The sequence below is a fragment of the Nicotiana tabacum genome, chromosome 18, assembly GCF_000715075.1.
Source record: "Nicotiana tabacum cultivar K326 chromosome 18, ASM71507v2, whole genome shotgun sequence".
Lineage (NCBI taxonomy): Eukaryota > Viridiplantae > Streptophyta > Magnoliopsida > Solanales > Solanaceae > Nicotiana > Nicotiana tabacum.
In genome coordinates, this window is record NC_134097.1 from 78774645 (window position 1) to 78846733 (window position 72089).

Sequence of the window (72089 nt, forward strand, 5' to 3'; positions counted from 1 at the left end):
AATAGATAAACATTTGTAGAAATTTTATATTACCATCAAGAATATTTTGGGAAATTAGGGATATATTCGCGTAACCTAATTACATTTTCTAAAGGCAGTTCGGATTATGCGTTCGTGCAACTTCGAGCAAACTTTTAATAAAGGGGGATTCTTCGGAGGATATTAAATTAATTTCATATAACCCGAGATGTGCAGTTCACTATTTAATCATACAAGAGTGACGAATGTTCTTAATTTTATTTTAAGCACAATTTCGAACATAAGTTTTTTTATAATAAAAATATAAAAAATATTATCAATCTTATTGTGTACACGTATGCGTGACACGATTCTTTACATTTATAAAAAATATATAATACGAATATACGTACGCGTGATTCGTTTTCAAGAAAGGTCTATAATTGTAAACAATCTAAACAAAAGCGGTAACAAAATCATGCAACAAGAAAAAAAAATGTATTTAGTAAATCGAGATAATTAAGCCAAGTATAAAAATGGTTAAGCGACCGTGCTAGAACCACGGAATTCGGGAATGCCTAACACCTTCTCCCGAATTAACAGAATTCCTTACTCGGATTTCTGGCTCGCAGAATGACAAACAGAGTCATATTTTCCTCGATTCGGGATTAAAACCGGTGACTTGGGACGCCATAAAATTCCCAAGTGGCGACTCTGAAATAAGCAAACAAATTCCGTTTCGATTGTCCTTTAATTGGAAAAAACTCCTGTACCCTCGCGGGGCGGAAAAAGGAGGTGTGACACTTATCATACAAGGAACCATGGAGGGTTTTGTCATGATAAATTAAACCTATTTTGATTTGACTACAAATGTACGGATTCCAATCTATGTATGGTATCGGTCCCTCCCTTACTCCCTCCCTTTAAGCCAGTCAAATAAGGGAAATCAATTGATCAAGATTTAGAACTATTGCTTAGGTGTAAATTCTCTATAGTGGTCAAAGCAGCTTGCTCCATTGTGACTGAGAAGGCAGAGCTGCTGAGGACATTAAACTCAAGCGAGCCAGGCGCATTGTTGTTACAACCAAGCAAAGATCAGTTGTTGAGCAACATGCTCTCTATCAAACACCCTACCAACTCTAACTGCCCCCATAAAAAGAGAGCGAGAGAATTATGCCTTTCTTATATCAAACTTGAAGTTCTAAGATTAATAGCAAAATTGTAAGTATTGAGCAACTTCTTTTTGACTGTTCTCTTGTCATGTCGGTCTCACAATCAAGTCTAGAGAAAAAAAAGACACACAGTTATATGAACCAAAATTTATATGCGATGTTCTTATGTATAACTCTTAATGCCCTTCACCATACAAAAACAACTAGCAGTCTGGTACACTAAGCTCCAATTATGCGTAGAGTCCAAGGAAGCACTGGACTATATTGGGTCTTATATGCGCAAACGACCATATAAAAACAAATCTAGCAAAATTGTAAGACATCCCTCCGATAAGATTTGACCACCCTCCAATAATTTAGTGGTAAACGAAAAAGTAATTACTATAATTTTTAGAGGTATCAAGTATCTGTTGGGAAAATAATATCCTGCTTAGGAATAATATCCACGATAAATAATAATAACACAAGAGAGTAACAAAGATACCAGATCTTTTAGTGGGATAAAATATAATACCCGAGCGGATCAATATTACCACTATAATATTACAACTTAGTAGTGTCAAGAGACTACTATAAATTCGAAAACATAACACTCTTTATTTTAAATACCCCACAACAATATTACTCACACTCACTATTTATTTCACATACCACGATCTTTGGATTACTCTCTCTAACTTCTGTTACTTCTCTATGCTTTTTGGTGTGTTTGAAGAAGTGAGAAAGCTCCTCCATTTATAGGAGCAAAATACGTAGCCTCCAAGAATGCTACAGGAGATGTATTAATCTTCTTCACTTATTTCCAAACTTTGTCTCCAAGAAAGAGTTGCCAGAAAAGTTTTTATTTTATAGGCACATGCCTATTGTTGAATAGGATGGACCCCATAATCTCTCCCTTAATTTTGATTTTTCTTTATCATTCCAAATCTTGATCTCAATCTCTGAAATCTTCAAACTTGAGAGGCTTTGTAAAGATAACCGCAACTTGATCATGAAATTTCACATATTTGAGCTCGACTTCCTTCTTGGCAATGCATTCTATGATAAAGTGATACCTTGTATCTTTATCCTTCTTGTGCGAATTTGTTGTCAATAGAAATCTCTGTAGCTTCAATCTGTTGTAAATTGAGCTCCTTCAATAATCTTCTCAGCCAAATCGCATGACATGTACAGGATGTTGCTACTACATATTCAGCTTTTAGGTAACAAAGAATTCTTCTAACGACTTTCAAATGAGTTGAGGTAGGAGCTTCCATGAAACGGCTTACTACTCCAACCACAAAGAGTATATCTGATATGGTACAAGTCAAGTACCTCAAACTTCCCACAAAACTTTTAAAAAATGTGGGATCCACTTTTTCTCCTTCATCAAACTTGGACAATTTTGTCCCACTCTCCATCGGCGTGTTCACGGGGTTGCAATCGAGCATGTTGAACTTCTTCAATATCTCTTTTGTATAGCTTTCTTGAGAGATAAAAATTCCATCATCCATCTACTTCACTTCTAAGACCAAGTAGTATGACATGAGCTCTACGTCTGTCATCTCGAACTCACAGGATATATCTTTCTTAAAAGCTTCAAACAAACTTGAGTTATTACCCGTGAAGATAAGATCATCAACATAAAGACAAACAAGCAAGATATCTCCATTAGTATGAACTTTAAGATAAAGAGAATATTCATGGAGACAACGAGTAAACCCATTATCTTGAAAATACTTGTCGATGCAACTATTCCATGCCCGTGGGGCTTGCTTTAATCCATATAAAGCTTTCTTCAACCGTAACACTTTATCTTCATGATTTTTGACCACAAAGCTCAATGGTTGTTCAACATGGACTTCTTCTTCAAGTTATCCATTCAAAAAGGCTGACTTGTCATCTAATTGATGGATCTTCCACTTTATTTGTGCCGCCAGAGAGATCAGCAAACGAATCGTCTCCTTGCGGGCAACAGGTGCATAGATTTCTTCATTGTCAATGCCTTGCATTTGCTTGTAGCCTTTAGCCACAAGTCGTGCTTTGTATCTCTCTACTTCTCCATCAACATTCTTCTTTGTCTTGTATATACATGTCACTCCAATTGCTCGTTGTCCCTTGGGAAGAGTTGTTAACTTCTAAGTGTTGTTCTTCTCTATTGACTCGATCTCCTCCTCCATGGCTTGTCTCCACCTTTTGTTTGTAACAGCTTCATCAAAGTTCATTGGTTCACTATCAGCAAAGAGACAACATAAAAAATCAAAATTAGTAACTTCTTTTGTGTCCTCATAGAGCTCTTGAATACTTCTCGTTCTTTGCGACTGTTCATTTGAACTTTCTTGAGAAAAAGGATATGCAACATTGGTTGGAGAAGGAGGTGGAGTTGTATCCTGCATAGATTCCATGGTCTCTAGTTCTTCTTCATCACCAAAGTATGGAAGAATATCATATGAAGTTTCTTCCTGAGCTTCCCAATTCCATGCCAATTTTTCATCAAATTCAACATCGTGACTTACCACCACTTTGCCGCTACTTGGGTTATATAGCTTGTAGCTTTTTGAACTCGTATCATAGCCAACAAACACATGTTTGACACTTCGATCGTAAAGCTTCACTCTCCCTTGATGTGGTATATGAGCATAGGCTATGCTCCCAATAATTCTCAAGTGCTTAACACTTGGATTTATTCCACTCCATGCTTTTTGAGGGGTTTGATCTCTAACATTTCTTGTTGGAGACCTGTTGTTCAAATAAACTGCACAAGAAACAGCTTCGGCCCAAAATTCCTTGGGCATACTTTTAGCTTTCAACATACATCTAGCAATATTAAGAATCGATCGATTCTTTCTCTCTGCAACTCTATTTTGTTGGGGTGAATAAGGTACCGTTAGCGGGCGACGAATTCCATGAGACTGACAAAAGTTATTAAATTCTTTTAAAGTGAATTCGCCTTCTCTGTCGGACCTTAAAGCTTTTATTTCATAGTCACTTTCTTTTTCCACAATCACTTTAAAATTTTGCACATTAGCCTTCAAACACTTTGCATCAATTGTCTTAAGATTCAGAGAAAATAATCTATTATTTGCCATATTCACTTTAGCAATTAGAATCCCACTTGAATCTCTAAGCCAAAGATGCATATTTTTCATGCGAATATCATATCCCTTTTCAAGAAGTTGTCCCAAACTCAAAATATTACATTTTAATTTTGGGACATAATAAACATCTTAAATTAACTTGTGGTCACCATTTTTACAGGAGATCAGAATCGTACATATCCCTTCAATTTGAATCTTTGAGGTATCTCCAAACGACACACTACTTTTTACAGTTTTATTGATCTCCACAAACTTCTCTTTGCATACACACATATGATTGCTTGCTCCATTGTCCAAATACCACGAGCTACAATCATCCTTGTCTTCTTCCTTGAGTGCCAGCAACAACGTTGACTCATCTTCTTCTTTCTTGTTGTCAACAAGGTTAGCTTTTTCTTCAACGTTGCTACAACATTCCCAAGAGTAATGGCCAAATTTATGATAATTATAACACTCAATTTTCTATTTGTCATACCTTTGTCCATTATTTTCTTGGTAGTAACCACGTCATCTTCCTCCTCTTTGTTCACGACCACGACCTCTGAACATTTGGTGGATTTTAACTTCATTTGTTGAAGATGTCACTATTACTTCTTCCTCTTCCATGACAACCACAACCTCGTCCCCGTCCATTTCCTCGATTGGTCTTTTTACCTCCATAATCCTTGAAGGATGCCTGAGTTTTAAGAAGTTTTCTTGTCCCCTTTTGATCTTTTCTTCGTGGGCCTGTAAAGAACCCTCCAATTGCTCCATCATAATAAAGTCTAAATCTTTAGACTTCTCAATAGTACACACCACAAAATTAAATTTAGGTGTTAACGTGCGAAGGATCTTTTCTACCACACGGACATCTTCTATGTCCTCCCCGTATCTTGTTAATTGATTCACAATAGCCTTCACTTTTGAACAATAATCCGAAATGCATTTGGAACTTTCATTTTTAAAACTTCAAAATCAGCTCTTAGAGTTTGAAGTTTTACCTTCCTCATCTTGTCAACTCCTTGGAGAGAATTTTGTAAAATCTCCCAAGCTTCCTTTGAGGTGGTAGCATCTGCCACCTTCTCAAACATGGCATCATCCAAACATTGGTGGATGAGCGGGAGAGCTTGTTGATCCTTCTTCCTTGTCTTTGCCAAGACATCTTTTTCATTTTGAGGCAGTGCTTCCTCATTATCGGGTTTTACATACCCTCTGTCTACGATTTCCCACACATCCTGGGAGCCAAGGATGACTTTCATGCGTAGACACCATTTCTCATAATTATCTTTTATGAGACGGGGATACCGAAAATAAAGCAGACCATTATTTGCCATCGCTCTGATACCACGTTATTGGAAAAATAATATTCCGCCCAGGAATAATATCCACGATAAATAACAATAACATAAGAGAGTAACAAAGACACCAAATTTTTTAACAGGGTAAAATACAATACCCGAGCGGAGTAATATTATCACTATAATATTACAACTTAGTAGTGTCAAGAGACTACTACAACTTTGAAAGAAATAACACTCTTTATTTAAAATACCTCACTACAATATTACTACCACTCACTAGTTTATTTCACAGACTACGATCTGTGAATTACTCTCTCTAACTTCTGTTACTTCTCTATGCTTTTTGGTGTGTTTGAAGAAGTGAGAGAGCTCCTCCATTTATAGGAGCAAAATACGTAGCTTCCAAAAATGCTACAGGAAATGTATTAATCTCCTCCACTTATTTTCAAACTTTGGCTCCAAGAAAGAGTTTCCAGCAAAGGATTTATTTTATAGGCATTGTTGAATAGGATGGACCCCACAATATCTAGTTCTCTAATATATTAACCTTAAGGCATGCAGATAGACTGGATTATACTCAAGGTACCTAAAACAATGATATCTAAACAAAGAAGTTTTACAAAATTATAAGACATACCATAGATAATACTTCACCAATCCCTAATGTAGAGGTCCTAATTATCCGTTTTGGTAATATATTAACCTTCCGTCAAATATACCAATTTTGCGCTTAAGCTGTAAACAATGATATCAAACTGCTTAGATTTGACATAATAAGACTTTGAAATCAAATTATCTGGAAAGGATGTGCCAGATGACCTTGATATTTGTAACCTTTTCCCAAGAACTCATAAATATTCCATACTTAATACGTTTGGGACACAACTCAATCGATGATCAATCTAGACATACCAAATGGTGGATACTATTAGCAAATCACTCATGTCCCACCTAGCCCACAGTTTCTTTCATGTCATATTAGCAACCTTTAAGCTTAAAGTTAAACATAGTGAAGAAAGAAACAAAGATACAAACTCTTTCATACTTCTCAAGTCCAAATTCTAGGACAGTATAGACGTATGCAATTTATACTAGCACAAAAAAGCACAATTTGGCAATGAACTAGCAGCGTACTGCCAATTAATCATATCAAGGACCATCCAGGTTATCAAGATAGTTGCTCTTAGTTTTTTATTTGGCTGCAAAGTCAAGACTGATAATTTTAACTCGAGGCATATGGATAGAGAGAATTATACTTAAGGAGTATTTAAAACAATGGCATATGAGCAAAGAAAAGAAACAGGAATCTGTAACACTTCCCTCAGATAAACTTGTCCACTCTCTAATAATTTATAATATAGGCAAACAAGACATTTATAGTTTAATTATCAGAAAAATTAAAGATCTAGTTCTCTAATATACTAACCTAAAGTCAAGCCATGTGGAATTGTGGATACAGTAATTTGTGCTAAAGTACCAGTAATTGGTAGCACTTAAAAGCTAATTAGTACAACTTAACAAGTTAGAAGCCATTATCACATGGTGAAAACAATTTTATGCAGTATGAGCAGACACAAAGCAATCGATTCAGAATTCCTATTTTACCATTAAAGCACATTCGAAGACGACAAAGACGGTAACTTACAACTTGATTTGGCCGGCAAATAGAAAGGGGAGAGTAGAGTGTGTCAGCTGGTCTAAGAAGAAAGTGTAGCGCAATTTGAAATTGGGGCGAATTCAATTCTTCGAATATGAAGTCGGTTGCGCAATCAAAGGTCGCGTGCTTCATAAACTCGTTTTGTTATATTAAGTGATTTTTGTAAGGTTTAAAAAGTTAATACACAATTTAAACTAACATAATTATGAAAAGAATCTTATTGTAATGCATTGGTTATAATTAATTTATATTTATACTTGGTTATAATTAATTTATATTTATACTTGGTTATAATTAATTTATATTTATACTAACAACACCTACGAGATTGTTTGATTGGAGGGATTGGAAAAAAAAAAATACTCCTAAACTCCTCTACGAAAATAATAAAATCTTTTATTGGAGGAACTAAGTTAATAAATAATAATCCAAATAATAAAAACCCCTTCTTGTTTTTTTTTTACCTCTTTGGCTTGACTAATTCTTTCAATATAGACATAGAAGCATTTAACAAAGAATTCGTCCTTAAAGCAAGTATTCACGCCATAACAATTAGTGTATTATTCCCTCCGTCCTAATTTATTTGATACAATTGGGATATCGAGAGTCAAAGTTCTCAATTTTGACCGTAAAATTAGACATAAAATCTTTTAAGTTTTTTAAAATAAAATTTACATATTTAAAAACTACATAAAAAATACTATAAGTTACAATAAATAAATATTTAAAATATTTAAAAGACATAAAAAAATGTAGTAACAGAGAAACTCATTTGACTTTTGAATGAATTATATGACTTATTCGTCATATGACAATCCTTCATTGTTATTATTCACAGTAAGCGTGAAACAAAATTCCATATTAGTATTAGTTATCCCGTATTATATCAAGTATAAGTTAATACTGATACAAATTAAAACTGCATTAATTATATGAATAATGGAAATGACAACCAAACAAAAAAGATAATACCAAATTGTATTAGGATAATTTTGTTCGGTTAGTTAATTTTGGGGATGATATGGGAGAGGGAGAACGGAGTAGCTTTAAGAGTAAGCTACACGTACGGTTACTCGGCTTAAAATTAAAGTCAGCGTACATAATATGCAACTAACTACTCTTCTTCTCTATTTATATATACGATCATGTTTCCTCATTCCCATACGGCCATTGTCTTTTCCAACATTCCAATTTTAACTTTTAAGGAGAATATACCAGTGATCTTGCTCTTTGCTATATATCTCTGTTTCAAAACATGTCGATGTTTGCCTTTAAAAATAATACCGCACCATGTAAGTGAAATTTATTCTTTCTGCTCTTACGTTTGCTTGCTTTTGTTCCTCCTCTCTTTCTGTTGGTTCTAACTTCTAAGTTGAAAGTTTGTGTGGCTTCTCCATATCCTTGATGTTTGAGAACAAGAATAAGTTCTTAATTATATTGATAAACACTTACAGTATGATGTAAGTTCCCATTTGGCCATAGATTTTGCCTACAGGTTTTTCTAATTATTTTTTCACGCAACTTCAAAAATTCTTTTTCAAGTTTCAACCAAATCTATGTCCAAATGCTAGCCAAATTTCAGCAACTTTCGTCTTCAGCGGAGTAGAACATTCATGTGATTCCCCATGTTACTTATGGCGAATAATTGCTGGTATATTACTATATACACCAAACAAAAAGACCAGGATCAAATAACAAAAAAAGTTTTTCCAAATCCTAGTGTCTTCCTAAAAATTTGTCAAGAACAGTTAACTGCCATCACATTATATATATAGTCATAGGCAAATTCAGAATCTTCAGAATGAGAGTAATCTTATTATATGTATGTAATTTAAATGTTTTTGCTTATTTATACAAAAAACAATGGGTTGAACCCACAGAAATCGTCCTATATCCTCCTCTAATTATATATAGTAGTATGATTTCTCATAGTTGTCTTCTTCCTGTTTGTTTTATGTTTCGACTATGTCTTCTTCCTCTTTGTAGAGCAATTTCTTTGGTTACATAATTAATATAGTGATTGATTGTTTTCTCTCATGTTCTTTTGACAGCTTCAGGCCTCTTTAGCAGTAGCAACCTATTTGGTTCTACATCCGGAATTCAACAGAATGGGAATCCTTCTGTGCCATTTGGAGCAACATCATCAGCACTTGCTGCTTCTTTTGGAACCTCAACGCCTTCTTTCGGTGGTAAAAACTCGATTATTTCTTTTCTTTTTTGCACAGTGATTTTGGAATAGGTGATTGATTTCTCAACTTGAATATAAAGGACCAGATAGATAGATTATAAAAGTTTTAAAGCTTTGTGCAATCTTTCCTAGTCTAATTAGTTCCTTCTTAAAAATTTGTCAAGCATCAATCGTAACACTAATAGACTATTCATTCATCTTTTGTGGATTTAACTGCTATCACAATATATACATAGTCATAGGCGAATTTAGAATCTAAAGTCAGTGCTTTCAGAATGTAATCTTATTATACGTATCTAAATGTTTTTTGCATATGTATACATAGTTTGATCAAAAAAATTATGGGTTGAACCCCGTTCTATATCCGCCTCTAATTACATAGCATGATTGTCTTCATCCTGTATGTTTTATGCTTGGACTACTTTTTCTCCTGGTTGATTGTGATAGTTGTAGAACAACTTCCTTGGTTACATAATTAACATAGTGATCGACTGTTTTCTCTCTTTTGACAGCTTCAAGCCCGTCATTTAGCAGCATCAATCCTTTTGGTTCTACATCTGGAATTCAACAGATTAGGAGCTGTAATGGTAATCCTTCAGTCCCACAATGGTTTGGAAGTAGTGGAGCAACCTCATCCGCATCAGTACTTTCTCCCTTTGGAAGTTCAACGTCTTTTGGTGGTAAAAACATTAATATCACTCGATTATTTATGCATAATGATTTTGGAATAGGTATGATTTCTCTAAGAAAATCCCACAATCTGCTTATTGCTATGAAAATTTTCGCTTGCATAATCATATCCAAACCAAAAAGATTAGGTTCTGCAATTTTCTCAGAAAAAAAGTCACTTGTCACCATATCATCAACACGTTTTTTTTTTCCTCTTTGTGAAACTTTATGCAGTTAAATTGCGTCTCTAGCTTGATTACGGTGCATTATTATGTCTTAGGGCAGCCTGGTGCACAAAACATCAGGGTTCGGGGAAGAGCCGCACCCCAAAGGTGTGTGATGCTATGTTGCTTGGACTCTCCAAAATGGTGCCGCACCCGTGTCGGATCCTCCAAAAATACACTACTTTTGCAGGATCCAACACGCATCCAACGACATTTTTGGAGAGTCCGAGCAACATAGGCGTGATGTAGGCACCCTGCCCTGATGCAAGCATTAGTGGTTGATTCCACACCTCGAACCCATGACCTATAGGTCACATGGAGACAACTTGACCGTTGCTCCAAGGCTCCCCTTTCATTATTATGTCTTATCAACTGAATTTTCGATAGAACACTCCCCCATCTCTGTCCAAATCTATACACTCAGAAGAAAGACCACTTAGGCTATTTTGGATGTTTTTGCATGCGAATGAACTAAAGGCACCCTTTGACTATGCTTTTCCATGGCTTATCTACTAGTAAATGATATTCTCTGTCGCCTATGGCGCAGGTGAGGATTGATACAGATGCTATACTTAATACTGCCGATTTCATGAAAGCAGAGTTACCATATCTTCTTTGACAGAGCTGTGAGGTGGTTTACGGAATTGGTTGAAAAAATAAATCTGCTCCTTGAGAAAAGTAGCTATGCAATGAAGTGGCGTAGAGCGTACTCTTTTTCCAAATGTTAGTAATAACTGCAATATCTCAGTATGGTGGGTAATGTTCTTGCTTTACTATTTCCGGAGAAGTTATTCAACCAATCTCATGCCTGATACTGATGCTTGTAGTTGTCTTTAGTGATTAGAGAAATCAATTCAGTCTGTTTCTGGAACTGCAGGAACCACATCCTTTAATGCAACAAACAATGCTACAGCTTTTCAAACACAAGGCAAATCTCTGGGCTCGTCGTCCACTTTACCAACATTTGGAAAGAAATATGAAGGTAATAGCGTGGCCTATAAACCTCTGCTGTGGTCCAGAGATGCCAGTGTTTCAGACTCCTCAATATTTGGTTCCTACTCCTTCGGCCAGCCTGCAGTATCCACGTCAGGTGAGCAAAGGTTTACATTATAAGTATTTCTCATGTACTAGAGCAGATTATTCAACATTTGGGGGGAGAATTTTGTTTTGATATAAGATAAGATACCATTCAATGTGCATTACTACATGCTCCATATAGGTCTGAAGTCTATGTTGAATTTTTATTAAATATTTATCGATTTCTTGATCAAATTTGGAATTCAGGTAAAATAGTTACTACGCCATTGCTCAAGAGCTCTGATTTTGGAAAGTCAACTTTCGGTATTAATAAGAAAGGAAGTAGAATGGCATCATACACTGCAACTAAAGAGAAAGAGAGCAAGGAAAAGATTCAATCCATCTGTGGCATGCAGACTTATGAAGATAAAAGCCACGAAGAGTTGAGGTTTGAGGACTATCAGTTAGGTGATAAAGGTACGCTTAACTTGTTCTCTTTATCTTTAAATAACAAGCAATTCTACCTTATTTTATAGGTATATATTTCATGTGTGAATTTGCAGGTCAGACATGTGCTTCTATATTTGATGTTTCAGGCACATCTAAATTTGGTGTCATTGACAAATCCAGGCCTTTCACATCACCGGTATTTAACCCATCAACTGTTGATCAACCTTTTCATTCTCATTGTCCAAATCCATTTGCCTTGAAAAGACCAGGGATTGACTCACTACCAAATGAGAATTCTAGCACAACTTTATCTACCCTACTATTTCCAAAGTCACAGCAGTCAACTGTTTCCCATATATTCCCCACCAAAACATCATTCTTAAACTCTACTGGCTCAGATGTTTCATCTCCATTGACCAATTCAAGCCCTTTTGCACCTTTAAAAGCGGCTTCCACTTCTTCCACTAGCTCCATCTTTTCTCCGTCAAGTAATCCATGGGCTTTATCAACGTCTTCTGCTCTATCGTCTCCACCGTCTACTAGTTCTCCATATTTGGTCTCACCTTCCCCAGCCCATCATTTTGATCAGAATCGCTCTTTCTCTCCTTTCAACTTGCCCACCTTACCTACTGTATCACCGCCATCCCTTCTTCCAACTCCTGTCTCGACTACAGCACCAGCTCAATCATCCTGGCAGTTGCAGCCTACTTTACCAAGCCTTTTTAATGTTCCAAGCACACCATCCTCTTTGTTTCCCACATTCGTTCCACTTGCTCCTAGTCAAATTACTGTAAGTGATTCTCAACCTGTATGGAATTAGATATTATTTATATACCTGTGCCATTTGCTTTCTGTTGTAAATAAATTATATCCCACATTGTGGTGTCGGTGGAGAAAAGGAGAGGAAAAAAAAGTTTGGCCACTTCTGTTGTGGGTAGTGGAATAATTCTTTCTGGTGTTGTACGTTTAAGTTGATTTGCATCCACTGTTCTTTGTTCCTCTGCAGCCAGAAAAGACTCCTAATATTGAAGCAAAAATTTCACCGGCCATCTCTTCTCAGCCATTAACAGGTACTTACTTTTTCACATTGATAATATGTTGGATTAACAATCGATGTAAACTAATCCCCACCCTGGCTGCTGTTTCTTTCAGAAAATGGACAAGGAGTTGGTCATCCGGGTATCAATGTGCAACAGTGAGTAATCCAGCTTAGCTATCCTTCTGTTTTGTTCTCTTGTTAAAATGCCTACTTTTGGCTTTCAGAATTGCCTGTCATTATTTCTATTTCTGCTGCTTTAGTAAGTACTCTACAGTTGTTGTCTTAGCCGTTATTCATCTTCTTTTTCTCTTTTTCTTTTCCTTTGTGATCCTTGTATTACTTCTTGCTTGTGCACTAACTGATACCTTAACCTGTTTTCAGGTCTTACTCTCCAAGCATCACAGGATTGCAGCCATCACCAATTATGGTTCCTTCTGAAACACAACCCGCGGTCCAGGTATTCGTTGGACGCCCAGATTCGGCAACATCCGTGCAGTATGGAATATCAAGCTTACCTGTAAGTTTAATTAACCTACGGTTCTGGACGTCTTCATTGGTCTCAAAAAAAGCATCATACTTCTCAGTAGCAGTTATATGGTGTACTAGTATGCCTCTTTAAAATAACTTGTATGCCATTCATTCTATGCACATTCGCGATAAGATTCTTTTCACTTTTAGTATGTTGCATTCATTATTTTTTCCTACCAAGGTAGAAGTACCTCCCTAAGCATGATCGGGCCTCTAGATTCTGGGCTTTGGCTTTTCATTTGTTTAATTGCATCAAATAGGTGTGAATAAATGATTTCCGGTATTTCTGCATGCACAAAATAAGTGTCCAAGTTCCAATCACACCCTAATAAGTATCAGCTTTATTATGTTTTTATAGCCATGATTTTTGAAGTCATATTGTCTGTTTAAGGTGAAAATAAATGTTGTAGGTTCTTATGAACAATTCTCTTTGGTTGCAATTACAGGTTTCTGACAAAACTGCTCCGGTCAGACGAAGATCCTCGTTGATAATACGACATTCATCTATAAGTCGGCATAGGTTGCCACCTCAAAAATACAATCCTACTAGTGATAAACCAAAGGTGAGAAGTAGTATTGTTTTTCTGGAAAGAAATCTAGAGTGCAATAATAGATGCTTGCGTTGGGAAAAAAGCAAAGAGATCATATGCAAAATGCAAGTTATTGGTATTCAATTATCAGCTCAAAGTAAAATATTGGAAAATCTAACAGGACTATTAATTTCTGTTTATGCAGGTTCCCTTTTTTATGGATAAAGAAAACGCTTCTGGCATAGTAAGCAACAAAGATGTGATCATTTCAAGGGAAAATCCAAGGGATTGGGTTCGTCCTACCACTAGAGAATTTCCTTTGGGGTCTGATTTATGTAGATTGTCTCAACTGAAGCATGCATCCGCGGATGGTAAGCTTTCTTTATTAATGTACTTTTGCATGCCTTCCTTTCACCTCTTTTATTAGATATAGGAGCTGATAAAATCCAAAACATTTTCACCACTAAAATCAAAATCTATTTTTCACCAAGAGGCTATTAGATTGAGACGTTTAGCTTTAATTTCGAAACTATTGGTTCAGCTGGAGATGCGTATATCAATTATCATAGTTAGGAAAACGAGACATCACATGTAATGTTAGTTGATCTACCATTTTATGGCTGCTCCATTAAGATTACCTCTTTCCACAAGTTCAAAACTCGGAACCTCTAATAGTTCAAGTTAGCATCAAATAACTTCAAAGATTAGATTTTGTTATCTATTTTTGAGTTTATCTAAGATATATAAAGAAGTTGACTTGCTATTAGAGTTGCAATGGGAGTAAACGTAATTTACATGAAAAAGCAAGAGAAAAAGGGAAAATCGTTTGTATACAAATTTCAAGCAAATATATATAGAGGCAGTAACACTATCTGTTCTCCATATGTAGCTATATTTATCTGCTTGAAGTCTGGAGCAGTTTCCCACGCCTGTGGACATCAATGCAATCTTAAAAGGGGGAAAGAGCTAGTGAATACACCTTCTAGTTTATAGTGTAATTGAATTGCTTATTACTTGATTAGTTCTTTCAAGTTTCTAAATTCCTTTTCTTTCTCTTTTTTTGTGAAAATGTAGGGATGGACGATGGAGTCAAGGTTAATGACAGTTGTGACAAGCCTAACATAGCACCTGAAGAGAAGATGCATTATGATAAATCTGGACATTGTGTCCAAGTTTCACTTGAAAGTGAGGATGTTGACGCCATAATGCCCAAGCTCCAACGCGCTGATTACTACACAGCTCCTCCAATGCAGGAATTGATATCAAAGGAGAAGGAAGATCCTGGTTTCTGTTGCCACGTGAAGGACTTTGTGGTAGGAAGACATGGCTATGGAAGCATCAAGTTCTTGGGAGAAACAGATGTCCGGAATCTTGATCTTGATTCTGCTGTCCATTTTAAGTGTCGTGAGGTAATCATCTATATGGACGAGAGCAAGAAACCTCCAGTTGTGATGATGTCCATCTCATTGAAGAAATATTAGGCATGTGCCTAATAAGAGTTTTCTTTGGTTTGGTAGCCAACCTTGTTGACTTGGTTTGGTTGGTAGTCAACCTTGTTGAATTTCTTTGGTTTGGTAGCCAACTTTGTTGAATTGTGAAAAGTGTGTGTAAATTGTCAAATATTGTAGGCTTTAGAGGGTGAAGCTTTGGCTATAAAAGGAGAGCTTCAACTCTCATTTCTACACACCAACAAAGAGAGAAAGAAAGAGTGAGGTTTCACAGACAAGGTATAAGAAAATAGTCTGTGAGGAAAATAGAGAGTGAGCGATATTGTAGTGAGGTGGAAATATCAAAAGAGGGTTATTTCTTTTGAGTGTTGTAGTGGTCTTTGGAGTATTTATCTCCGACCTACAAAGTGTAAAATTCCTTACTATAGTGATATCAGTTGCTCCTCTCGGGGTCGTGGTTTTTTCCCCTTATTCAGAAGGGTTTTCCACGTAAAAATCTTGGTGTCATTGTTACTCTTTTATTCTTGTTAATTACCGTATCTCGGTGCTACATTATTATTCCGCTTTATTATCGTGAATATTATTTTGGTAAGGGGTTTATTCCCAACAACTGGTATCAGAGCACAGGTTCTGCTCGTTCACTGAAATACTATTCACTATCGGTAGTACTATACTTGGTGAAAAATAAAAATGTCCGGAGTAAAGTACGAGGTAGCAAAATTCAACGGAGATAACGGTTTCTCAACATGGCAAAGAAGGATGAGAGATCTGCTCATCCAACAAGGATTACACAAGGTTCTAGATGTTGATTCCAAAAAGCCTGATACCATGAAAGCTGAGGATTGGGCTGACTTGGATGAAAGAGCTGCTAGTGCAATTAGGTTGCACTTATCAGATGATGTGGTAAATAACATCATTGATGAAGACACTGCACGTGGAATTTGGACAAGGTTGGAAAGCCTATACATGTCCAAAACGCTGACAAATAAATTGTACCTGAAGAAGCAGTTATACGCCCTACACATGAGTGAAGGTACGAATTTTTTGTCACATTTAAATGTGTTTAACGGAATAATCACACAGCTTGCCAACCTCGGAGTGAAAATCGAGGAAGAAGATAAAACCATCTTGCTATTGAACTCATTGCCATCTTCGTACGATAATTTGGCAACAACCATCCTGCACGGTAAGACTACTATTGAGTTGAAAGATGTCACATCGGCTCTTCTACTCAATGAGAAGATGAGAAAGAAGCCTGAAAATCAAGGACAGACTCTCATCACAGAAGGTAGAGGCAGAAGTTATCAAAGGAGTTCGAACAACTATGGTAGATCCGGAGCTCGTGGGAAGTCAAAGAACCGATCCAAATCAAGAGTCAGAAATTGCTACAACTGTAATCAACCAGGTCACTTCAAAAGAGATTGCCCAAATCCAAGGAAGGGCAAAGGTGAAACCAGTGGCCAGAAGAATGACGACAACACAGCCGCCATGGTGCAAAATAATGATAATGTTGTCCTCTTTATAAATGAGGAAGAGGAATGCATGCACCTGTCAGGTCCAGAGTCGGAATGGGTGGTTGACACAGCGGCATCTCACCATGCCACACCGGTAAGAGATCTTTTTTGCAGATATGTAGCAGGTGATTTCGGCACAGTGAAAATGGGTAACACAAGTTACTCAAAGATTGCGGGGATTGGTGACATTTGTATCAAGACAAATGTCGGATGCACATTGGTTCTAAAGGATGTGCGGCATGTACCTGATTTGCGGATGAACTTGATCTCGGGAATTGCTTTAGATCGAGATGGATACGAGAGTTATTTTGCAAATCAAAAGTGGAGACTCACTAAGGGATCATTGGTGATTGCAAAGGGAGTTGCTCGTGGCACGTTGTACAGGACAAATGCAGAAATATGCCAAGGTGAATTGAACGCGGCACAAGATGAGATTTCTGTAGATTTATGGCACAAAAGAATGGGTCATATGAGCGAGAAGGGATTGAAGATTCTTGCCAAGAAATCACTCATTTCTTATGCCAAAGGTACAACTGTAAAACCTTGTGACTACTGTTTATTTGGTAAGCAGCACAGAGTCTCATTTCAGACATCGTCTGAAAGAAAATTGAATATACTTGATTTAGTATATTCTGATGTTTGCGGCCCAATGGAAATTGAATCAATGGGCGGTAACAAATATTTTGTTACTTTTATTGATGATGCTTCACGAAAATTATGGGTTTATATTTTGAAAACCAAAGATCAGGTGTTTCAAGTTTTCCAGAAATTTCATGCTCTAGTAGAAAGGGAGACGGGTCGAAAGCTAAAGCGCCTCCGAAGTGACAATGGAGGTGAGTACACTTCAAGGGAATTTGAAGAGTATTGTTCAAGTCATGGGATCAGACATGAAAAGACAGTTCCTGGAACCCCACAGCACAATGGCGTAGCCGAGAGGATGAACCGCACCATTGTGGAGAAGGTGAGAAGCATGCTCAGAATGGCTAAACTACCTAAGTCATTCTGGGGTGAAGCAGTTCAAACAACCTGTTACCTGATCAATAGGAGTCCATCAGTTCCGTTGGCGTTTGAAATCCCAGAGAGAGTTTGGACCAACAAGGAGGTGTCCTACTCGCATTTGAAGGTGTTCGGTTGCAGAGCTTTTGCACATGTACCAAAAGAGCAGAGAACAAAGCTGGATGATAAATCTGTTCCCTGCATATTTATCGGATATGGAAATGAAGAGTTCGGGTACAGACTGTGGGATCCTGTAAAGAAGAAGGTCATCAGAAGCAGAGATGTAGTCTTCCGAGAAAGTGAAGTTGGAACTGCTGCTGACATGTTAGAAAAAGCGAAGAATGGTATAATTCCTAACTTTGTTACTATTCCTTCTACTTCTAACAATCCCACAAGTGCAGAAAGTACAACCGACGAGGTTGCCGAGCAGGTGGAGCAACCTGGTGAGGTTATTGAGCAGGGGGAGCAACTTGATGAAGGTGTCGAGGAAGTGGAGCACCCCATTCAGGGAGAAGAACAACCTCAACCTCTGAGGAGATCAGAGAGGCCAAGGGTAGAGTCATGCAGGTACCCTTCCACAGAGTATGTCCTCATCAGTGATGAGGGGGAGCCAGAAAGTCTTAAGGAGGTGTTGTCCCATCCAGAAAAGAACCAGTGGATGAAAGCTATGCAAGAAGAGATGGAATCTCTACAGAAAAATGGCACATACAAGCTGGTTGAACTTCCAAAGGGTAAAAGACCACTCAAATGCAAATGGGTCTTTAAACTCAAGAAAGATGGAAATGGCAAGCTGGTCATATACAAAGCTCGATTGGTGGTTAAAGGCTTCGAACAAAAGAAAGGTATTGATTTTGATGAAATTTTCTCACCTGTTGTCAAAATGACTTCTATTCGAACAATTTTGAGCTTAGCAGCTAGCCTAGATCTTGAAGTGGAGCAGTTGGATGTGAAAACTGCATTTCTTCATGGAGATTTGGAAGAGGAGATTTATATGGAGCAGCCAGAAGAATTTGAAGTAGCTGGAAAGAAACACATGGTGTGCAAATTGAATAAGAGTCTTTATGGATTGAAGCAGGCACCAAGGCAGTGGTACATGAAGTTTGACTCATTCATGAAAAGTCAAACATACCTAAAGACCTATTCTGATCCATGTGTATACTTCAAAAGATTTTCTGAGAATAACTTTATTATATTGTTATTGTATGTGGATGACATGTTAATTGTAGGAAAAGACAAGGGGTTGATAGCAAAGTTGAAAGGAGATCTGTCCAAGTCATTTGATATGAAGGACTTGGGCCCAGCACAACAAATTCTAGGGATGAAGATAGTTCGAGAGAGAACAAGTAGAAAGTTGTGGCTATCTCAGGAGAAGTACATTGAACGTGTACTAGAACGCTTCAACATGAAGAATTCTAAGCCAGTCAGCACACCTCTTGCTGGTCATCTAAAGTTGAGTAAGAAGATGTGTCCTACAACAGTGGAGGAGAAAGGGAACATGGCTAAAGTTCCTTATTCTTCAGCAGTCGGAAGCTTGATGTATGCAATGGTATGTACTAGACCTGATATTGCTCACGCAGTTGGTGTTGTCAGCAGGTTTCTTGAAAATCCTGGAAAGGAACATTGGGAAGCAGTCAAGTGGATACTCAGGTACCTGAGAGGTACCACGGGAGATTGTTTGTGCTTTGGAGGATCTGATCCAATCTCGAAGGGCTATACAGATGCTGATATGGCGGGTGACATTGACAACAGAAAATCCACTACTGGATATTTGTTTACATTTTCAGGGGGAGCAATATCATGGCAGTCTAAGTTGCAGAAGTGCGTTGCACTTTCAACAACTGAAGCAGAGTACAGTGTCGCTACAGAAACTGGCAAGGAGATGATATGGCTCAAGCGATTCCTTCAAGAGCTTGGATTGCATCAGAAGGAGTATGTCGTCTATTGTGACAGTCAAAGTGCAATAGACCTTAGCAAGAACTCTATGTACCATGCAAGGACCAAACACATTGATGTGAGATATCATTGGATTCGAGAAATGGTAGATGATGAATCTCTAAAAGTCTTGAAGATTTCTACAAATGAGAATCCTGCAGATATGCTGACCAAGGTGGTACCAAGGAACAAGTTCGAGCTATGCAAAGAACTTGTCGGCATGCACTCAAACTAGAAGACATTGCTACCTCCTCTGGATGAATGAGACTGGAGGGGGAGATTGATGATGTCCATCTCATTGAAGAAATATTAGGCATGTGCCTAATAAGAGTTTTCTTTGGTTTGGTAGCCAACCTTGTTGACTTGGTTTGGTTGGTAGTCAACCTTGTTGAATTTCTTTGGTTTGGTAGCCAACTTTGTTGAATTGTGAAAAGTGTGTGTAAATTGTCAAATATTGTAGGCTTTAGAGGGTGAAGCTTTGGCTATAAAAGGAGAGCTTCAACTCTCATTTCTACACACCAACAAAGAGAGAAAGAAAGAGTGAGGTTTCACAGACAAGGTATAAGAAAATAGTCTGTGAGGAAAATAGAGAGTGAGCGATATTGTAGTGAGGTGGAAATATCAAAAGAGGGTTATTTCTTTTGAGTGTTGTAGTGGTCTTTGGAGTATTTATCTCCGACCTACAAAGTGTAAAATTCCTTACTATAGTGATATCAGTTGCTCCTCTCGGGGTCGTGGTTTTTTCCCCTTATTCAGAAGGGTTTTCCACGTAAAAATCTTGGTGTCATTGTTACTCTTTTATTCTTGTTAATTACCGTATCTCGGTGCTACATTATTATTCCGCTTTATTATCGTGAATATTATTTTGGTAAGGGGTTTATTCCCAACAAGTTGGACAAGGCCTCAACAAGCCAGCTGAAATAACTCTCCTTAATGTCAAATGCATCAACAAATTGAACGGGAAGGAGTACACAGATGGACCAGTGGTCAATAAGTACAGAGATATGCTTGTTAAGAAAGCAGTGGAGCAAAGTGCAGAATTTGTTTCGTATGATCCAGTGGAAGGGCAGTGGAAATTTAGGGTGTCACACTTCTAGATTAGTTTACAGCTCTTGCTTTAGTACAGTGTTTTGGTTTTGGTAATATTCTACTAAGGTTTATCAGTTCAATTGTAACTGATATTATATTATACAATTTGCTCATTTTGTTCAATGGTTCTGATCATTTACTATTCCCAGTAATGTATATTTTACCATATTTGCAGTATAATTATGTTATAATCTCGTTTCTACTTCATTTATTTACTAATCGATAGATATCCATCTTATCAGCAGCTAAATGCTTGTTAAGAAACCTTACACAGTAAATTTTTATATCCTCTCAGCGCACGATAGCAGTGAAATTATCGTACGCCGTCGCCGGAAATGGCTCGAGGCCGGCAGAAAAAAGTAGTGAATAAGATAGAACTGTCGAATGTGAAGCTGGCCAAGGCAAATCGAAGAGTATACCAAGAAGATGAACTCGAAAAGACCACGGCGGAGATTGAGCAGAATGAAACCTCTCTTGCCGACCTAGTTTCAACTAAAGCCGTTGAGTTAGCGCGTGCGGTGGTTATGATTACTCCTCCAAACAGTAACAGCACAAGAGATGGGAAGCAGATCTCAGCTCCAAGGATGGTGGATATACAGAAATCGGCGGCACAGAAGGTGAATTTTGAAGAGAAGGCAGCTAACGCCTCCTCAAATCAACCAATTGAACATGGGGGAGCACAAAGGCAACTGGATCTGGTGCAAGCTAGTAATGAAGGGAAGTCCTGGGCAAACCTTTTCACGGGTAACACACTGGCTTCCAAAGGTATGAAACTACAATTTATTGCTCCTATAATCAAAGATGGCGTTAAAACAGTGCAATTGGATAAGGTTGAAGTGGAAAGGGAAACTGAGAAGTGGAAGTCAGCGATGATTTTGTATGTTGTGGGTGATTCACCTACGATTGGGGCTGTAGAGCGATTTATTGTAAGTCAGGGGAATTATGCTACTAAGTCGAAGATCTATTATCATAATGATGGTTATTTCGTCGAGAGATTTCAGAGTATTAATGGTAGAGATGCAGTAATGTTTTCTGGACCTTGTATGATCAACTATAAACCTGTGGCTAGGCACACCTTTGTTTGCTGATGATTGCACATCAAGAATTGAAAGAATTTCCTATGCTCGAGTGCTGGTTGAAATGGATATCACAAGACCTCTGCTAGAGATAGTTACAGTAATTGATACACGAAACCTCAGTATTGCTCCACTTGCTGTCAACTTGGTCATACATGCCAAATTAATCAACAGAAGCAAATCATCCCACCTAGAGTTGAAGTAAAAAAGACCAAACAAGTTTGGCAGAACAAGAATGGTAAAGAAGGTGGGAATCAAAAAGAAGCTGGAACCCAAAAATCAAATGGAGATGGGAATAAGAATAACAAGTGCGCACCTCATGAGACACATCAGCTGAAATAAGAGGCGGAGGAAAGGAAGAGGAGGGATGGGCGAAAGTCAAAGCTAATTCTGCTAGTAAGCACCCAGAGGGTGTAATACTTGAGGATACAAATACTGAAACTAATAATGGTTTTACACCATTGGCGGAACACACTCTTCAACAGATGATACAAGTAGCTTTGGCTGTGGTGGATAGGGGACAATCTAGTAAGAGTAGGGTGGTGAAAGAACGTGATCTCTCAGTTAGATCAAAATGATAATAGCTACATGGAATGTTAGGGGCTGAATAAGTTGTATAAGCAAAAGGAGTTGAGGAGATTAATAACGAAGGAAAGCTTGACAATTCTAGCTATTATTGAACATAGAGTTAAGAAACAAAACACTGCACAAATTATCAATAAAATTGTTTCAGGATGGAATTGGTATGACAATACTTGTCTTGATAGTAAAGGAAGAATTTGGCTGGTTTGGAATCCAAGGGGGGTTGATGTTACAGTCTTGCAGTCTTCTTTACAATATATTCATTGTTGTGTTAGAGATTCTGCTAAAAATATGAAGTTCGAATTTACTGCAGTTTATGGACTTCACACCGTAGATGATAGGAAAGGGTTGTGGGATGACTTGAAATCACTTGAAACTGGCATTCAAGATCCCTGGCTAGTTATGAGGGATTTTAATGCAGTACTCAAACAGGAAGATAGGAAAAATGGCAGCCAAATTCAAGATGGGGAACTAAGGGATTTTGAAAACTTCCTAAATAGCACGAGCTTAGCTGAAATGAAATCTGTGGGGAGGTATTATACATGGACCAATAATCATGTATATAGCAAGATCGATAGGGCACTTGTTAATCACGTGTGGTTATCATTGTGGCCCCATCTAGAGGTTGTTGTGAGGGATCCATACTTCTCAAATCATGCCCTATTGTGTATTACTTTGACAGAACAATAGAATAAGTGCGCTGGGCCTTTTAAATTCCTAAACCACTTAGCAGATCATCATGGGTTCTTGCAAATTGTTGAGAGGACATGGAACACACCTGTACGAGGTAGCCCCATGGAGAGATTATGGTTAAAATTGAAGATGATGAAGCAACAAATGAAGATGTTGAATGCAACAAATTTCTCCAAAGTTGATGTGAGAGTGCAAATAGCTAGGCAACAACTAACTGAACTACATGAGCATATGAGAGACAGTTCACCAGCACATGAGTTGTACATCAAGGAAAAAGAGCTTAAGGAAAATCTAGAGAAATGGATATTGGTTGAAGAAAGCATATTGAGGCAGAAATCTAGAGTACATTGGTTAAAACTAGGAGACACAAATTCTACTTACTTTCATGCTAATATAAAAAATAGAATAACTCAGAATCAGATCAGAAGCCTAGTATCAGACAGGGGTGAGATGATACAGTCTGAAAAAGGTATTGAAGATGAAATTTTAGGTTTCTATAAGCAATTGTTGGGTGCTAATGCCACACAGTTGCCCGCAATCCATCCTAGCATAATGGCAGAAGGCCCTATACTAAATAGAGAACAACAAATCCAACTTATTGAACCTGTTACAAAGGAGGAGATCTGTCAAGCTTTGAAGAGTATCTCTGACTTAAAGGCCCCAGGTTGTGATGAGTTCAATGCATGCTTCTTTAAAAAAGCTTGGCCCATCATTGGTGATGAAGTTTCCGATGCGATCCAACAGTTCTTTAGCTCAACAAAGATGTTCAAAGCTATCAATTGCACCACTGTCACATTGATACCAAAGGTACAACACCCCTCTTCAATTAAAGAATTCAGGCCTATTTCATGTTGTATTATGCTCTATAAGTTGATATCAAAAGTAATTACAAGGAGGCTACAAAAAGTAATGGACGCCTTGGTTGATACAAGCCAAGCAACTTTTGTTCCTGGGAGGGTGATAACTGATAACATCTTACTGAGTCATGAATTAGTAAAGGGGTATGGTAGAAAAGGAATCTCTCCTAGATGCGTGCTAAAAATTGATATGCAGAAAGCCTATGACTCAGTTGAGTGGGTTTTTCTAGAGCAAATTCTAGTTAGTCTAAATTTTTCGGATATTTTTGTAAAATGGATTATGGGGTGTGTTAGAACTGTTTCTTATTCTGTGCTCGTTAATGGGAAGCCTACTAAACTTTTCGAGGCTAGGAAGGGATTGAGGCAAGGAGATCCCCTTTCTCCTTTCTTATTTGTCATGACAATAGAATATCTCAGTAAGCTACTCAAGCAATTAGGAAAACTGTATGATTTCAATTTCCATCCTAAATGTGCTAAAATGAATCTGATCCAGTTGGGGTTTGCGGATGATTTACTCTTATTTTTTAGAGGGGATGTTATGTCTGTTCATATGCTATCTGATAGGTTTCAAAGTTTTTCTAAGGTCTCTGGTTTGATTGCAAACTTGAGCAAAAGCTCTGTTTACTATGGAGGTGTTACACATGAGGTCCAAAATGAAATCCATAATCTCTTGGGAATCAGCAAAGGGGAACTCCCTATTAGATTCTTAGGGATCCCTCTAAGCACCAAGAGAGTATCTGTTGTTCAATGCCAACCTCTTTTGGATAAAATGTTGGGAAGGATTAAATCCTGGACTACTAGATTCTTATCCTATGCTGGTAGATCCCAATTGATAAAGTCAGTGTTGTTCTCTATACAAGTCTTCTGGGCGCAGATTTTCATCTTACCTAAGAAAGTTGTTAAATTCATTGAAGCTACTTGTAGAAATTTCCTTTGGTCTAGTGGTACTGAGTTGTCAAAAAAAGCGTTGTTAGCTTGGGATAGGGTCTGTTATCCAAGGTCGGTAGGTGGTTTAAATATTCTAGACATTGCAGTTTAGAATAAAGCGGCAATTAGTAAACTGTTGTGGAATATTTATAGGAAAAAAGATAAACTTTGGGTGAAGTGGATTTATTGTTACTATGGGAGGAACATGAATATGTTTGAAGATGTCCCGAAGCAAGCATCTTGGATTGTTCAGAAGATTTTGAAAACCACAAAGTACTTTAATGAAGCAGGCTATATATTGAATGAGGTACAGAGCATGGAGAAGTTCTCTACAAAGCAATTTTACTTGAAGTTAAGAGGTACATTCCAGAAAGTAGCATGGAGGAAACTTGTGTGTCACAACCAAGGTCTACTAAAATGGATTTTCATATTGAGATTGACTGCACTTAGGAGATTATATACCAGAGATAGATTATTCAAGTGGGGTGTGACTCAAGATCAATTTTGTCCCTTATGTGAGCAAGATCATGAAAGCTTGGCCCATCTATTCTTTACTTGTGAGACCATTGCACAACTATGGAAGAAGCTGCTCAACTGGATAGGTGTCACTAGAAATCCAATGGCCTGGGAAGATGAACAACAGTGGGCGATATAATATGCTAGTGGGAGAACTCCAAGAGCTGAGGTATACAGAATGCTATTAGCGGCTGCTGTTTACCATGTGTGGATGGAAATAAATTATAGAGTGTTTCAAGGCAAACAACAGAGTACAGAGGTACTGGCTAGACTGATAGTTCAGGAAATCCACTTTAGAGGTTCAATGAAGGTGAAGATTGCAAAGTGGTTGGAGAACTTAAATTACTACCTAGCCTAATTACTTTTGTTATTGAGATGATCTTTTTGCTATTTTAGTTTCTAAGCTTAGATTGAAGGTTGGGACTTGATGTCTAATATTCAGTGTTTGTATTTTGTACATAACTCCAATTTTGGTAATAAAAATCTAACTAATTACCAAAAAAAAAAATAATGTGCCCAAATGTTATAAGGCGATCATGTTGAACTAGCAACATCATAATTACCTTGATGTTTTCTTGAAGCCTTTCGAACCATTTGATTTATTTTCGGAAAAACAATTATTTGTTTTTCACAGTGTTTGATTGAGCACAATATAAAAAAGAACTAACTTTTGAAACATATGGCCCTAAAACAATTCATGAAATTTATGTTGCTATATAATTATGACATTACGAATAAAATTGAAAGTATATACTATATAGTTATTTATTTTGAATATAAAAAAAGGTGTTTTTCTTTTTTTGCTATTTTTTGGCAGTACCTCGACATAATATGAGCATAAAAGTTCAAGAATAAATTCAACTACTTGTTTAGGAGTTTTTAACTTCGCAAAAGAGTAGACTTTTTTGTTCTCCCAAATTTATAAAAAACGTAATATTTTCTTATCAAACAAACTATCCGAAGAGTTTTTTTTTTCATCTTCTTCAAGAATATGACAAACTATTCTTAGAGGTGCTTCCTAAAAAAAAAAACCCTCCCTCTAATAGTGGTTGGGTGAAAAAAAAAAATGATTTTTTAAAACAAAGATAAAATAAAGTTTTCAATAACTTTCTGTAAACAAAGGGAGCAAATAGGTTTACATATTTTGCAATAAAAATGACTAGGGGTTTCTTCTTCTTCTTTTTTTTTTTCTAAAAATAAAAACCTTGAAATAAAAAAGAGAGTATAATCTGACAAACCAAAGAAAAGAAAAAAGCGGGAAAAGAGAAAAGGTAAAAACCGAGAAGAGAAAAAAGAAGAAGAAAGAACCGGAAAGTTAAACCGGCAACAGCGTGAACCGAGTTAGCTTTAACAATAAGCTAAACAAGCTTACTGGGCTGCGTACAGAATATGCAACCTCTCAACTTCTGTCTTCTCAATATGTATATATATACGACCAATGTTTCTTCATTCCCATACATACATTCCACTAGTGAAAGAATATACCAAGATCATACATAATGTCGTTGTTTTCCGCCCCATGTAAGTAAAATTCTTCTTTTTAATTTGTCCTCCTCTTAATGTCATTCATTCTTGATAACTGAGACTTGCAATGTTCTTTTTCGTGTAATTACTGTCGTGGTTCTTGCTTGTTTGGTTGTAATTTGAAAGTTTGTGCGATTAATTTCTCTACGCACCCAACGTCCAATGCATGGGGTTCGTCCAACAATTGTCTATGCTATTTTTCTGTAATTAGCCTTGTAAGTTTATGTTAAAAGAGATGACTATGAAACTATAAACTCTGAAAATTGCTTAACAAACCATTGACTCTTCAAAAGTTACTCTTCATTAATCACAAATTAGAATTTGAATTTCTACTAAGAACGACATGATAATAGTCGATTCTGATAGACCTTTCAATCTTTAGGTATTAACTTTTGCTAGGTCTTCATTATTCAATCATCCTTATTTCTCTTTGAATCTTATTTTTCTTGATGAGCGAAGGTCTATCGGAAACAGCCTCTCTACCCAGGGCGAAGCTATGTTGGCCCAATGGTGGTCAACTTAACACCCTTCGGCGAAGAATTATACTATGTATATTGTAAAATATTATTTGTTATTGATTAAAAAATAGACTTTGAACTATGGGCGGATCAACCATGTAAAACATGGTTCACTTGAACCGGTGGTCCTCGGGTTAAAGTATAGATATGATGTATATAATTTGGCGAAAATAAATATATATACTTGATGGAACCTATGTTCAAAAGAGACCAAGTGGTGCACTGGTTTTGGTCTCTTATTTCCAAAGCCAAAGGTAAGGGGATCAAATCCCCTACCAACCTTTTTGTTTATTTTTTTTGTTTAAAAAGTAATAATGCACCCATCCTCCGGAAATCCTAAATCCGCCTCTGCTTTGAACATCGTTGCATAACCTACGGGCAAAAGGTGTTAAAAATTCGAACACCCTAATAGCATTTCTTGGCTTAGCCACTGACTCTACTCCTCGGGGTAGGAGTAAGGTCTGCGTACCTCCCGATATTCCACTTATGGGATTTTGCTGGGTCGTTGTTGTTCTTCTCTTGCTCGTGAGGTACATAACTTGTTAATATAATAGTTAAGTGTTACCGAGTGAACTACCTATAAGGAGCTGATTCACACATTACTCTTTTAGTTGTGACTGTGTTTGTCAAAATTTTAAATTGTTGAAAGCAAACAATTCTAGAGTTGCATTATGAAATTGTTAGTTATTTCTATAAGACTAATAGTCATTTATTAATTTATCTGAAAAATTGTTCTCTCACAAAAGAAAAGAATGTTCTTTGAAGAGAAAGTTTGAAATTATAGTATTAAAAAATGTTTCATGATTTATTTACTTCTTATATATATATATATATATATATATATATATATATATATATATATAATTTCCTCTCCTAAAGAATGTTTTTTTCACTTTTGATATTAGCTTTTTAGGATGTTGTAGATAATTTGTGAATTAAGATATCTTATTCACTTTTTGTATTATTCATACTTTTGTTATAATTTATGTTAAAATTTTCAATAATTTATTTTATTTTGATGTTTTATGATTTATGTATTTTTGTAATTTTTCCTATTTCACACTATTTTGAAAAATTAGTAAAATTTAAGGATATGTGAGGCTTAAGCCCCATGGCTCGGGACTTACCCCTGGCCTCGTCTTAAGTAAAATGCCTCACCTCACGAATGAGTTCTTTCTACACTAACATTACTTGCTTTTATCCTCCTCTGTCTTTGGGTATTCTCTGTTTTACATGCATCCTTCAAAATTTAAAAAGAGAATGTTGTTTTTTAAAATTCTTTTTTGGGTTTAGATTTATGTGTGGGTCTTAATGCAGTAGAGGAGCCATATACAACAAAATGGATTCAATCTTATATTGCGTAAATAGGATAAAAGTAAAAAATTTCAGTACATATATATAAAATTTTGAATCCCCTTTAACATAAGAAAAATACAGGATCAAATCCCCGGAGTGATGTTTTTGAACATTTTTGAATCTCCTTGATAGCACCTTTAAGTTTCAGAAATTTGTGTTTTCAAGCGAGCTGAATATTCATGCTATCCAAATTTAATTTATAGAAAGAATCTTGGTATTACTCTCTAAGCTAACAAAATAGGAAAGAGGGAGAGAGTGCGAGGATACTGGATGAATATTCTTTGTCAAACTCACAATGCATAAAAGCTTCTCATGATTGTACAATTGTTGGACGTTTAATGTTATGCCAAAAATTTACAAGTAATCATCACATTAATGATAGATGTCTAACCTATATTGTGTGGATTTAAATTCTGCTTCAGCATGCATGCATGTAATTTGTAAATCACAATATGTACCTAGCATGCTTTCTTCTGTTTTGCATAGTTTTCTTCTTCTGTATGTTTCGTGCTTCGACTACTTTTTCAGCTGGTTGATTACATTATATTCTCTCCAGAACAAATTGATTATATAACTATAGTGACTGATAGTTCTCTCTCTCTCTCTCTCTCTCTCATACTTTTCTTCTCACAGCTTCAAGTCCGTCATTTAGTAGTAGCAATCTGTTTGAAAATAGAGCATTTGGAGCAACCTCATCAGCAGTATTTGCTCAACCTATTGGAAGTTCAGTGTCTTTTGGCGGTAAAAACGAGTATAGCTTGATTATTTCTTTTCCTTTTAGCATACTGATTTTGGGATAGGCAATTGACTTTCCTGAAGAAACCGCAGAATATATTCATTTATTGTTAATTAGAAAATTTTTAGATTGCATGATCACATCCATACCACAAATATTATGTTTTGATTTTGTCTTAGAAATATCATTTGTCCGCCTTATCATCAGTATGTTCTTTTGTTCACCTTTTACAGTATTAATTGTACCAATCTCGTGCTTGATTTTGGTCCAACATTATGTCTTATCAACTTAACTTTCCATAGAACCCTCCCCCTTCTCCAAAAAAAATAGAGATGGGGCTATTGCATTTTGCATTCGAGAACTAGAGGCACTCTTCGAATATGTTTTTCCTTTCATCTTTCAATTATTTAAAGCATAGCATTCTCTGTTTCCTATGGCCCAGTAAGAAACGCTATAGATGCTATTCTTAATACTGGCAATTTCATGAAAGCAAAGATACCATATTTTCCTTTCTAGAACAGCAGTGAGGTGGTTATAGAATTGGTTGAAAAAATAAATCTGCTCCTTGGCAAAGTAGCTATGCAAGGCGTTGAGCTGTATTCTTTTACAAATGTTAGTAATAACTGCAATATCTCAGTGGGATTTCTTATGGTGGGTAATGCTCTTGCTTACTATTTTGGGAGAAGTTATTCAACCAATCTCGTGCCTGCTACTGATGCTTGTAGTTGTCTTTAGTGATTAGAAAATCAATTCGGTCTGCTTTTGGAACTGCAGGAACCACAGCCTCTAGTGCAACAAATAGTGCTACAGCTTTTCAAACACAAGACAAATCTCTGGGCTCGTCGTCCACTTTACCAACATTTGGAAAGAAATATGAAGGTAATGGTGTGTCCAATGAATCTTTGTTGTGGTCCAGGGATGCCAGTGTTTCAGCTCCGGCATTTGGTGTTACAAGCAACTCACACTTTGGCATGTCAAGCACTCCCACATTTGGTTCCTGCTCCTTTGACAAGCCAGCAGTATCCACGTCAGGTGAGCAACTGTTTACATTATAGTCCATTTTTCTCACGTACTAGAGCTGATAATTCAACATTCTGAGGGAGAATTTGTTATTTTATCTGGATTATGTGATTGATTTAAGAGAATATACCATTAGGTCAGACATATGGTTCTTCATTTGGTGTTTCAGGCATATCTGGATTTGGTGGCCTCCTCGTACCAAGGCCTTTTAACGAATCAACAGTCGAGCACTTTGGTACGTCAAGCACTCCAAGATTTGGTTCCTACTCCTTTGGCCAGCCAGCAGTATCCATGTCAGGTGAGCAATGGTTTACTTTATACTCCATTTTTCTCATGTACTAGAGCAGGGTTTTCAACATTTCGAGGGAGATTCTTCTTCTGTAAACTGGATGATGTTGATTGATATAAGAGAATATACCGTTCAATGTGCATTACTATATGCTATATATTGATCTGAAGCACATGGTGAGTTTTTTTTATAATTAAATATTTTTTATTTCGTAGCTTTAGTTTTTTTTGGATATGTTAAGTGTTCAATCTTGATCAAATTTGCAAACTAGAAAATTAATGTAGTACAACACCATTTCTCTAAAGCTCTGGTTTTGTAAAGCCAGCATTTTCTATTAATCAGAAAGAGGAAGAGAGTGCAAGGATACTGGATCTGATGAATATTCTATGTCAAACTCAAAATAAACAAAAGTTTCTGATGCTTTGTGCAATTGTTGGACGTTTATTGTTATGCAAAAAATTGACAAGTGAATATCAACATTAATAATCGGTGTCTTACCCATCTTGTGTGGATTTAAATTCTACTTTAGCATAGCAGGTAATACTCACATTGAGTACCTAGCATGCTTTCTCTGTTTCTCATAGTTATCTTCTTCTGTATGTTTTTGCTTCTGAACACTTTTACTCCTGGTTGATTACATTTTCTCTAGAACTACATAATTGCAGTGATCTCTCTCTCTCTCTCTCTCTCATACTCTTGTTCTCGCAGCTTCAAATCCGTTATTTAGCAGCAGCAATATGTTTGGTTCTACACCCGAAATTGGACAGACTAGACCACTGTTTGGAGATAGAGCATTTGGAGAAACCTCATCAGCATCATCCGTATTTGCTCAACCTATTGGAAGTGCAGTGTCTTTCAATGGTAAGAACTTGAATATAACTTGATTATTTTTTTCCTTTAAGCATACCGATTTTGGATAGGCAATTAATTTTCCCTAAGAAGCCCCAGGATGGCAGAATATATCTGTTTATTGTTACTTAGAAGAGTTTCAGCTTGCATGGTCACATCCATACCAAAAGATCAGGCTTTTGAAGTTCTCAGAAAATTTTTCACCTTATCATCATCTTGTTCTTTTGTTCACCTTTTACAGTATTAATTGCATCAGCTTCTTGCTTGATTTTGGTCCATCATTATGTCTTTATCAACTAAATTTTTAATAGAACTCTCCCCCATCTCTGTCTAAATACAAAAGTAAAAGACCACTTCTTTGAATATGTTTTTCCTTTTATTTGTCAAATCTTAAAGCATAGCATTCACTGTTGCCTGTGGCCAAGGAAGGGAAACGCTTAGATGCTATTCTTTAATACTGACAATTTCATGAAAGCAAAGATACCATACTTTCCTTTCTAGAATAGTTCTAAGGTGGCTATGGAATTGTTCCAAATACAAAATCTTCTCGTGAAAGTAGCTATGCAATGAATTGGCATAGAGCTGTACTCTTTTCCAAATGTTTGTAATAACTGCAATATCTCAGTATGGTGGGTAATGTTCTTGCTTACTATTTCAGGAGAAGTTATTCAACCAATCTTGTGCCTGCTACTGATGCTTGTAGTTGTCTTTAGTGTATTAGAAAATCAATTCAGTCTGCTTCTGGAACTGCAGGAACCACAACATTTAATGCAGCAAACAATGCTACAGCTTTTCAAACGCAAGACAGATCTCTTGGCTCGTCCACTTTATCAACATTTGGAAAGAAATATGAAGGTAATGGTGTGGCCAATAAACCTCTGTTGTGGTCCAGGGATGCCAGTGTTTCAGCTCCTGCATTTGGTGTTGCAAGCAACTCACACTTTGGCATGTCAAGCACTTCCGCATTTGGTTCCTACTCCTTCGTCCAGCCAGCAGTATCCACATCAGGTGACAAAGCTTTACATTATAGTCCCTTTTTCCCATGTACTAGAGCAGGTTATTCAACATTCTGGGGGAGGATTGTGTCCTGTAAATGTAGATAATGTGGTTCTTCATTTGGTGTTTCAGGCATATCTGGATTTGGTGGCCTCGTCATACCAAGGCCTTTTGACCAGCCAGCAGCATTTGTCTCAGGTAAGCAACCATTTACTTCATAGTCCATTTTTCTCATACCGATTATTCAACATTCTAAGGGAGAATCTTTTTCTATGTGATTGATATAGGAGAATACACCATTAAGTGTGCATTACTACATGCTCCATATTGTTCAGTAGTCCATGTTGAGTTTTTATTAAATATTATTTATTTCTTACTTTATCTTTTTGGATATGTTAAGTGCTCAATCTTGATCAAATTTGCAAACCAGGTAAAGAAAGTACAGCACCATTGCTCAAGAGCTTTAGTTTTGGAAAGGCAGCATTTGGTTTCAATCAGAAAGGAAGTAGAATAGCATCATACATCGCAACTCCAGAGAAAGATAGCACAAGACCAGGTGAAACAATTCAGTCCATTTGTGGCATGCACACTTATAAAGATAAAAGCCAGGAGGAGTTGCGGTTTGAGGACTATCAGTTAGGTGATAAAGCTATGCTAAACTTGTTTTCTATATCTTTAGATAGCAAGGAAATCTACCTTGCAATTTATTATATTATCTATATTTTATGGGTGAAATTTGCTGGTCAAACATATCATTCTTCATTTGGTGTTTCAGGCACATCTGGATTTGGTGTCATTGACAACTCAAGGACTTTTCAATCACCAGTATTTAACCAATCAACTTTTGATCATCCAAATCCATTTGCCGTGGAAAGAGAACCTTCTTCTGGCCGTTGTCCAAATCCATTTGCCGTGAAAAGAGAACCTTCTTATTGTCATCCTCCAAATCCATTTGTCGTGAAAAGAGAACCTTTTGATTTTCATCCTCCAAATCCATTTGGCGTGAAAAGAGAACCTTCTTATTGTCATTGTCCAAATCCATTTGTCGTGGAAAGAGAACCTTTTGATTTTCATCCTCCCAATCCATTTGCTGTGAAAAGAGAACCTTCTTATTGTCATTGTTCAAATCCATTTGCCATGGAAAGAGAAACTTTTGATTTTCATCCTCCAAATCCATTTGCCGTGAAAAGAGAACCTTCTTATTGTCACTGTCCAAATCAATTTGCCATGAAAAGAGAACCTTCTTATTGTCACTGTCCTAATCCATTTGTCATGAAAAGAGCAGAGTTTGATTCTCTATCAAAAGAGAAGTCTATCACCACTCCAACTGGCACTGGAACTAGAGTGGCATCTTATGCTGCAACTAGAGAAGTGGAAGGACAATATTTAAACTTTTTGTCAATCTCTGCTATGCCAATGTATTCTAATAAAAGCCACGAGGAGTTGAGGTTAGAGGACTATGAATCTGCAAACAAAGGTAACACTTAACTTTGGTTTTCATTAATGTCTCTTTCCTTCTTGAGTTTTCATTTGTTTTCCCATGGATCTTCAATGAAAAGTAAAGTTGTCCTTCTCAAAAAAATGAAAAGTAAAGTTGTCTATTTGACTAAGTGAAATATCTGCTGCTGGTATTACAGGGGCTGCATCAATTTCACAAAGTAAACCATTGGAGTCTTCATCAGGATCTACTGCCTCAAATGTATCTTTTTCTCCATGGATCCATTTAAGTCCATTTGCTGCACCTTTGAAACCAGATTCTAGCTCTCCGATTACCTCTGCCCTTTCTTCCGCTCCTATTTTAACTACAGGAGCAGCTCCACAATCCACATTATGCTCGAACTGCCTAAACAAGTTTCAATCTTCCTGCCAGCTGCAGCCTACTTCCCCAAGACTTTGTGATGTATCTATTGGGTTGGAGAACTTGACTACATCCTCTCAGCTTTCCACAGGCTATCCACTTGGTCCAAGTCAAAAAGTATGTTGGATATGCAATTGTATATCTGTGCCATTGGATCTCATTCAAAAAGTGATTCTTAACCTATTTGCAATTGGATCTCATTTGTATACCTGTGCCATTTGCGTTCTGTCATAAATAATGTATATCCCCACCTTGTGGTCTATAATATTGGTGGAGAAAGGAAAACTAACAAAAAAAAAGTTTGGAGCACTTCTATTATGGTATGTGAAACAATTCTTTCTGGTGTTGTACATTTAAGTTGTTACTACTCTCGCAGCCTCTGTTCGTTGGTCCTCTGCACCCAGGAATGACTCCAAATGTTGGAGAAACACTTCCTACAGCCATCTCTTCTCATCCAGCAACAGGTATTAAGTGCAATATGTATCGCTCTTTTTCAAGTTGATAGTTTGTTGGATATTTCAAGGATAAAGCAGTAGAGCTACCATTAAAGCAAAGAGAGAGAAGAAAAAGATAGAGCTGACTAGCAAGAAAGTAGTTAATCTCTTCTGTAGTCATCAGTGCATTCTAATAAGGGGAAAGAGAGAATATATTTTCTGTTTTAACACTTTTATAGTTTGCATTTTGTTTAATTGCATATTATTTGATTAGCTCTTTCAAACTTCTTAATTCCTTTTTCTGTTAACTTAAAGAAAACGTAGGGATGCATGATGGAGTCAAAGTTAATGACAGTTGTGGCAAGCCCAACTTAGCGCCTGAAGAGATGCATTATGATAATTCTAGAAAGCTGAAACCTTGTTTTCAAGTTTCAGTTGAAAGTGCTGCTGAAGAAGCCATGGATAGCAAGCATGATGATAAGGATGTTGATGCCATAATGCCCAAGCTCCAACGTTCTGATTACTACACAGTTCCTCCTATCCAGGAATTAATATCAAAGGAGAAGGAAGAACCTGGTTTCTGTAGCCACGTGACGGACTTTGTGGTAGGAAGACATGGCTATGGAAGCATCAAGTTCTTGGGAGAAACAGATGTCCGGAAGCTTGATCTTGATTCTGCTGTCCATTTTAACTGTCGTGAGGTGATCATCTATATGGACGAGAGCAAGAAACCTCCAGTTGGACAAGGCCTCAACAAGTCAGCTGAGATAACTCTCCTTAATGTCAGATGCATCAACAAATCGAACGGGAAGGAGTACACAGATGGACCAATGATTAACAAGTACAGAGATATGCTTATTAAGAAAGCAGGAGTGCATGGTGCAGAATTTGTTTCTTATGATCCAGTAAAAGGGGAGTGGGCATTTGAAGTGTCACACTTTTAGAATGATATTGAGATCTCTCTAGTTACTTGCACTAAACATTGGGATTTCAAAAAAGCTGAAACTTTCTTGATTGATGCTGTGACATTATCAAACTTAATATAGTTATAGTTGAATTGGATTTGACTCTGATATATGAGGTGAAGCATTCATTGCTGCAAGTGTACTCAATCAACAGATTTGGTTTTGGTTTTGGCTATCTTCTAACATGAAAGTTCCAGTAAACTGTAAGGTGTCCTGTAATGAGTTTTTCATACATTTTACTAGCATTGTTTGTATGAATCTGTTCAATCATTAATGCTAATGCAGTTATATATTATGAAAAAGTCCAGTTAAAAGGAAATTTCCAATCTAGTCCTGTCCGAACTAAAATTTTTGGGAGAAGGAAAAACATTAATGGTGACAGTGATTAAGCATCCACCCTTGGCTCCACTGGGGAGATTTCTTCATCCAACTGAAACACTCAATTGTGCAATTATTTCGTCAGTCTGATTAAGATGCTTAATATTACTGCTTGGAGCCAATGTTTTAAAAGGCGTTTTCGGGGTGAGCCCGGGACAAGCCTTGAGGAGGGGCATGGCGAAGTAAAAACACACAGGGGGCAATCCGTGGAGGTGAAAGTATTATGAGGCATAAGCCTCATTGTTATGGGTGTACTGTCATGGCCCGCCATATCATTATGCCACGTAGGTACCATTTGACATATATTTTTGCCATACGAAAAGATTACATATTAAATAGTCTAGCACATGTGGTAAGGTTTCTAGAAAATATGGAGATTTCTCATGGAAGACCTTAGAACCCTATGGAATAGCTAGGAAAATCCTTAGAAGATTCAAGCTATGTTGTGTAACAATTTTTATTTACTCACTAGCCTTAGGAGACTGGTATATAAATAGGAATATTCATTTGTAACTTACCAAGCAAAACAATCAAGTTCTCTCTAATATTAAAGCTTCCTTTGACAATTCTTATGTATTCTAACATTCTCTTAGCGATCTCGAGTGTAGTAAGGCTGAGTTGGCATAGCAAGAATGTGAGCAAGTTGTACAAGATCGTGAGCGAGTTGTCAAGTGCCACACGTACACTTAGTTAACACCAAGGAGGTGACAACACGCTTAGGCGTTGGGCAAGTTTTTGCTTGGGGAGTAAGCCCAGAAAATCTTTCCAAATTAGAATGAAAATTGCTAAACAAGTCCCTAATTTAATACCAAAAATTGCAAAAATCAACTTGTTATTGCATTCTAAAAAGTTTAAAAACTTAAAAGTTAAAATATATTTTATTCTTAACCCTAATTTTATTCTCTTTTTTTTTTTTGAGGAATCTTTCTCTTTGTTTTATTTAGGGTAATGGAAAAAATAATCAATTTGCAAACTATACAAAGCAAAAGCGCGTCATCCTTCCTGATTTGTTATGGTTCAGCGCTTCCTGTTATATCTTTCTTCTTTCCTATTATTTCTTTTCAAGTTATTTTGCTTTTTAATATCAAGTTAGTTTATAAATTTCTACTCAATTTTTTTCTAAAGTCTGATGAGTTTTTTTGGCGAAGAGTTTTGATTAGTTTTTAACTTAATTGCTGATTTAAATTTTTATTTTAATATGAAGTGATTATATACACATTCCGCTTATTTTTTTTTTTGAAACTTCTATAATATTTATGTATTTTAGCCTTATCTTAATATTTATTTTTTATTATATTAATTTATAGAATTTCAGAAAATTGAAAATTGATGGGGCTTATGCGCAGCGCCTCGAGGTTTACGCTTTGCCCCGTATAAGGTAAAATGTCCCGTATAAGGTAAAATGTCTCATCTTGCACCCTCACCTTTTAAAACACTGGATGATAAAAAGTGCACACTCTCTGAAGTTTGTCTATCAGAGAAATGGCCAAAGTGCAGCTGCACAAGGAAATGTACGGTCCGCACCATTATCTGCGGCCGCACTTAAAATTTTGCGGACCACAGATCTGCAAAAGGAAAATGTTCTTCACGTAAAAGAGTGAGGACCACACATGAAATTGTGCGGCCGCACTCGTCTCTTGAACCTTAGGCCATCGCGATAAGTATAAATAGTGCTCTTCATTATACAGTTAAAACTTTACGAACTCTGAAAAATTAACACAAAGGCAAGCACAATGCACTCATCTGATTCATGCATCTCACACTAATTTCATCATCTTTGATTCTTCCTTAGCATCACTACATTATTGGTATGTTCAATTCATCTTTAACATTTTTTATTTTTTTTTAATTTTGTTCATAATTAGTTTAGTTCTTTTTAGACCTAATGTCAAAATTCATCATCATGTGAGCTTAAAATTGTGTGGGTAACTTCCTATTTGCTATTTGGGGAATGAGTAAACTATTGATCATGATTACTTGCTACTACCATGTCAAATTTGTGTGCAAAATTAGAAACCCTAAGTTTACTGCCGATTGATTTTGAATTGTGCGGCCGCACAAGAAATTGTGCGGTCCACAGATCATTAGTTTAGGGCACTTGGTATAGCCTGATTGTGCGGTCCGCAGAAATTGAACTGCGACCGCAGAAAAGTTTGTGCGGCCGCAGATCGAGCATTTCTCTACCTTCAGAGAGTTGTAAGTTCTGAGTAGAAATTGTGCGGTCCGCATTTTAATTGTACGGTCGCACTAAAAATTATGCGGACCGCAGAATCACCACTGCGGCTACACTTCAAAATTATGCGGTCCACACAAACCCATCTGCTGCCGCACTCAAAAATGTGTGGACCGCACTTTCCCATCCTGCATACTGTTTTGTCTGTAACTGTCTGATACTATGGACTTGAACTCTAACTGATTCCTATTGCTATGTATTGCAGACAATGGTTAGATCTCGGGGACGAGATGATACATCCAAGGGGAGGGGTGAACCCTCCCGAGGCCGAGGCAGGGGTACCATACCACTCTTCGTACAAAGGGTCATAGCAAAGAAGACAACAGTCAGAAGAGCTCCGGAGCTTGCCGAGTCCAGTTCATGTGTCCCGTCTGGGGACGCATCAGAGGGAAACTCTGTGCAAGAGCAGCCTAATGCACAGTTATAACAAAGGCAGCTCCAAGGGAGGTTCTATCTCAGAGATGAGCCTTCCACCTCAGCTAGCACTTCTGAGGGTTCAGAAGACGACGGTCAGGGTTCAGAGCCCTCTTCCTCACATGCCCCCGATGCACCAGATATAGTTGTTGATGATGATGTTCCGTATGACGGTCGAGGGGGAGATACCCAAGTTGCCGGCGTTGAGAGGTCGAAGAAGAAAGAAGTCTGTGAAGATAGATTTGTGAGCCTGACTGCATTCAACAGGTTCCGAGAGTGGTGTCCTTAGATATCGCTCACACTTGAGCATCAATTTGTTTTGAAGGACTTGGATAGGTACAATCGAATGTGGAAAGATAGTTTCGGGAGAGAAAAGGGTGGACATGGTTCACTCAAACTGTGGTGGATGCCAAGGAGCACTTAGTCCGGGAATTCTATGCCAATGTGGCGCATATCAAGAAGGGGACTAAGGTGACTAACGTACGGAACTTGAAAGTCAAATTTAATCAAACCTCACTGAACACGTATTTGGGTCTCGAGGATGTGGGGCCAGTGCAATATTTGGAGAAGTTTGCACTGGGTAATGCAGCTCGCCCACGGCTAGCGGAGATTTGGCAGCTCCAGGACCACCACCACTATGGATCACAACAGGGGTTCCTATTCAGCAGAACACCCTTAACTTTAAAGCAAAAGGGTGGCAGACCTTTGTGTGCAGTAGAATAGACCCATGACAGAACGAGAACAATCTAACTTACCCCGATGAATTTCTTGAAAAACTTTCAAAAAATCACCAAAATCCGAGCTCTCTAGGTCAAAATATGAAATAAAACCCAAAACCTCGTATTTATAGGGCACCCATGGCTGGGTACCCAATCAATGTGGATGCCATTATGTCGCTCAACATGTCTTTGGTTGGTAGGTAGGGTGACAGCTCCTACCCGTATCCAAACACCATCATGAAGTATCTTACGGATGCGGGGGTGGAGTCAAAGAGCTTTGATATAAGGGTTTAGGCAAAGAAGCCCTTCACATGGTACTATCTGAAGGACCCAAGAAACCCGAAGAACAAGGGTAAGTCGACTACTACCGTAGGCTAGTCTGATGAGTCGTTGGTGGTAGTTACAGATTTTGCAGCCATGCCTTCCACAACAGCCGGGCCTTTTAGTAGTACAGCTGGTATACCTCTACCTCCATCTTCAGGGCCATCAGTTCCTTTATCTTCTACTTATCCACTTTTAGCTCTGCGAGTCTCCTAGACACTAGTGAGTCTCAACAACTAGATGCAGATAGCTACTGCAAAGATGTTTGACCTATCAAGTGTTGTTGTAGCCCAGACATCTACCCCAGCTCCCTAGATTCTTCCGACAGTAGAGGACACTTTGAAGAAGATTCTGGAGAACCAGAAGATCATTATGGATACTTTGGTGGCACATGGATCATCAATTGAGGAGCTTGGGAAGCGAGTAAAGAAGAAGAGTAAATCCCAAGCATCAAAGTAGTCAGTTGATAGGTTGAGACGAGAGGTGACCAAGATAGCAGCAGTTGGGGATCTTCTATTTGATTTGCTGATGGAGACAGCTCCAGCAGCACTATCAGCACCAGTGGCACCGGCTGGCCAGTCTGAGGAGCCAGACCTCCCTGCCCACACTGCTGAGGCAGTGCTATAGATGTTCACCAACCCAACTACTCCCCGAGCAAAAAATGACGAGATCCAGTTGGAGGAGCCTGAGGGAGGTGATGCTGCTATGGACACGGAAACCACATAAGGAGTCCTCTCAACTCTTTCCCTTCCTTGTTTTTATTTTGTTAAGCATTGGGAACAATGCTTATTCTTATTCGGGCGGGGGGGGGGGGGGGGGTTGGGGGATGAAGTTTATTTGATTTGATGACATTTGACATTGGCTTGTAATAACTGATAACATTCTTCTTTTTTTTCTTTTCATTATGTACATATTCTTCTCTCTCTATTGATGTATATATTCTCTTTCCTTTTCTTAGTTTGCATATTCATTTAGGCTTTCAACAGTTTACTTTATAGCTTCTTTATTTTGTTTTTTTAGTACTCGATGTTTAGTCTAATAGCTTCTTATTTACTTTGAAAGCTTCTTTTTAATGTAGTAGTTTCTTTTCATGTTTAAGTGATCAATAATCCTTTGGTCTTTTTAATGCCACGGTTTTTTCAAAAGGTGGTTTTTGTGTGAACCGGGTGACTCTTCTCAACGATGGATGACGTGACAACCTCCTTAAGGAATTGAGCCTGTTTTTGATGTTTAGGTAAGAATAATAGTAATAATGAACAAAAGTACCTAACTGAGCCAAACTAGAGGAGTCAAGCATGATTCACTTGGTACCAACATACTTAACTACGGGCTTATGATTAAAAACAAGTTCTAGGAAAGAAATAACTCTAGTTAGTGACTTTTTGACTCGTGTGTTGACTTAAGAAATTATCGAGTGGTTTAGTCGAACCATTAGTGATTTTCAATCTTGAATATGGTTGTTGTGGGCCCTTGACTCTATCCTCTTTAATAATTCAGCTATATGAGAGGTGATATGTTTTGTTGCAGGCCCAAGTACCCATGCAAATGGTCTAGAATTTGCCCCAAATGTGTTTCTAGGCAAAATTTTAAGTTTTGCTTGGCTTGAGAAGTGATTGTAGGCTCTCCTTGACCCGCTTGAAATTTTCCATGGCCCACCAATGTTGCTATCCCTAGTCAACCCACTTGAGCCTAAGACCTTTCTCATTTGATAACCACGTTACAAGCCTTTACCCGTTTTGTAGTGATCCTCTCTTGGCACCCGAGCTTTACTTAACACTCTTGAGAAACAATTGGCCAAAACATAAGTTTGGGAGAGAGACGAGGAGGTTGAAAGTGGTATCAAGGCACAAAAAGAGAAAGAAATGAATAAAAGCAAAGGCAAAGAAAAAGAAAAAGAAAGAAAAAACAAAAAAAAGTGAATAAGTTGAAGAGTTGAAGGGATCCAAAGAAAAGCAACGATGCAAAACATGGAGAAAACAAAGAAGGAAGAAATGAATATCATGACCAAGAAAGAGTGATGTTAAGTCTCTAGTTCCCCTAAGGAAAAAGAAAATGCCTCAAAGAGTCGGCAAAAAAACATTAGCCAAAAAGTGAAAATGGAGTGCTTAAGGAAAGATGAACCCGTTCTATTCCAACATATCCAACCTTAATCAAAAAGCCTTCATTACATTCTGAAAAAGCCCTACGTGATTTCAAGCCGAGTGAACTTACAATAGTGGTGATTTACATGAGGGAAAGCATATGGTACTTAGAGCTGTACTTGTGACATTCTTTTGAGAGAGATGAACGACCTTTTCACAAATCCTTGAATTGAGTGCTACATTCTTAAGTGAGATATGCTAACGAAGAATAGAGGAGAAGGAGTTTGGGATCCACAATGACCTACATGAAAGAGTGAGATTCCTTGATGAATAAAGTCAACTCTTGTTGCTCAAGTGTCACATTAGAACTATTTGTGCTTAAAATTTCAAATCATTGCTTTGTTGATAATTCATAAGTGTTGTAGGTAATTGTTGGTCCTAATTGATGTGTGATTGATGCACCTTAGATTAGCTGGAATAGATTTTAACTTGTGGAGGTGGGAATTACTTTAATTGCTTGAGGACAAGCAAAAGCTTAAGTTTGGGGGAGTTGATAAGTGGAGATTTTGACTACTTATTAGCGCCTTTTAACTTTCGTTTTAGTCCAAAAGTGTTTAATTGTATTCCCCAAAACTAATGAAATATGCTTAATTGCAAGAGTATTGGAAAATGAGTCATAAAGATGAAATCCAACTCAATAAGGAGTAATGTGAACTCAAAGACAAAACGCAGGCATACAAGCTCAAGTTCGGACCGCAGATTTTCATCTGCGACCGCAGAATGCGAAGGGAATCCATCAGAGTGCTAGTTCAAAGTGCGGACCACACAATTATTGTGCGGCCACAGAAGCTAACCAAGATCAAAAGTTCAGAGAGTTAACATTTCATCCTAAAGGAAATGCGGACTTCACAATTATTGTGCGATCCGCAAAAGTCAGCCATGCGCCCGCACTCAGAATTGTGCGGTCCGCAGAAGGGCTCTGTGTGGCTGCACCGGGATTTGTGCAGACCGCAGAACATAAGAGATGCGGCCGCGTTACAAAATTGTGCGGCCGTAGATTCCATTCCTGTCAAGTCTGAATAAAAGTGCGGACCGCACATGGAATTGTGCGGACGCAAAACCTCTGAAAGGGTATTTTTGTCTGAAATTTCCAACTTTGTATAAATAGACTAGTTTCACAAAATTAGGTCAAGTTTTGAATATTGCAAGACTTGTAGCCATTTTCCTTACTGCTTTAGGGAACTTTAGCTTACTTTGGTGATTTAACATTGGAGTTTTATCTTTTAATCTTTCAATATGAGTTTTATCATCTTTTCTTCCTTGTTTTCTTCTATACCCATTATGAATAGCTAGATTTCTAACTAGAAATCTGACCCAACCCTAGTGTGTAAACCTAATGGGTGTTTAATTTATGGCTTTGTGAAGGGAAAATCAGGGGGTCCGGTTTCCCCGTCATTATGATGCCCCGCGAACATGCTTCTCAAGGTTTGAGATCAAGGCCGAGGTTAGCTATAGAGGGCCGTCGGGGCCCGAACTTGGGTTCAGTGCAGATTAACGACTATATTAGAGACGATGGGGGTTCCCAAGGTGCTTGGATAAGACTGACAGAGCCTAGCAGACTATTCTAAACCCAACTCAGGGCGTCAGGACATCACATCGAAATGTATTTTGTACTATATTGGAATTCCCTTCCTATATAAAGGGGATCCCAATCATTTTATGAGACTCTGTTGCTCCAACTGCTCCATAAGAAATATACAAGAACTTTCTCTTTTCCCTCTAACATACTCTCTTGATATTATTGCTCTCATTTAATATCTTCATACTTGTTCTTCATTTATTGCTTATCATTGGCCATAAAGAGCCTCCCTCAATTATCTCATAACTGTTATCCCTACCCCGATTACCCCCAATAGCTCGTAGCCGAGCCCTAAGATCGACCTCGAGGCCCGAAATCGACAAGCCTCAGGCCCCGAACAGCTAGCCTATTGGTTTGATTATAGCTCTCTCCTTAACTCCATTTCGTATTTAAATCTCATATACTTAGCATCAACTGCTTAACAAACTAGCATAAAAATAGATCACGTATTTTTAGAGTTTCATCAACAAATTTAATTGTTATTACCATTTTCACGGTAAACAGTTTGGCACCCACAGTGGGGCTAAAAATAATAGTGATTATTTTCTTGCAGGTTTCGTCACACAACGCAAGTTATCTTTCACACCTGTTCTTGTCCAAGATCTTCAAATTTCAGGTTGAAATGCCTAACTCATCAGATAGAGGTGAAAACAACTAGCTAGAAGACCGGGGAGAAAGTGATGTGGCTGTTCCAGTCTGGGCACAAAAAGAGATCCTTCAGCACGTCATTCATATGATTATTGGAGGGACCGAAATTCCCCAAGAGCCTATGATCAAGCGGACAAGAATATTCGCCGCAATAGACGTGGCCGAAGACACCCTCGTGTTTAGTGAGGAAGATCTCGAAACCTTGATAGAACCACACAACGATGCGCTGGTAATTTTATTTCTTTTATTCAGCGTCCAAGTTAAATGTGTGCTCATAGATCCAGGCAGCTCGTCCAACGTGATCAGGTCAGGGGTGGTAGATCAGCTTGGGTTACTCCACCAGATCATACCTGCCTCCTGGGTCCTCCACGACTTTAACATGACCGGTGAAGTAACAAAAGGAGAAATCACCCTCCCAGTTGACACGTCCGGTACGGTTTAGAACACAAAGTTTCAAGTCATAAATGGAGACATAAGGTATAATGCATTGCTTGGCAGGCCGTGGATACATAGCATAAGGGCAGTACTGTCAACCCTGCACCAGATGATTAAATTTCCAACAAAGGACGGTATAACGACCATATATGGAGAACAACTTGCAGCAAAAGAAATGTTCGTGATTTACCAGGAGGAGTCGACCCCCATACTCCTGACCTCTGATGTGTATGGGAACATACAGACCCCCGAGGATGACGAAAAAGATTTCCTCGCTCCTCGAACTTTCATTGCCCCCAAAGAGTCGGATGCAACAAAATCGACGATCGAAGATCTGGAGAAAGCTGTTTTGATAGAGCACATCCCCGATCGTAAGGTATATCTGGGAATGGGATTAACCCCCGAACTCAGGAAAATTTTTATTCAATTTCTTATCAACAATATCGACTGTTTCACATGGTCCCACTTAGACATGACAGGTATCCCGCCGGAAATAACCTCCCACCGAATGAGTGTCGACCCCAGGTTTAAACCGATGAAGCAAAAATGAAAACCCCAGTCCGAGATAAAACATGCATTCATCAAGGATGAGGTAACGAAACTCCTTAAAATAAGGTCCATTATGAAGGTAAAGTACCTCGAGTGGCTAGCCAACATAGTAGTGGTACCCAAAAAGGAAAATAAGTTAAGAATGTGCGTAGACTATAAAGACTTAAATAAGGCGTGTAGAAACTCTTAATCACCTGCAAAATCAATAACTCATGGCGTCTCTCTACTTGGCAAGAACCATTGCCTCATTCTGAACTAATTAGTGACATTTTCCCTCTAATATACATTATATAAATCTGATTGCACTAATTCCAGGTCCAACAACCTCGTCTCACCAGTACAAGCTGCTTGGGCGAAAAGCCACCTCAAACACCGTCTAAATTGTCATACAATGCCATCAATGTACCAACAAGTCACAACTCAAATATGACCAATAAGGAATAACAAGCCCGAATAGAAGACTATCCGACCTATGCAATGAACAAAACAAGCAAACCAATGCTATGAACCTATCTTACAGCTGAAAAACAAAACACACAAAATAAGTATATAGATCTATTCTCAACATCTCACTATCGCAGAGTGCAACCCAATCTAGATATCATATCCGCGACGGCATGCCACCCGATCCGCTCATAACAATCAATAAGGAAATACCCATCGAGCCAAAATGCTCATACACACGAAATGCCCGCATATCAATCACAAGCATGCCAAATTAATAAATACAACCCTACGGAGGCAGTTAGTGACATCCTCTACAAAATACCAAGCACGACTAAGATGCAATAAATGACCTTCATCTCGAGAGCCATCTCGCTTACATAACACCACAAGCTACATAGGATCTCAACACCTGTTTGAATAATCAAGCCGTCTCACAACCCACATAGCATAAATAGTAGCACCTGAAATAAGCGAAGGCAGGAATATCATCCAACACACCCGAAGACCCATCCATAAGTGATGCTATGCTGAATAAGCATATCTGATCTAGTATAAAATATACATTTACATTAGGCCTACAAATAGACCTCAAGCCGATTCCGATCATCCCTAAATGGGTCTATAACCTCCCAAAGATCTATAATGACCATATCCACAACACATACGATCAACCTCAAATCAAGAACTAACTTCCACAGTCCGCAACCAAAGAAATAGGGTGCCTCTCAGAAATAAACTCTCCCATCAGCGACAGTACTAGAATCTCCATACTTGATTTCAATCTCTACCATATAAATGGCTGATATGTCACACTTATACAATCATCCCGCAGGAGATACTCCCATAACTTTCTGTACTAGGTAGCAAAAACTGCACATCCATGGCTACTAACCATACTATTAGTGTAATACAAATCAAGAATCCATAAATCAATACACAATGCCTCTTCTACAGAACACCATTCTCAGGCGACAAAAAATAGCGCCAACATACTTTGAACATCTGAAATCTCTCTCCCAGCTCTTCCGAGCTTGTGACATTTCTACCAAAACTAGATCGCAACCTTGACCCTTAAATTTCAATTCCATACCGCACACTACACCCATCATGCTGCTACACGAGAGTACAAGAATTTCATCACAACTCCTGAACCACCACTAGAATAAACATTTCATTGGCTAGAACCTTTCACCTAACTTATTTTAGAAGAAGAATCGCAACACACAACAAACTTCCCTTCGCCGCAAAAGACATAGAATTCAAGTCGTGTCCTAAACTGCCATAACTCTTCCGAGATCCATTTACATATGATAAAAACCATCAAAATCAAATTATGGAGGTTGTCAAGGCCACACGTATAACCACGAAACACATGTATTGCTTTACCACACCGAAGGAACCGATCATTTCCTTAACCATGCTGATCGAAACCACTACTAGGCCGACTCAGCTTCTTCAGATTTCTTCTTTACTTGCCTTCAGAATCAACACCTCTATTCAATCACATAACAAATCCCAATTTACACTCATCCTGAGTGACCCAAGTCACGTGACCACGTTGTTTCAATACCCATAAGCCATTTCATACCTTCCTAATGCAGTCTATAATAACTCTAACTGATACACCTGCGCTAATTAGATCTTTTGCGAATCTGAAGTTGTTTCTCCTATTTTTCTAACACCGCACTACAGACTCGTTGTGTTACACCCCATGTTTTCGTACGTTAAAGTTTCGTTGTAAGATCAACGTAATTTTGAGAATGAGATTATTTTGGGATTATAAGTATTATGCTATTTCAAATAAGTGATGAGTAAATTCGTGAAGGTGGGAGGGTAAGTAAATTGGAGAAAATGAATTTCGTTGAAGTTTGTCATGTTGGGATAAAATATGGTTTGAGCTAAAATACTTAGTATTTATGGACTAGTACCATACAAGGTACCACATGGCCATGATATTAAGGTGTATAAGATTTGATAAAAGTGAGTAGTATTTTAAGTAGATTGAGATAATTCTTAATTATGTGGATATTTGTTTAACTGTGGAGTTTTGGTAGAAGATTAACCATGTAAATAAGAAAATTGGTGGATAAAATTTGGATAAGCTTAAGTGTTGAAAAGTGGCAGCATGTTCCATGCAACCAAATGACTCATTAATCATTTATTAAATGTGTCACATTAAGGATTTTTTGGCAAAATTTATCCTTATCAATTGGGCCCACAACCACTGTGATAATAGTAGCTTTTCTTTTCTTGGGAGTTAATTTCCTTCCACTATTGTTATTAAATGATTCTTGTCAACAACCTTCCATTTTCAACAGGTTAGTGTAAATTTCAATTTTAATCTTGGTATAACGTATAGTATACCAATCCAAATCTGATTAAAGCTTCAATTATTTGGATCATTTGGTAATTGTATTCGACGAGAATTGAAAAAGCTCATGATTGCTTCCTTTAAAGTGTCAAGATAATTCGATAGTAATTCCAAGTTGTCTGTCTCTTTTTTGTTTCGGAATTAATTGTAATAGTGCTCGGAAAATACAATCTTTCTCAAGAATATCATACGAATTTTTCCCTACTTTGGTCCGCGTTATGTGTTGTCGCAATTGACGAGTGTTAGAGGTATTGTCAAGAGAATCGGCTCAGATATGTTAAGGTTATCCCTTCTTTCTTTTTGGCATGATTTATACGTCACAAACGAAACGAGCAAATGTGCAACTTCCACAAAATGACTCTATTTATAGAAATGCTAAAAATGCTTATGTTCTTGATTCCCTATGTGTCTCAGTATTTTATCATCTGTTCATGGGTCTTAAAAAATACGTAAGTTGGAAAAACATTTACTTCGTGATATTGTTCAATGGAAAAATGGTCTTATGACATTCTGAAAGATTTTATTGTCGTGCTTCTCATGCATGACATTAATTTATACATGTACATTTACCCATGACCAGATGACATTATATATGCGTATATATGTATAATATATGTATATGGGATGTGAGAAAAGGTTACGGCATTATATACGCACCACTACCTAATCAGCTGGTATACGTTGATGATTTTGCCCACAGTGGCCAAGATGATATGATGGGATGCCCTTAGAAGCTTGATGATGTTATGAACAGATGTACCTATGCACGACATGGCATTCATATGCGTATGCATGACACTAAAAGTATTTCATGATTTTCAAAGTTATCTAGAATTACATGTTGAGTCTTTTACTCCATGTTTCTCTCATGTCTATTATTTACTAATTTTCATTCCTTACATACTCGCTACATTATTTGTACCAATGTCCCTTTTCCTTGGGAATGCTGCATTTCATGCCCTCAGGTTCCGATAGACAGGTTGAGAGCCCTCCTAGTAGGCTGTCAACTCAGCGGAAGGTGTTGGTGCTCTCCACTTGCTCCGGAGTTGCTTATTTGGTCAGTATAATTAGGACATGTATTGATTGGTATGGCGGGACCCAGTCCCAACCTTTGTGATACTTATGTACTCTTAGAGGCTTGTAGATAGTTGTCACGTATACATATACTTGTATAGCCTTGTCGGCCTATGTTTTGAGTTTACAAATGATCATGTTGGCCTTATAGGCCCGTATGTCACGTATGTAAGTTTTTATATATCAGGACGAGTCATTCTATGTCAAGTATTTCTCCATGTTTTATTCTACTTATCTCATGATAGCCTCTCTGGCTCATTTACCTATGATAGTATGATGCGAAAGATACGTTATGTAGGTGCTCGGTTGAGTAAGGTACCGGGTGCCCGTTGCGGCCCGTCGGTTTGGGTCATGACACGTTGATAACATAGAAGTGCTCCAAGTACCCTTTGCACTATATTGCAAAACCCAATCCTCAGCCACATAATGAACCTAAAATCCTTAAGCACTACACCTAAAATCTTGAATCCACTAGAACCATTATTGAGAGTCGTCCACTCTAGTCCAACCCTGATTATTTAACCAAACCACTAGTGTTGCATTAGCATAAGAGCACTCCAATGAAGAAACTGGATGAATACTTTCCCTTGTACATCACATCCATCAAATCCCTTGCTCAAGTTACCCCTGATGTTTTCTTCCCTTAGTAATAACTAATCCACCAACATACAGATAACCCGAAACTTCAAAGGCACATCACCACGTGACCCAATCATAGACGGTAGGCTCCCCCACTTAGGTTTAAGCCACAATCACATAAATCCAGAACCCACAACGACTCCTCCTCCTCAGTTACCATGATCTTGCACTGGTGCTCAACCAAATTTCTCACAAGTTCTTGTTGCACTGATCATAACATATTTCGAATTATCAACCACAATCGCACACTCAACCCCCTAACAGTCGTACCATCTTCTTTAAGTGATCCAAGCTCACATTGCAGTACATGCATCCCATTGGATAGAAGGCATAACTCTTTATAGGAACTTTATCAGGAGTCATGCAACCCCTAACTTTATCATAGGAGATAGCCCACCTGTATAACCTCATACCAACATCCTCCAACGGCATAGCCATAACTACGTCCATTATGAAATCAGTTGATTCTCCTAGGTCCACAATCATCCGCTAGCTGTAAGAGTCCGTTCATCCCAATAGCATCAATTGAAGGTCCAACAATACATTCCAAAACTCGATGTTATATTGCATCCCAAAATGATAATCAAGCCTTCACATCCCTCTACATTCCATGCAAACTCTTCCCCTCATATTCAAACTTCCTAAGCAAACTACTCGATTGCCGCGCCCCATTTTTCTCGCAAAATCGGGTTTATGACATTTTTGGTTGGGACAACTCTTTCCTTTTGGGAAAGGGGGTTTGCATTTTGAAGAGTCGCCACCTAAAGATTTTAAGGTGCGTTAGGGCACCTATAGGATTCATTTATAATTACATTTGGTAACCAGAGACAGGGTAAATGCTTAAAATTATCCTAAGGAGAAGGTGTTAGGAACCTCTCATGATCCACTAGTGTGGTTTCCGGTCAAACAGTTTTTGTGAAATTGTGCAATTAGCAAATAAACAAGTATGGCTCAAATAGTAGGGAATTTAAGTTTAAATACACAGGTGTTTGAAAAAACAATTAATGAAAAGCAAGATTTTTTAAAAGAATTATAATCTAAGCATATTTGTGAATGTAAATGGGGGTGTCCTAGGTTTGTTTATAATATGGATCACATCAATGCAATACTCGGTATGACACTCCTCAAAGAGGGGATACACATGGTATTAACGCACCGGTCATTATATCCATATCTACCCTTTCCCGCCCCGTGAAGGTAATTAAAGAGAGGGTTGGTCTCGGCCCCTATTGCTGCTGTTACCCGTCCCTTCCTATCAGTCACAAAGGAATTTAGGACTCCTATCCTATAAAAGGGGGTTCTAGGCAGACCCTCAAGTTTAAAGATAAAATACTAAGGAGACATATAATAAACAAGTAAGACTTCAATTAAGGGGAGCATGGAAGGCCAGTGAAAGGCTCAGATATACCTCAACATACAATACACATAAACAACATAACTCATACACAATTAAGGTCTAAATTCAGATCCTAAACATGGTATCTAAGTGACAACAACAGAGTCAGATTTATGACATAACTCAAATAGGAAGTCCTAATTAGGCTTGCCTACTGATTTTAACATGCTGACAGTCAAACAATAATCACAAAGACGATTCTGATTTTATTTTAAGGTTTATTACCTAAGGCTTGCCTAGGCGTAAAATAATATGCAGCAATTACCAGAATTATTAAAACAATTTAGAAGTTAATTTACCTAAAGCATGTTGTTCTAAATGTTGCAAAGACATGCAGGGATTGTGACCAGTTTCACTTAAACAGGATAATCAAACATGAGACTGTTTTATGTCCTTTTCATGCATCAGTAGTTTAACTAGGTATGACTGAGCGAGTGTGAACAAGATCCTAAAATAGGGTATCTAATGTGCACATATGAAAAATACAGAATGATTGCAGAATTCCTAGAGCATGATTTCTAAATGCCCAAAGAGTTACAACAAGACTTCAAGACGTGCAGAAGCAACAATTTTATGTTAATGCTGTTATTTAGCCTAAAGCAGGATTTCTAAGTGGTAAAGTGATGCCAAATGAGATGCTGAAACGGTAAATCTAAGAACATGGTATCAAATGCATGACATGCTTTGAATATGTTGATCTTACACATGGATTCTAATGCACATATAGGAAATGTAAACCTAAGACATGGTTTCTACCCATTGATGTTGATAGCATATATAACTACCCTCCCCTTTTCACTAGCCAGCCCCAACACTTGTTTACAACAGATTATTATAGACCAATACTGAAAATGAATTAACATAAGTAAAAAAGAAAAATAAAAAGTAAAAAGTTACACTATAGAGAGCCTGAAGACAGGCCCAGATTCTCAACACCTGATTAGGACTTCCTCTCTGAGTTATGTGATAAATCACCTCAAATGTCAAGATTGTTCCATAGTCTTTCTCATATCTGGGTGTGTCAGAGTTCCCTAAGGACCTCAAGGGATCCCGGGCAGTGCTCACACCCATATTTCATAGCCAAGATAGAGTAAGTGCAGTGTTGAAATGCCAGCTTTTGTGTGTCAAAGTTCAGAGGGAGCTCAAGGTCCCAAGGCAATGCTCACACAAAAAAGGGAAGAACTTAGTAGTCTAAGAGTAGAGTGCAAGTGCTCGACATAGTTTTGAAGAGTTTAAGTAAGAATTTTTTTTGAAAAAAGGGTAAGCAAGAAACAATTTTGAAAAAGAGAGACTTAATTGGAATAGTTTTATGCCAAAGTTTAACTGATGAAAACCATTTGAAGGAGCATGCATGCCAATCTCAGAACCAAAACAAAGTCAGCATCACACCAAGGACCAAGAATAGTCCAGCAAACACAAGCAAGGGAATGGGATTGGAGGGACAAGTATGAAGCATGTGAGGGCAAACAGGTAGCAGGCAGGAACATATACGAGCACATAATCAGAAACTCCTACAGGTTTATTGGATAATGGGGGACAGTAGGATATTAGATTAGATTAACATATCAACACCAGACAACTAAGACCGTAATCGTACCAATCATAGAGATTCACATAAGAAACATTCACTAAGTATATAGAACCATGTTAATTATTGACAAGTAAAGAATAACTTAATATGTAGAGGGAACTCAGGATCCTAATTACACGTTGAACCACAAAAATAGTGAATAAAAGCATATCAGAAGTACAAGGAATTGTAACAGTAATAGAAATATATTGGTTTGAGGACTGAAATTTGAATTAGAACATACCAGTGAAGTGAAGAAAGCAAAAACACAAAGCAGAAATAGGAGAGACACAGTAGTTAGCCTTGGCTTGTAGCGCGCTAGCTTATAATAGTAGCAAGTAGCACAGAAGAGAGAATCGATAGTTTTTAGTTGTGTGAGAGAAAGAGTTTTGAACTACTGTGTTCGTCTAGAAGTGAGAATAGAGGAGAGTATTTATAGTTTTGAGAATAGGCAGGAAAATAAGGTAATAAGTACTGACTTAGCACAGTTATAGAAATAAGACAAATCAGAATCAATTAAAGACCCGGACTCCCTTCAATTAGGGAGTCATAGTTCAAAAGGGTACAAGTTGTATCAAATAAGGAAAAGAATTACTTATAAGACTGATTTTATCATAATAAGAGTAGTAAAAGCATGTAGCATGTAATAAGGACTAAGTACATAATATTTTCAAGTGAGGAAAGTACACGTTAAATAACTAACAACATATTTGTGCACATAAATAAGGTAGAGTACAATTTTAATTCTGAAAGTTAGTTTAAAGAATCACGAATGAGATTGACAATCATAGGGAATCAACACTAACTAAGAAAAGTATCACAAAAATAAGGAAGCAATTCGAAAAATCAGTACAAAATTACAAGGAAAATACACAAAATCACAGATTCAGGGAAGATATCGCAGGTCTAAGGAGATTACACAAAAATCAATATAAATTATAATGTGAACAATGAATAAAACAAATAGTCGGACCTATTAAACGATAAATAACATGTGTTGAACAAAATCAGAGAAACCCTAAGAATAAATTAGAGCAGGAAGCACAAGAGCATATAGAACATACATGAAACCTAGAATGTTCATGAGAGACATGCAAACACATCGCAAACAGACTCAAACTTCAAATCGAACCCAGAAGTATTAGGGTTTCTTAGAAAAAATGAATCGAACGAAAGGAAAGACTCAGGTGATGTTTAAACATGCTAAAAATCACAAAGTAATTGCTAAAAATCAGAAAGAAATCATTTTTGCCAAAGGGTTTTGAAACCCTAGTCTGGAAAATGAGGAAATCATTTGAAATCAGAGAAATCTTTTGAGGAAAACATGTGAGAACCTTAAAAGACACATATATCCATCACAGATCTAAAAAGATCGGAGGATTTAAAGCTAGGGTTTCCAGAGAAAACCCAAAGGAGGAGAAGAGAGCTTAAAATATCATCGGCCTTTGGCTGGAAAATGTAGAGATCTTACTCGAATGGCCATAGGTGGCCGGAAAACATAGCATGAGACCGGAGATGGGAGTGGACCGCCTCAGGGTCACTTGAGAGCCTCCACCAGTGACACAGGTGTGAAAGATGGATCCATAAGGTCGATGAGAGGTGGAAACTTCATGGTTTTCGGCGAGGAGATGGCCGGAGAGGGGAGACAGAGAGCTCAGGAGATGAGCTCAGGAAGGTTCTAGAAAGAGTTGAGAGGATTCCGAGAGATGGGTGAGAAGTGAGACGGGGGAAAAATGAGAAAAAGGGTAGTCGTTTAGGGGTTAATATGGTAAGTATTAATCTGGGCCGTTGATTTGAATTAATCAACGACTCAGATCGAACGAGGGTTGGGCCAGGTAAGATTTTAAGTTTGGGTTAGGTAACTGAGCTAGTTTATTGGGTTAGGGGTCTGGGTTAATTAGGCTAGAATTGAAATTTAAAAATGGCTAGTTGTTAAATACCCCATACAAAATAGATAAATACTTTATAAAAATGGCTAATAATTATAAAAAATGAAATTGATGCTTAATAAACTAAATTAAAATGATTAATTAGTATTAACAATATAAATGACTAATTATTGAGTAAAAACATAACACAAAATATATAATTAGGCCATAATTGCAAAGTTATTACAATTATAACTAGATAGTGCCAATCTAGCTAATTTGTGAAATACATTTGGTCTTAATAGGACCAAAAATGATATATTAAATCAAAGAATAATTTTGAAATCATCTATAATGCAATTTATAATTAATTATCAGAGATAAAAAAATACTGGATAAATAAAAAATGAATTAGTAAAATATGAGGAAAATTATAGAAAAATACCAATTGTTATGAAAACCTAATTTTGATGGTCTATATGAAAATTTAAAATAATTTGAGAAAAAAATTGGGTATCAACATCGATCTCTGCTGCTCGCACTTGACCTGCTAACAACTCATCTACCGCGAGACATAACCCTCTATGTCATTCTTTATCTTTCGCTACTAAAATACTGCCTCAAATCATAATCCATCTCTGTAGCATCCAAACTAATGAATTGCCACCAACTCAGCCTCCATAAAATCATCTTTCTCGAGCCACTAACACTAGAAACACCGATTCGACCGTGAAGCTGTCACACACCGCCATCTCTAATACCTGCTTCTTAGGTACCATTTTACAACATCCTACCCCAAAAGGCAAACCAATGAATACCATCACACCGCGAGCATAAATGCATTCAAACAAAGATGAAGACACCACATCACAAACAAGAATTCCACCAAGTTCAAGAAATATCCAATCTCGCTACCCCATCAACCAAAGCCTGAACATCTATAGTCTGATTTCCTCTCCTCCACTGGAATTAAATGTCAAATCTTTAAACCATGAACCGAGAAATACTCCTCTTGGGACATTCACTGTCGCAACACATAAATATGCAACCGACCATTCACACCAGCATCGCATGATAACAATGCATGAACATTACAATACACTGTGTGTAGCCTCAAAACTATAGGCAACTCTAACACTGGGCTGAAACGACAGAGCACTCGTCCACAAGGCGACTATAATATTTTTCCTGAATATGTAGGGAAAAACCTCCTGCACCACACCTGCAGCACCACTACAACTCCTTGATGCCCAATTGATAACAGGCGCTCAACATCATAGAATAATGAGTAAGAAGGAAATGAAGACATAAATTCAATGAAATCAAACCGCACGACGAGAAATAAAGAAGGAAAGTTCTCCTAACATCCCTGTAGCCTCTTGAAGATAAGTACAGACGTCTCTGTACCGATCCACAAGACTCTACTAGACTAGCTCATAACTTTTGAGGCCTAAGTGAACCTAGCGCTCTAATACCAAGATGCCACGATCCAAATTCCATAATAGATCATGATGGCGCCCAATTGTGTTGCTAAGCAAGCCAATGCATGAACCTCCACTAAATTATCCATTTAAGTTTTTAAAATTAGTAATTTTTATTAAATAAAATCTGGCACTCATAGAAACCTGTGCTTTTCCTTACCAAATTTTGAATATAAATAAAACATAAATTGAAGTGATAATAATAATGTGAAATAAAATAATGAACATCCACTTGGAACCCCCAAAATCCAGTGTTACAAGAGCATGATCATCAACTAGAGCAATACAACACTACCATAACATCTGTCTGGAATATAAAATAGACAAGATATAATAACTGAATAAGATGGATAATCCATGTGCTGCAAATCATAGCGCAGAATACAGCTCACCATAAAGTTTTCTCACCAGCTACGCTAATGCTCCAAGATGACCACCTAGCGTACATGCCTTAGTACCTGCACATTCAGTGCATAAGCATAGTGTGAGTAGGTAAATCAATGCATATACAGTAAGTATCTAGCCTAACCCCGAAGAGGTAGTGACGAAGGGTCGACATTGACATTTACTAGTGGTCCAATAAATCAAATACAATAAGGTAGACAAGTATGAAATATGGTAAATAAACAGAGAGAATAGATATAGGAAAATAATACGGTCTACAACTGAACAGTGAACACAAAGTCCTAATTATTAGATACCTCCTCGAATGGAATACTTAATGGTCAATAGCAAATAAGAGCGCGACACAACCCAAACACATCCAAAACACACTCGAGGCCCTCGAGATCCCGTCCTATTACACAAACCAGTTCCAAAACATAACACAAACCTACTCGAGACTTCAAATCACACCAAATAATATCAAAACCATGAATCACACATCAATTCAAGCCTCATGAACTAATGAACTTTTAAACTTCTAAACTCATGCCGAATCATACCAAATCAATTCGGAATGACCTCAAATTGTGCATGCAAGTCCCAAATGACACAATATACCTATACCAACTCTCAAAACTAGAATCCACATTTGATATCAACAAAGTCAACTCTCAGTCAAACCTATCAACCTTCTAGACCTTCAATCTTCCGACTTTTTCCAAAAATCATCAAATCAACCTATGGACTTCCAAATCCAAATTCAGACATAAACCTAAGTCCAAAATCATCATCCAGACTTAACAGAATCGTCAAAACTCCAATATGAGGTCATTTACTAATAATTCAAACCTTGGTCAACTCTTCCAACTTAAAGCTTCCGAATTGAGAATTATTCTTCCAAACCAACACTGATCTTCCCGAAAATCTAATCCGATTACACGTGCAAGTCATAATACATAAAGTGCAACTCCTCAAGGTCTCAAACTGCCAAACGACATGCTAGAGCTCAAAACGTCCGGTCGGGTTGTTACAATTTCCTTATTTAAACTATGCCAAAACTTCTAATATTTCCATAATATATTTTATAAAATAATAATCATACATCGACATTATATTGTTTTTTGAAGAACACATAATATTATCTTTGTTTAACAAAACGTAATATTAAATAATTATATTCTATTATATTATTATCTTTGTTCTTAACTCAGTCGGATAATTGAAATAAGTACAAGTATTATGTATTATTGGCTCTTGGGTAGGAAAAATAAATTTATACTATTTTGTGAAGTATACGTAATAATCGGGCAACTCCTTCTATGATTAAAAATCTATAATAAGTAATATCTCAATAATTGAATATTACCTTGTGATGCTTTGATAGGTCATTTTCAGTTTTAGCCTTCATTTATGTGTTCTGAGACCTCGAATAGATTCTTTTAGACTTCCTCAATTTGAATGCACAATCTGTGTCTTTTTCCGCAAAATTTTTATTTGAAAAATTGATGAAAATGTGAAAATTTGCCTTAAAACTCATTTTAGTTCACTACGATCAACGTTTTGTGTAAACGGACTCGGATCAGTATTTTGACGGTCCTGGTGGACACGTATCGTGATTCAAGACTTGAGTGTATGTCCGTAATCGAATCCCAAAGTCCCTAATTTGATTAATCATAATTTGTTGAAAACTAGTAATTTAAAGGCTAAATGAATTCCTAAGTTTGACAGTAGGTTGACTTTATTGCTACAAGATTTAGATTTTAGTTCTGGAAATTGGTGTAGGTTTATTTCACTATTTATGACTTATTGGCAAAATTTCACATTCTTGCGTTTCTTTGAAAATATCATTCATTTTGATGTCTGATTCGTAGATCTAGGTGTTATTTTGGTGTTCTGATCATGCGAGTGAGTCCGTATGATATTATAACACTTGTGTGTATGTTTGGTTTGGAGCCCGAGGGGATCGAGTGAGTTTCAGATACACTACGGGAGTGATTTTTAGACTTAGGCTATTGCTGGTTTTTGAGTCTGCTGATTTCTGGTGTATTCTTCTTCGTGATTGCGAAGATACTCCCGCGATCATAGAGAGTATCTGGGATGGGGTGGATTTTCTTCTACGCGAAAATGGGGATTCGGTCCCGAACACGAAGCATTGGGGGGCTTACCCTTCATGAACGCGACCACCGTCTCGCGAACGCGAAGGTTTATGGGACTCTAAGGTCAGTAACTCTATATGAACGCGAGGCCAGGCTCGTGAATGCGAAGGCCATGGGGGATAGGCCATCGCGAATGCGAAGGCCAACTTGGCAGCTGCACATCACGATCGCGTCAGGGCCTTCACGAACGCGAAGAAGGCCTGATGCCCAGTGACTTAAATATTCACAAACACGAGATTTTCTTCATTTTTCACTATCTTCACATTAGAGCTCGGACTAGAGGCGACTTTGAAGAGAAATTTCATCCCCACTTCATAGGTTAGTATACTTGAACTCATTTTCTTCCATTTCCATCAATACCCATTGATTTCTAACCTTAATTTATGCTCTTTCACGGTAAAAAATTAGGGATTTGGGTAAAATTAGGGGTGTTTTGGTAAAATTGAGATTTATATCTCAAATTAAGGTCAAATTTCGAAACTAAACACATAATCGGGATCGTGGGTGAATGAGTAATTGGGTTTTGGTCCAAATCTCGGGTTTTCACCAAGCGAGCTCCGGGTTGTCTTTTGTTGACTTTTTTGAAAAAGTGTAAAGATCTTAACTTTATGTATTGTAATTGATTTCCCTAGCATTGTTTGTTAATATTAAGTCGGTTTTGGTTAGATTCGATTGGATTGGAGGCAAAATTTAGAGGAAAAGCCCCGGTTGAGCTTTAATTTGATTGCAGAGCGAGGTAAGTGTTGGGTATAACCTTGATTTGAGAGAATTAGGAACCCTTGAGCTATATGTTATGTGAATAACATGTGTAACAACATATATGTGAGGTGACGAGTGTATTTACGTCGTCAAAATAATTATTTCCATGCTTTCCCGTATTTCCTTAATTATCTTATTCCATGTCTTAACTGTTACATGCTTTAATTACTTTCTATGCCGTAACTTGTTATTTGACATTGATTACACTTGTGTTGAAATATCCATTTCTTCCATGATTTAATTGTTACTTGCCTTAATTGTCTTACTTGTATACTTAAATTGTCATATATTTCTTGTTGCTTTGTATTAATTGTACCGTTCCTTGATTTGGTACGGGGTTCCTTTATGGTTTTGCTTCATATTCTTTAATCGTAGAGATTCTTGTGAATTGAGTTGTTGGATTGATTACATTTATTGAATTTATTTATGGATCGAGTTGTACGTCGCAATGGTTGTGATATGATGAAATAAGTGTAAGGCCCCATAAAATTCTACCTAAAAACCCGAAATTTCATGGTGCCAAGTTAGGCATATGTGTTACAATAGCCGCGGTTCGGACTTTTAAGATTGAACAGTATGCTGGGATGTTGAAGGAAATATATTTTGCAGAAGAAGGCATTTCAGTGGCCCATTATGTGACTGCATAATCACTCTACGGGATGCAGAATGGCCGCAGAGTGAAGCAGTCTTTTTGGCCAATTTTGAGGTCAATTTCGCGGCTAATTATACAACCTATAATCACTTCGCGGGCCGCACGTTGGTCTCATAATCTTCCTTGGAATTTTATGGAAGGAGGTTCTGCGGCACATTATGCGACCGCAGAGTGAAGCAGACCAACCTAGTTCCCAAGGCCACTTTTCGCGGTCATTTCGTGGACCGCATAGCCATTATGCGGTCGCATATGCGACTGCAGATCCTGTATCGGGGCTCCTATTTTCTAACTTTTAAACCAGGGCCTATTTTGTTAAAACACATACCATAGATCATTTTGAGCTCATTCCTGATAATTTTAGAGTAAGAGAGAGAGTTCTTAGAGTGAGAGAATAACCTTTACACTAACATTCAACAATTATTGCTAAATCCTTGAAGATTACCAAGAAGGTCCTCACATTGAAGGTAAGAATCAATACCCTAGCTTTTAAATTCACAAATTTGGTAAAAAAGAGGGATAATTAGGAAGACAAATGTTGGGTGTGGGGGTGGATATCTTGCATGCATGTATTCTTAAAGTATGTGGGGAGGTTGTGAGCTAAGAATGGGTTGAGGAATGGCAGAATCTTTCATAAAAGGCGTTAAAAATATTAATGCACACCTAGTGTATGATAATGTGCTCAAATGAGCTAAAAGAATGACCACCTTCCTAATTTTTGGTTCAACCTATTATATTCCTAAAATAGATTGAAGTTTCTAAGAGATCCCAAATATTGTAGAGTCTAAGGAAGCTCTATTGAGGTATATATGGCTAAAACTCCTCTTCTTAGAATTGAACCCCTTGGTGTTCATGAAATCGGTGTAAGTCCCAAATTGATTGTTATAGAAATTACTATTCCGAAATGTACTTCCGTTGAAAGATATATGTGCAATTTATGTGTACCAATGCTTTCATCATGTTATCTTATCATTTGAAGATGTGTTAAGAATATGTAATATGTGCTATAAAAATGCCTAGACTCCAAGTCAAATTTGAATAAAGATTGTTATGGAAAATGGTGTGAAAAGCCTCTATATGCCTTAGTCTTTAATTTGTTCACGTGTGTAATCAGGTCTTGAATGAAAAGCCTTCTGTTGACATGCTAATAATGTGGAAATGTGGGAAAGAACTTGAACTCAAAAACGTGAAAGAAGTATGAAATGAGATGATTGGTAGAAAATGGTAATGTCTCGGGCGAGATGGCCTAGTCGATCGGGCCGTGATCGGACACCATGCTGCACACATGGTGGTAATTATGCTGGAAATTTAAACTGGAAATTGAGAATGAAACTGTGATCATGGTTGATGTCTCAAAAGAGACAACCTAGCCTATCGGGTAGTGATCGAACCTCGCGTAAGAATGCGGTGGTATTGTGGATGATGGTGTAATAATATTAAAGATGTCCCAACCTAAAGTTATGGGAATTTACTTGAAAGCTTATGCGATTCTTAACTTGATGTTGTGGTGTTGTTTAAGGCTTTTATTAATTTTATGATTACTTCCTTCCTGTATTATTGTTCATTCCAATGAGATGGTATTTAGTTATACATACTAGTACTATTCGACAGTACTAACGCCCCTTTTGCTGGGGGCGCTACATCTTAAAATGGATGTAGGTGGTTCCATTGCAGACAGTATCGATCGCAGCTAGTGGTGCATCATCTTCCTAGCAGACTCGGTGAGCCCCACTTCATTTTGGGGTCTTTTACTATATCTTTTGCTATGTTGTAGTCACTTTTCAGGTATAGCCGGGGCCTTGTCACTAGCACTATCTTTATGCTATTTTTGTATCTGTAGGGGCTCCACAGAGATTATGTGGGTTGTGTATGGGTGCTAGAAAGGTCAGGCGGATTATGTCGTATTTTGGACTCTTGTACCACTATATCATAAAGTGTATGTATTTTGGAGCTTAACCATGATGTAGCAAAATAAAATGAATTAGTAATGTTTTTATATATATGATACTTCTACTGTGAACTAATGGAAACGTGCCTTCTTTTGAGTATAAGCGAGTTGGGTAGAAAGTGTATAACATACTTGCTCGACCGGGTCCACTCGGTTGAGCATCAATCGCGCTCCCCGAGGTTGGGGCGTGACAAACTTAGTATTAGAGCCTAAGGTTTTAAAGTGTCCTATGATGTCTCGGAGCCATGTCTTGTAGGGTTCTTCTTATCGGTGTGTTGTCAACCACATCTATATGTTGGAGGATACTTGGACATTTAAGAATAATACCCTTCTTTGATATTCTGGAATCGTGCGATGAAACTGATTGTGCAACTGTTCCTCCTCTAACTAGTGCATTCCTTCAACGTTTAGTATATATATGGCACATAAGAAGAGGGAAAGAACTTGACAAGGTGCCAATGCCACCCCAAAAGTGTCAGTTGACTCTTTACATGATGGTGCGGGTGAGTACCCGAGGGGTGGGGATATTCCCCCGACTACTACACTGCATGATTCCACTACACCGGACCAAACTATGCCAGTTCCTACATCTACCGAGGGTGCAACGGTCCCTCCAACTAATATTCCGGTTCCACCTCCAGCCCCAGCTTCTGGTCCCAGTGTTTCTGATGGGGATCTTAAGGGAGCCATACAGATGTTGGCTCAGATAGTGGCTTCCCAGGCCTAGAGATCAAATGCTGCCCCTACTTCTTCTAGCCAGCAAGGGGATTCTACAGGTTCCTCCAGTTAGATCCTCTAGTGTTCATGGGTGCTAATCCCAAAGAGGACCCCTAGGATTTTATTGATGAGATGCACAAGACTCTCAGGGTTATGCATGCAACTGAGATAGAGGGAATGGAGTTGGATGCTTACCGCCCGAAAGGGGTGGCCTATTCATGGTTTGAGTTATGGGATATCTCCCGTGAGGAGGGGAGCCCTCCAGCGAGGTAGAGTGAGTTTGCTAACGCCTTCATGGATCCTGCCGAGACAAAGGCAGCCCATGCAACTGAGTTTGAGAATCTAAAGCAAGGTAACAGAAGTGTGTGGGAGTACCACGTGGAGTTTGCACGCCTGTCCAAGTATGCTATTCACATGTTGCCCACTATAAAGGCCAGGATGCGCCGGTTTGTTCAGGGCCTTAGTTCTTTGGTTATTAATGAGCCTTCTACAGCTGCCCTGAATTCTGATATAAACTATGGGAAGATGGTAGATTTTGCTCAAGCTACAGAGAACCTGTATGCAGCAAAATTAGAGGACTTGATTTCTCACTATAAGGCCACTTCAGAAGAATGCCTCGAGACCCTGAGGACGTGAAGCCATGACCGAGTTCCCTCTCCCGGGGCTCGTTGGGGCCCGACTCGAAGAATACGGAGGATGAGGCTAGAACAGAAGGGGAAGTTCCCTAGGCATACGGCTGAGTCTGACAGGGCCGACTTATCCAGAGCCTACGCCGAAGCATGGTATCTAGCCTTCACATCACCATACTTTACAATTAATGCCTATGTACTATAGCCGGGTTCCCCTCCTATATAAAGGGAACCCATACCACCTTGTAAAGGGCTGATGCTGCTCCAACTATTCTACTCAAGTGCAATAATCTCTCTCTCTCTCTCTCTCTCTCTCTCTCTATTCTTTCTAACTTGCTCGTTCTCACTGGCTCGAGGCCACTTTAGCATTTGTCGCTTTCTTACTTGTTCTTCCTTTATTGTTTGGTATTGGCCATAAGGAGCCTTGATTAATCATATCTTAACTGTTATGCCATTCCCGACTACCCTCGATAGCTCGAGATCGAGCCTAGATATTGACCCCGAGGTCCTCCATTGACCAGTCCTATACCCGGGTAGCAGGCCTCTCAATTTGATTATTGTCTCGTTTTAGCTTGCGTTTCATCATTAAACTTCATATTCCTAGCATCATCTACTCTAACAACTAGCATAAAGATAGACACGTATTTTTAGAATCCCATTTATAAATTTAATTGTTGTTACCATTTTCACGGTAAACAGTTTGGCGCCCACTGTGGGGCTAAAAATAATAGTGATTATTTTCTTACTGGTTTCATTGCTCAAATGCAAGTTATCTTTCACACTTTTTCTTGTCCAAGATCTCTTGATTTCAGGTCAAAATGTCTGGCTCGGTAAACAGAGTCGAGAACGACAACCTCGAAGTTCACGGTGAAAATGCTGTGGCTGCTCCAGTCGTTGGCGCGACATCGCAGAACCCCGATAACACACCTGGGCCTATTCCAGCGGATGCTGGTTCATAAGACGCGCAGCAGGTCGACAAAACCTCGCAAACCAACGGGAGTATACAACATATCGACCGACAGGAAGCCCAAAAAACCCCAGTTCGGGAAACATATGAAGTTAGTCTTCACGATATTTTTGAAATGTTGTAGGTACAGCAGTTGGCTATCGCTCAGTTGCAAAGCCATCCAGAGACTCCTAGTACAGTAGCACCGAAAACAGCTCCCCCCCGCTGAACAAGTACCCGAAAGATCAAGCAACAACAGATCGGCAACCGACCCTACCATAACAAAAATGCTTGGGGATCTCTCCAAAAGGATCGAGTTAGGTTCGTGGAAGTTCATGCAATGGCCGTCCCCCGAGGAAGCAGTCCCGGAACCCATTTCAAAGAAGTTCGGAATGCCAGAACTCCCTAAGTACAATGGGACCATAGATCCCGACGATTACATCACTGCTTATACATATGCGGGTAAAAGCAACGACCCTCAAGATGATAAGTCCGAGCGCGTCTTATTGAAAAGGTTCGGGGAAACACTCTAAAAAAGAACCATGATGTGGTGTCGTGACCTAGCACCCGACCCCACAAACTCGCTCACCATGCTGGCAGATTCATCCAAAGAGACACGTGCCGATGCCATCAAAGCAACGATGTGAGAACCCGACACATCCAGGACCGAATAAAGGAAAAATGAAACACCATGGGAATTTGCACCTCATTACCCGAAGGAACGAACGAGATCGCCCCCGATCTTGGGTGGCTGGGGAACACAAGCCTTCGCCCAAAGCCTAAACAAACCAAGCCCAACGACTTCGAGGCAGGTCAAACGAAACTTGATCAGATACCCAGCCAAGATCTGGCCGGATGCCCGTGCCCGGTACCAGCCACGAATCAAGGTCGTGGATGACCATCCGGGAGCCTCACCGAGGAGGCTCCTGGCAAAGAAACTAATGCCAAACTGAAGGAGGTAACATCCATGCACCGCGGATAGGAGGAACGCCCCAAGATGTAATCTACCTCGCAGCGGTTGGGAAATGGCCTGAGGGAAACATCCTTGAGGAATCTTTAACAAGGCCATAATCGACGAGGACGCACGGCCGACAGGGGCACCTCACCCATCAGAGTACAATTTCAGCATTGCTATACCAAACACCGTGTTCGCCATAAGCGAAACCAGGGACACCAAACGGCTCAGACCTATTCGACCGAATCCCCCTCAAAGGAATCACAACTCGGCACGGGAACTGCAAGGAGCGCACGACCACGGGGTTGAAATTGGCCACCAGCTCAGGAGGAAAACAACCATGATACTCAATAAAAATCACCGCCGAGTACTGTCGAACGATCAGGCTCAAATTCAGCCTCGAGGGAGAAGTGCAACCAGGAAGAACGAAGCAAATGGGCCGCGACGTATCGTCACAATAGTGGAGGAGCGGCAACACCCTCCAAGGACTCATAAAATGGAAAGTAAGAATGCTCGTTACCAGGAAAAGGCGGCTCCGAGGATATGTTCTGGAGGACACCCTTACATCCAGCAAAAAAAGCCGAGACTTCGCCTCGGCCTCACACTGACGCATTGGTAACCTTCTCCCTCATTTGATCTATTTCAAATAAAACATGTGCTCATGAATTTAGGGGGTTCGATCAACATATCAATGTTGTCCGGCCGAGGTTAATATTGCAGCTTGGACTGCGGGGTCAAAACACGACCATCCTAGATTCTTTAACAAATTCCAGACGACGATCGTTACATCAAGGAGAAAGACTATTCTCTCGATACCGCACGACTTGCTCAGATGGGAACGCCGAGTCCCATACCATCAAAGGAGGCGCAAAGCACGGACGTCTTATTCAGACAACTACGAGCACACTGCACGAAGACAGCGCTGCCCCCACTTCGCCCGAGGGATGAAATTCCATGCAATGGATGGAATTAAAACCATGAGAGAAAAGCAATTCGCGGCAAGAGGGTGCGAACCACATCTTCGGCTGAGTTCGATTAAACACGGCGGAGGGCCGTATTAGAATCCACATTCCGAAACAGTAGGAACCTATCAAACCCGGAACATTGCCTACACACCCCGCGGCAAAGAAAAATTACCCCTTCCTTCATTGTTTTCTTTACTAACCTGTACGTAGACATCCGGCCGGGGCGTTCAGAAGTGCTAACTCTTCACGAGGACCCCGAGGCCATAATAGAGCCCATCGCGCTCCTTCCACTCGACCGAAATTCTTCCCCAAAGGAGGTCTCTCTAGCAAGGTTCTTGGCAGAGCAACGTACCCCTTGAGGAGGATCCGACAAGATCATAATCTTTCCTTCTGCAATCAAACGATGAAGGACATCCCCCTTCTCTCTGAAAAGCGCTGACCGCTTAGAAGGGCTGGGGAACGACAGACCGAGTTTCAATGGGGAATCATGTACTAGACCAAATGGTCCAAGGTGCCGCACCCATGCGAGCCGAGCTCACAACAACGAAATGATATGTATTTACGCCATGCAATAAAAGAACATCATTCAGCATCTCATACTCTGAAAGAGGAATTTTCACTATACTCTCAGCAAGGATCCTTCCACCGAATGCATCCCGAAGTACTCAGAGACTTGATGTCGACAATTTGGAACCTGCACGACCCTAGGGTAGGAGATCCGATCTTATAAAGCCCTAGCAAGGTAACTCCGAGCTCACGAATAACGGCCTTCGAGCCCAAGCAAACTCGATGACTCAGAGACTGTCGCCAACCGTCTTACACTGGGAAACCCGAGGCCGTAAAACCCCGAGCGGGCAGACTCAGCATAACCGGATCTATTCTACATAGCAACACAAACTGTAAGACCTTAATAGGCATGACAAACTGTAAGACCTCAACAGGCATGAACAATTTTGTAAGACCTTACTACAGGCATAAAACTCAAAATCCCGAAGTTTAGGCTATACTTCGCATTTGTAAGAATCCCGAAAGGGCATACCCTCGGTGTAGACGCCTAAACTATCACTCGGGATCAAAAATGGCTCCGGCCAAACACATATGACTACGGTCAAAAAGGCTGATCCAACCAAAATAACGCGACTCGGGGACACCCGACCGTTGCTAAACAAAATCACAGGCCATTACTTCGAATATACTTCAGAAAGAACCGGTTAAAACAGGCTTCCCTCAACAGGCAAACGAGCTTCGACCATGTAAGCTCCAAATCACAAGGCTTCGAACTACTCAGCCTACGAGCTAAAAACCTTCCGAGGTGCTCGAGTATTGGCGCTAACGACTTGAAATCAAGGTTCTTCTTGAACCGACGACGGGTCAGGCAAAATTATTTCAAAAGACCTTAACGAGAGGAATACAAAGCCTACAAAATGCCTACGAGCAAAAGTGTAAGAGCCATTGTCGCCATCCAAATAAGCCTCCGAGTCGCACACTAAAAGGTCTCAATGACCAAACAACATAAGAGCCATTGTCGCCAGGTTGAAAATTGACAACTTGAGGATTAAAATAAGCTCAAGATGTAACCCAATTCGGAGACCAGATCCAAAATAGTTAACTATACAAGCCTCCGGGCTGCATATTAAAAGGTCTCAACGACCAAATAGTGTAAGAGCCACTGTCTCCAGCTTGAAAATCGAAATAACTTGAGGGCCAATTGAAGCTCGAGTTGCAACGCGACTCGGAGACTAGACCCAAAATAGTTGAAACAACAAACGACCAAGGGTGAGAAATGAAAACCATCGTCATTCGCCCATGCAGGCATGGAAAAAACTTGAGGGTCAATTAAAGCTCGAGTCGCAACACGACTAGGAGACTGAACCCAAAATAGTGGAAACAACAAACATCCGAGGGTGAGAAATAAAAATGATTATCATTCGCTCATGCAGGCACAAGAGACTAGAGGTCTGGTAAGCTCGAGTCAAGGCGGGGCTCAAAGATTGAGCCTAAATAGTTGAGCCAATCACAGAGGTCCCAACGCATACTTACGACTAAAGTCGCACTTAAAAGCCTCCGGGCCTGCCTAATTAGCTCCAAACCCATGAGGTTCCCGTCAAACACCAAAACCAGCCTGCCTGGTCAAAAACAATGTAGAAAGGGATACGAAAGAGATAAAGCTTCAAGTTTTCCCTTATTTTATATATGCAAAAGGTGCGCTCTCCATCTACAAACATGTTCTACAGATATAAAATACAAAATTGAAAAATGACGGAATCTACGCTCTGCTCCAAAAGGATACGGCCTGCCGGCCCCAGTTTCGCTCTTCGAGATGTGAGCAAGAAGTAACCGAGCATCACGCTCGTCCGCCCTTGCACAAGCCAATTCCTCCGAGAGAATGAAGCCCCTAGCGCCTACCTCCTCGAGTACCTCTCTGCGGGATCTATAACGAACATATTCTTCGATCCTCTTCTCACGATCGAGGGCCCATTTCAACTCAGCCTGGGCATCAACAACATCTTTCACATGAATTTCCATCTCCTGATCAGCCCTGGTTTGACCCAAAGATGCTCCAGCCCGAGCATCGGTTATCTCAGCCCTGACCTTTGAGAGATAGGTCTCGAGCTTTGTGATAATATTTGCTTGAACTGAAGCATTGTCACGAGCCAAACGGAGTTGGACCTTGAAGGCGGGAACCTTGACTGAGGCACTTTTCTCCTCTAAAGCTTGAGCTTGCAGCTGAGCCCTTAGTTCACCGTAAGCATTCCTAACGCTGTCGGCTTCGCCCTTAAGGTATTCTAAAGCCTCCGTCTTTTTCTGCAGTTGAGATGGGAAAAAGGTTTACCTTAAGGGTCAAAAGAAGCAAAGCATGTACTACCAAAGGTTACCTGCTCCATCAAGTAGCTCTCTTAATTCGAGCTCCGGTACGCCTCATATCGCCAATGCACCAACTCAACATCCTTCTCTTCACTAAGGAGCTAAAAGGAATCGCCCTAGTCCAGAGCTTCCCGATACCTGGCCCCTTGACGGAATTGCAAAAGAAAACCTCGATAAAGAACGGAAGACGCAAAATACAGGAATGACTGCGCCGAAACTCACCATGAAGTGAAACCGACAGACTTCCTCGAAGGCGAAGCACACTCCTATCGGTCCTACCTCTTCGGCCCCGAAAGAATCAACATCGGGAAAAGCATATCCACTCGGAGGAACCACCATCCTAGAATCAAACACTTCAGGAATAGCAGACTCAGGTGATGCCTTCTCCTCGAAGATACGGGCCCGTTGAGCCCCATTAAAAGCTCCACCACACTGCAGGTGCAAATTCCATTTATCGCCATCATCCCCCAACTCGGAGGCTGATGACTCATTCCCCTTTTCGGAAGAGCACTGCCTCATCCCAAGGAACCGCCTGGTACCTACAACGGCAAAGTCGATACAAAAGAAAGGGGAAAATGTCATCTCAAATATACGAAGGCCAAGGCAAGGGCAGTGTGCACGCATACCTTGGTATCTCGCTCCCCATCCGATACGGAATACATCTCGCCACCTACGCTCATTGCAGGTCGAATGGGTCACCCACCTCCGGACCCAGCCGGGCAGATTGAGAACTTCACCCAGCATCTATGAAGTTGCTGTAAAAAGGGAGAGGCATAATTACTCAACTAATTTTTTGCCATAAGCAAAATCCGAGAAAGCGCTAGACACTCCACTCACGTGTGTAATTCCATCCCTCGGGAAATGGCATAAGCTCCACAGGGATGATGTCAGCCGCCCGGACCCGGATGAACAAACTGGCCCACTCTTGATCCCCATCTTCTTCATCATCGATGACAAAAGGTGTGGATGAATGGCACTGCAGGGTTAGCAGGCCTCGGTTATGGAAGGGCCAGTACAGCCTGACGAGGTGACTGAACGTGAATTCAAGACCAGCCTTTTCCACAAAGGACCTCATCATCAGCACCACTTGCCAAAATGACGGATGTATCTGAGCCAAAGTAACCCGATACTTCAAGCAAAAATCAAGCATGACCCTATCAAGGGGGCCAAATGTGAAAAAATATAGTTGTACACTCAAGAATCCATCAGCAGAATCCGTAATACTCTCATTCGGGGAATGCACTTGCAGTGTTACCCCCTCACTCCATCCCCAGCATCTCTTCACCATCTCCAGATGTTCCTCTTTTATCAAAGTCACGGTCTTCAAAGCGAACTCCCAAGGATCCTGAGCGCCGGGAGTGACACTCCCCACTCCTTGCCGGGCCTGCCTCGAAGTAGTTGCCATGGCTATGGTAGAATTGATAGACTAAAGCAAGAATGTGCGCCAATGATTTTTTGCGCCTGAAGAAATGAAGAACCCTACACCAAGGCGGAAGGGTAGCTATCTAAAATAGTAAGGCCTTTTGAAGAAGCCAAAGCCACCCCACATATATGCGGTAAACAATGATGATTCACTTATCCAGAGTGATCCCCTGGAAGCCAACGGCCTCGATACAGATCAATGGGGTGATACCTGACCCCCGAGGCGTCCGTCGACGAGAAGCCAGGCCTCAAAGAGTCAACCGTGTTATCTCCAGTTTCGAGGAAATATCTAACCTCGAGGATCTCCGCCAAAAAAGAAGTCGGGCTTCGGGAAGCTTTTAACGCCATCAATTGACTCAAGGAGGTACCCGATCTCATGTTTTCCTTTTCTAAAAAGAAAAATAAGCACTGAAGCTCCAATCACGAAGGCTTCAGGAAGGCTCGAGGAAGCGCCTGAGTACAGGTAACCCCTCAACAGAAGTCTATCCCCTACGCTTTAAAAATCTATCTGCATAAAGTTCAAAAAAGAGCCCCAGGTACCCAAAGATGACCTTTTCTCAGGATACCGCTCTCGAATGCTCAAAAACTCAGCGTACTATCTCCATACAACTCGGAGGGCCCGACAGCCCGAACCTATCGAATGAATTCAGGCTTGGTATGAGGTATGACAAGGGGCTCGAAAAAGAGACATGTCAATCAGCAGAGGATCGGAAAGAACGCTCGCATCTATGTTAGATGTCAATGGTCAACAACAAAGGAAAACATTCAAAGGCCTTGAAGGGCACAAGAGCATGCAATAATAAGGCAAGAATCGAAAGCAGAAGTCGATGAAATATATTCATATTCATAAATATCCATGTACAACAGCCCTCGAGGGGTCCTTACATACAACTACAGAAGCCTACAGAGGATCTCTGCGCATAAAGGGAGAAACAAAAGGATGCACACGCGAAGTAAAAGCCTAGAGACCGATCTGCCTTCGAAGGTCCACCTCCTGCAACAGGCACCTCCGGACGCACATCCTCAAAAGCCTCATCTCGGCCTTCCACACTGATATCCCCAAGGGATAGGGAGAGAAGCAGGGAGGGATGAAAAAATGCCATAGCTCTCCAAAGCTCGAGGACCCTCGCTGGCCAAGAGAACCTCGGAGAGACAGCAGATCGAACAAACTTCGTTGCCACTTGCACGACTACTTAGAGTCCACTTCTTGGAATATCTAGCCATGCAAGTCCCCAGCTCGGGGCCGAGCACCATGTCGAGCTGCGGTATGAAGGTGAGCAGTGGTGTATAATCCGAGCCCCCCTTTTGAGCACCGGTATGTAATTCGAGGAGCTTTTTGCGAGCAAGGGAAGTTGACCCTCGTATGTCATCATCTCGAGCAAACAACAACGAACATAACAACGATCACAGTAGCGACAGGACAACTCGGTCATGCTCGACCAAGGCAAGCTCCGACAACAGGCCACA

General features: G+C 39.0%; 2 protein-coding genes across 9 annotated transcripts; both read left to right on the forward strand.

The window, feature by feature from the left end:
• Positions 1-8289: 8289 nt before the first annotated feature.
• On the forward strand, positions 8290-25927 carry LOC107774144 (nuclear pore complex protein NUP98A). 4 transcript variants are annotated; one of them, XM_075237003.1, is made up of 12 exons: positions 8290-8436; positions 9196-9333; positions 9845-10012; positions 11103-11315; positions 11510-11719; positions 11806-12482; positions 12699-12762; positions 12845-12887; positions 13113-13248; positions 13706-13822; positions 13995-14160; positions 14864-15678. In XM_075237003.1, the coding sequence occupies exons 1-12, from the start codon at positions 8400-8402 to the stop codon at positions 15268-15270; spliced, it is 2376 nt and encodes a 791-aa protein (XP_075093104.1). In that variant the 5' UTR covers positions 8290-8399; the 3' UTR covers positions 15271-15678. The 4 variants fall into 4 exon arrangements, with proteins under 4 accessions (XP_075093104.1, XP_075093107.1, XP_075093106.1 ...); XM_075237006.1 differs by lacking the exons at positions 8290-8436; positions 9196-9333 and adding an exon at positions 20571-25927 and having other exon boundaries at positions 9869-10977; positions 14864-15234; position 15427; XM_075237004.1 differs by lacking the exons at positions 8290-8436; positions 9196-9333 and adding an exon at positions 10773-10977 and having other exon boundaries at positions 9878-10012.
• Positions 23222-36266, forward strand: LOC107774146 (uncharacterized). 5 transcript variants are annotated; one of them, XM_075236998.1, is made up of 12 exons: positions 23222-23926; positions 29451-29568; positions 30328-30585; positions 30743-30871; positions 31571-31723; positions 32465-32719; positions 32840-32905; positions 33138-33347; positions 33483-34184; positions 34345-34682; positions 34942-35029; positions 35315-36266. In XM_075236998.1, exons 1-12 carry the CDS (start codon positions 23222-23224, stop codon positions 35941-35943), a joined length of 3651 nt encoding a protein of 1216 aa, XP_075093099.1. In that variant the 3' UTR covers positions 35944-36266. The 5 variants fall into 5 exon arrangements, with proteins under 5 accessions (XP_075093099.1, XP_075093100.1, XP_075093101.1 ...); XM_075236999.1 differs by having other exon boundaries at positions 35324-36266; XM_075237000.1 differs by having other exon boundaries at positions 35435-36266.
• Positions 36267-72089: the final 35823 nt, after the last annotated feature.

Excerpts from the sequence above, each read along its gene's own strand:
- LOC107774144 (XM_075237003.1), top strand. The coding sequence starts at position 8,400 with ATGTCGATGTTTGCCTTTAAAAATAATACCGCACCAT. Across the intron at positions 11,720-11,805 it reads CTATCAGTTAGGTGATAAAG|GTCAGACATGTGCTTCTATA; the intron begins GTACGCTTAACT and ends GTGAATTTGCAG. Across the intron at positions 12,888-13,112 it reads CCGGGTATCAATGTGCAACA|GTCTTACTCTCCAAGCATCA; the intron begins GTGAGTAATCCA and ends ACCTGTTTTCAG.
- LOC107774146 (XM_075236998.1), top strand. The coding sequence starts at position 23,222 with ATGGAGAGATTATGGTTAAAATTGAAGATGATGAAGCAACAAATGAAG. Across the intron at positions 29,569-30,327 it reads TCTTTTGGCGGTAAAAACGA|GAACCACAGCCTCTAGTGCA; the intron begins GTATAGCTTGAT and ends TTGGAACTGCAG. Across the intron at positions 34,683-34,941 it reads CACTTGGTCCAAGTCAAAAA|CCTCTGTTCGTTGGTCCTCT; the intron begins GTATGTTGGATA and ends CTACTCTCGCAG.